Source organism: Balaenoptera ricei, chromosome 17, assembly GCF_028023285.1.
Source record: "Balaenoptera ricei isolate mBalRic1 chromosome 17, mBalRic1.hap2, whole genome shotgun sequence".
Classification (NCBI taxonomy): Eukaryota; Metazoa; Chordata; class Mammalia; order Artiodactyla; family Balaenopteridae; genus Balaenoptera; species Balaenoptera ricei.
The window spans coordinates 78,040,047-78,103,446 of NC_082655.1; the positions used below are offsets into that span (position 1 = coordinate 78,040,047).

The window sequence follows — 63,400 nt, forward strand, 5'->3', positions numbered from 1 at the left end:
AATCAGGGACACGATGGAAACCAGCATCTGATTAGGGCCAGAGTGGAGTAGAGCTGCACTTAGCGCTCAGGCAGCAGGAGGTGCAGAGGGTGAAGAGCCGCTTCTGGAGTGGGGCTGGGACTAGCGTGAGGCAGAGCTGACCCAGCAAGAGGCCAGGGCGACTCCTGAAGCGAACAGAGGACAGCTCTGGAAGAGACGAGGAAGGAGAGGGCTCTTGTGCGCCGGCAGAGGGACCACCCAGCCCGCGGTCAATTCTATCCACGCACGTCGGGCCCTGAACACTGATGCCTAGTAAGTTTCTTCGGAGTGACTTGGTAAACATTTCCTGTTCTTCTAATCTGACCCCCACCCCCAAAATGAATTTTTTTGTACTTGTTCTTGCTTATTAGAGATTTCAGGTATACATGAAGTGACTAGGATAGCAGTAGAGTGTGAGAAGAAAATGAGAGGAGAGAACATTCTGGGCCAAATTACATAATAAAACTGTAAAAGTGAGGGCGTGAAATAAAACAATGATCAGTTTGGCTTCTTGCAACCTCTTCGAGCAGAGATGGGGTTTGGGGGTATTTTTTAGGGAGGGCTTGAGGGAGGGGGTCAAGTAAGAAGATTGTAGTAGTTGATATTATGGTTTTCAGAGGAGACCAAAATCAGCCAGGCTTTTGCTGATTACATATAAATCCACTATCTATCTTTATCAGTGCATTTCAAATATTAATAATATTAATAATACCTACTTGCACAACACACGTGAAATCTGCTTTGGGTTTCACAACAACCTACAGGACAGTTAGGGCATATTCACAGTACGAAAGGCTCTAGAAGGGTAGGCGATTTGCTCAGGACTGTGCAGGCAGGCAGTAAGGGGCAGAGCCCAAACTCACACCTGGATGTTGTGACTCCAAATGCAATGCCGTTTCCACATCATGTTGTGTCTCGCTTCTGGGTATTAAGTGAGGTTTTTGGTTTAGGTTCTGGCGCTGGAAGCTTTACTTGCAGTGTGAATGATCTTCACCCTTGGTGCCCACCTCACTGGGCAGCTCACTCTCTCCTCCCCCATCTCAGCGCCCTACACTTGCCCCTTCCTCATCCTGCCCGCCCTGAAGATGGGCCGGGAGACAGTCCCGACTCTCTTCTTTCTCCGGGAGCACGATCGGAACTGGGGAGGAACCCGAGTTGGTACCAAGCCGACATATTTGTGGTCTCTAAACACAGTGATGAAATAGAGAGAGAATCTGAGCGCACCACCCCGCCGCCTCGGGCTTCGAGCGTGGACACGACCAACGACACAGGCGGCTCCTCATAAGGATGCCTGTGCACGAAAGCTGTTCCTGTGTTTATAACTCAAAGCACAACCGGTTCACCTCTTTCAGTCTCCTTCTCAGAATAAAGCATTTCACACTTAGGAGACATTTCTTTCACTCTGCTTCTGCAAAATAAAAACAAAAGGTGAAAACTTAAAAGCCCATCCGGGTGACTTTATTTGCCTGGTTCTACCTCGTCTGATTATATGAACTCACAATGTGAGAACCACCGCAGTGGGGGGCTGAGGGGGGCGCGATGGGCCCTGACCGGGGCGGCAGGGAGGCTGCAGAGGGGGCCAGGGGCTGAAGGCCCTTTGAGACCTGACTGCGGCCCCGGGAGGCCTGGGCGCTCGGCGGGGAGGACCGGGCCGCCCAGGGGCAGCGATGGCGCAGGGAAGACACTGAGCCTGGAAGGAGTGGCAGGGACATTCCCGTCTGCCTCCCTCTCTGAAGTCTAAGGTCCTTGAGGACAGAGCCTGGGCCTCGTGTGTCCAAAAACACACCCTCCCCAGCCTGCTCAAGGCTGCACCCTTTACAAATGTCGCCAGATCTAGAGGACCTTGGAAACCAGGGGAAGGAGTGCGGCTGTCCATCCTGAGGTAATGGCAGGTCTTGGGAAGTTTAAGCAGGGGGCTTGCTGGGTTTGCATTTAGGGAGGTCCTCCGGGCTGCGGTCCCGAGAAGGACCTGGAGCAGGGCAAGGGTTCCCGAGGGAAACAGTGTGGACGGTCGCAGGGATCCAGGGTCATCGCGATAACCTCTGTCTCAGCGCCTCCAGAACTATCCTTCTAAACACACATGGGACTTGACCTTCTCCATCTCAGAACTCTGCAGAGCTTTTCTTTCTGTACAGAGGGAAGTTTAAGTCCCGGGAACAGCATTCAGGGCCACACACGAGCCCAGCCCACCTGCCCAGAGCCCCTGCCGCATCCCCTTCACCTACTCTGCTCTAGTCAGTGAAGAGGACAGGGCCCCAGATATGCCCCACAGACGTGCCCCTTCGTGTCTGTCGAGGCCACTCACCCTCTGGGAAGCTTGCTCTGGCCGCTCCCGGGAGCATCTTGAAGTCCCCTGCAGCCGGCGGTACCTTGCTGCTCCCACACTGTTACCCCAGCGCTTTGCACGTTGCGGGCACCTGGCGAATGTTTGTTGAGCAGGATTGAACTGCAAGTGCAGTGCTTGTACTTGGATTCATTTAATATTTATTGACCACCAGAAACCATAGGCAAAAAGACTGATCTACTTAATTACCTTAAAATGTAAAACACTGCTCAGAAATAAAAACACAAAGTTAAAAGACAAACTGGGAGAAATATACAGAATACATTTGACTAAGAGGTAATTCCCTTAGTATACCAAGAGTTCCCCAAATTGCTCACACCAACACTCTAAAAGAAAATGAGCAAAGGAGATAAATACGCCCATTCCATTTTTCACTCATCAACTTACAAGGATGAAAGTTTTAAAGTGCCCAGTGGGACTGAGGGCGTGAGGAACGAAGACTCTCAGGCTTTGCTTCTGGGCGAGGGAGTGTGCTTCCTGTGGGAGGGGGTTTAGCAACACCTACACGAGGCAAACTACTGAAACCTTCCACTCCTACACACGTAGCGTACAGATAAAAACGGAACAAGCAAAGAACCGCAGCTGTCGCCTCGTTCCTAAGAGGGGACCCCTCAGTGGGAGACTGGTTTCAGGACGGTGTACCTGCACAGTGAAAGAACTAGAGGAAATCTGTAACCACGCATGGGGAATTGTTCCAAACTGTATCGCTACGTGAGAAAAGCAGAGGGCCCCCACTCGTGTACTATGATGTGCCTTTTGCGCAAAACAAATAAACAAATATGCAGATACGTTTGTACATACATATAAAACCATGAAAACCCTTGACGTTGGCTGCTTCTGGGCAGATTTATTTACACTGTAAACCCGTTGGCATTGTTTGAACCTGCGTTTTTTTTTTAATAAATTTATTTATTTATTTTTGGCTGCGTTGGGTCTTCGTTGCTGTGCACGGGCTTTCTCTAGTTGCAGTGAGCGGGGGCTACTCATGGTTGCGGTGTGCGGGCTTCTCATTGCAGTGGCTTCTCTTGTTGCAGAGAACGGGCTCTAGGTGTGCGGGCTCAGTAGTTGTGGCATGCGGGCTCAGCAGTTGTGGTTCGCCGGCTCTAGAGCACAGGCTCAGTAGTTGTGGCACGCAGGCTCAGTAGTTGTGGCACGTGGGCTCAGTAGCTGTGGCTCGCAGGCTCTAGAGCACAGGCTCAGTAGCTGTGGCGCACGGGCTTAGCTGCTCCGCGGCATGTGGGATCTTCCCAGACCAGGGCTCGAACCTGTGTCCCCTGCATTGGCAGGAGGACTCCTAACCACTGCTCCCCCAGGGAAGCCCTGAACCTGCAAGTTTTTCAATGTGTTCAATTTTAAAAGCCTTCCCTCCCCAAACACATACACAGCCGTTGATCCTTTATTACGTACTAGACACTTGCCCGGCGTTATGGGCAGAACCACAAATGACATTGCTGCATCCTCCAGGAGCTTTCAGATAGATACAGTGATTCTCACAAGGACTGTTTTTGCATACCACACACACATGGAACCTGCAATGAGACGCTTCCTACCAGCGTGAGACGCACGGGAACACAGTAAAATACCTTCTATGCACCTTGTTAGTCGATAGTTGCTTCCAAAGGCCTGCCTGACTCCCAAATTTCTCAAGGCACCTACTCACGTCCTGACACAATTAATTTATTAGCTTCACCTCTCCCAAAGTAGAATCTTAGAAAGAGAAATAAAAGAGTGGCACATTTAACACTGATGACGAGGGAAACCCCTGGGACTCTGTCCCTTCAAGTGGTGCAACAAGATCTCTAACAACCAGCTTACAAGAATAGTGTCCTGAAGTCAGCAGGGTGTGTGCAAAGGTGTAAGCAAGAAATTAGGAAACTACTGAAGACAAAGTTAGAACTCAACAGTGTTGCCTGGGTAGAGCCACATTATGCTTACATATGTTAAGAATTTGCTGATCAGAAATCCCCAGTTAGTCTGTCTTCCAACGTACTTCATAGAAGACACACCTATAGATGCCAATCATCGAGGAGCTGCACCATCACCGCAGAACCACAGTCATCAGGACGGTGCGCTACCGGCGTTAGGATCAACACAGGGATCAGGGGGACAGAACTGAGGTCCAGAAACACGTTCACAAGTACAATCAGCTGCTGTGCCACAAAGGTGCCAAGACAACTCAGGAGAAACCACAGGCTTCTCAACAGAAGAGGCAGGGACGACAGGCAGGACAGCCACGTGTGCAACAGAACGAAGCTGGACCCCTACCTCACACCACATTCAAAAATTAACTCAAAATGGATCAAAAGCTAAAACCATAAAACTCTTAGAAAAACCACAGATGTAAACCTTTGGACCTTTTCTTAGATATGTCACTGAAAGCTACAACAAAAAATGAGTCGGACTTCATCAAAATTAAAAGCTTTTGTGTTTCAAAGGACACCACGAGGTGAAAATACAACCCACACAGAATGGGAGATAAAATTCACAAACCATGTGTCTTATAAGGGACTTGTATCTAGTATGTAAAGGACTCTGACAACTCAGTAATAAAGATACACAACCTAATTTAAAAATGAGCAAAGGACCCGAAAGCACATTTCTCCAAAGAAGATATACAAGTGGCCAATACGCACGTGAAGATGCTTGGCATCATTAGGCATCAGGGAAATGCAAAGCAAAACCACAGTGACATACCAGCTCACGCCCACTAGAATGGCTGCAATCAAAGGCAGATAATAAGGGTTAATGAGGATGTGGAGAAACTGGAACTCTGATACATTGCAAAGTGGTGCTGCCACTTTGGAGAACAGTTTGCTGGTTCCTCAAAAAGCTAAACACCGTTACCATATGACCCAGCAATTCAACTGCTAGGTATACATCCAGAAAGAAATTAATGTCCACGCAAAACCTCGTACACAGAAGTTCAAGAAGCAACATGGCTCATAAAATAGCCAATAGTGCAAACAACCCAAATACCAATCAACTGATGAGTGTATAAATAAAACGTGGTACATCCATACAATCGAAGGTTACTCAGCAGTGAAAGGGAATGAAGTACTGATACACGCAACAGGAATGGACCTTGAAAACATGAGGTTAAGTGAAAGAAGCCAGCCACCAAAGACCACACGTTGTATGATTCCATTTCTGGAAATGTCCAGAATAGGCAATGCTAGAGACAGAAGGTACACTGGTAGTTGCCTAAGTGTTGGGGAAGTGGAGGAAGGGTGGTGTTAGGAGGAAAGGAACAGTGTGTGCTAACAGGCACAGGCTTTCTTTCTGGGGTGATGCCTCCTAAAGTCCATTGTGCGGACAGCTGCTCAACTTCGTCAGTACACTAAAAACCATCGCATTGTACACTTTACATAGATGGCTTATAGGATTTACAAACTGCATCTCAATGAACCTGCTATTAAAAAAAAAAAAGAGCTAGGCCAGGACAAATAGCTACCGGATGAATGCTGCTGTTGGTATGCACCTTTTAAAAGGGTGACACTAAAATTCCAAACCCTTGAACAAGCTTCAAAGTACTGAAATGCTTCTTACACAGTACGTATTAGTTTCTTGCCAGCTCCTATTTTAATCCATCATTTTAGAGCAATCAGTACAAATCAAAGAATTTCTGAAAGAATCTATCTTTTATTCAAATAGAATCACATCTGAAAATCAAGATCATATGGTTTAAAAACATCTGACCCGGGTTTTGGATTCAGACCAACGAGATGGATAGTCCGTTGTCAGCACCCGTTAAAATAATACTCTCGCTCCAGGACCAGATGAAAAAAAGGGACACAAACTATTCGTTTTCACTGACTTTTATATGTACATTAAATTTTATCAAATAATGTATCTTTTACAATTCTGTAAATGAAACAAACTGGATTTTAAAAGGCGGTGAGTTTGAGAGCTGCTACACAATCCACCCCGGTCACTATACTGAATGTTCCTGCTTTTATATCATAAAATGAAGCTGAGCTCCAGCCTCATCCTGTGTTGCAATCACCTGATGAACCCCAAACCCTCCTTTGTCCACCTCATCCTGCAAGTAGAAATCCTACTTCTGAAAGTATCACCTTCTCTTTCCATTGTTGTGGTTCAAGGATACTACGCCTTCACAAGGTTGTCCGGTATTCATAGATTTGAGCTACAGAATCCTTTGACTAAGCCTTTCCTTAAAGAAAGAAAATGAAGAAAGCCAGTTCTTTCTCATGCCACTTAAGCCAACCTTGCCTTTCCCCTGCTCCCCTAACCTTTTTAAACCGAGGTACGTGAGTGAAGTCAGGGCAGGGATCTTACTAGCACACTGGGATTAGACGCCCGCCACGTACCCACCCTGGACTTACCTTCCCGTCTTCTCCTCACCACTCAGTCCCCCACCTCACCCTCCAGGGGGACCGTCTACACACTGCGCTCCAGATGTGGCTCCAGCTTTCCCTCCATCATGTTGTCACTCGCATCACTTCTCTTCCTTGGAAGCACTGCTCCCCCTTCACCCCCGTTAAGTCCTTCCTCGTTCACGACTTACTTCTCTTTCGAAACCCAGCGGAAAAGCTCACCTCTTCATGGAGTCCTTCCTGACGCTCCCTTGCCTTCAGGAAGTCTTGTAAACTTGGTGACACGGCACAGCCAGAGTGGCCTGCTCTCGTTACGGCACTGAGAGCAAACACAGAGGACACAGGGCTTCCCCTGGTGGAATCTGAGATCTGTCTGGGTAAGGCCTGGAAGGTCTTAAGAAGTTACCGTAACCACTTATTAAACATATTCATCTGCTTCTGAGTTAAATAAACCACTTTAATGCAAACACTCAATAGGGCATCTTGCCCATTGCTCCCAAGATTATGTCTCTCTCTGCTGCTGTAGGCATAGACGGCTTCACTCCATTCCGTCTTCTCTGGATCATGATAGCATTCTGTGTGTATGTACAAAAAAGAAGAAACCAAAATCAGTCAAGTACTAAATGCTAATCAATTGCCAGTAACCTGCTATTGTGGTCTTCAAAAAGGAAACATAAAAAACCGAGTTTAAAAAAAAAAAAAAACAAAGAATGAATTCTAGGACTCCAGATACTGTTTTCAGACGATTGTCAATTAAACAGAAGTGATTATTCGCACAGGAATATGTTAACTGGAACTGGGGTGGGGACACACTTTGTAACTTCAGGCCCATCGAGAGGAGCTACGGAATAACCGCCGAATGAAACCAACAGGTGATCTAGCAGAGGGACGGGAAGCAGCTGCAACCAGCGCTCAGAGAAACAGAAATTCTACGGCAACGTCCGCCAAAAATGGGACCACGGGTGATGGCGGGAGAGGAGGAAGAGGAAAGCAAGCCTGATGCGCGCTGTGACGGGACGAGCCACCCGTTCCGCTCACCTCCAGAAAACTCCACTTATAACAAGGTTATCACTTTAGGGCCGCACACGCTTATGCACGTAGGAAGACCCACCTCTATGAGACCTGCGTCCTTACACGTGGGAGGAGGGTGAGGCAGCTACCGAGAGCGCCCAAGGATCCTTCAGGGCACACGGAGGATCAAGCCGAAAAGGTAAGTTTCCGACAGCCATCACTAAGGAAGGACTGCGGGTACTGACAAACTTCAGGCTTCAGTTTCAAGGCGAACAGATGAGTTTTAACATAAAGGTAACCAAACCAGGCTTACCCAGAACTTCCGGCAGTTTTTGTACTTCAGGAAGTGAGTGGAACACCTTCCCCTCTCATAGTTATTCTCATCCATACATCTGGTAGAAGCATCAGATTCCTTAAATACGGAAGACAGGTATCATTTAAGAGGTGGAATGGCATCTAAAAACAAACAAACTTCTGAAGCTGCTTCCCCCCCAGAGCGGGTAATGTGAAATAGTTCCTTTTCGTTCATTTGAACGAACAGATAATGAACAGGAACAGAAATATCTTTCCAACTATCCCAGCATTCGTTCTGCTCAAAGCAGACATCTTCTTTTTCACAGTTGCGTCAGTTCTCTGAATATCTGATCACAGGAATTCGAGTCGAAGCACTGACCGAGATCACTTAACCCAGTAACCGTTCAATGAAGAGGCCGAGGCAAGGTGCAACGTGCTCAAGATCACGATGCAAGGAGTTCCCTGGCGGCCCAGTGGTTAGGAATCGGCGCTTTCGCTGCCGGGTTCAATCCCTGGTCTCGAAACTAAGATCCCACAAGCCACGCGAGGCGGGGTGGAGCGGGGAGGGCATCACTGCTGTACACGGAAGCAAAACCCAGTCTCCCGACTCGGAGGGCAGCTCTCCGCCCCTCCAAGTTCTCGCTTGGACTTGAATGTTTGAGCTGAGGTGGTTTCCAGAACCTAAGTAAGTTGCTAATGACCGGTCTGCATCGAGGTAACTTAAATTAACGACAGTCATCTCAACGCGTGTTCGGCTATCCTTTGCTCCATTACGCAAGTAAATACACTAGTATGGGAGCAATTTTAATAGGTATCATTAATATCACTTCAAAACCACAATGAGCAAGCAACACAGGGCTAAGAGTTCAAAGGAGGGTAGCTGCCATTTGGGAGTTAAATTTCAGCTGTCTGAACTGGAAGTAGATTGGAGAACAAACTTCAAAGTGAAAGGCATGATTCTGAGACTCCAGCTAAAGGAAAGCTTTAAATAAAGGGGAAGGTAACTTGCTTCACAGATCTAAGAAACATGGTCTAGCTAAAGCTGTTAAACAGATTTCATATGTATAGCAAAGCTAATTTTCTAAGCCGAATATTTAATGAATGTGTATATGTGGAAAATGCATATAGGATCGGGAATATAATTTTCATAGCACCAGTCCGATGACTGCATTAGTCAAGGGTGACAATGCCACAAGTAAGAACCGCTAATCTTACCAAATAAATGCCAATAAAACCTTACCATTACAACAAAATGTTCTGTTTACATGATACCTTTGTGAAAACCTTCAGGCTTTAAATAGCCTAATTCAGTTATCAGCCCATATCCTCAGCCAGGCTGTCTCAGGGACATGATGAAATCACTGCTATCAAAACATAAATTTCAGTGACCGTTTAAAAATACCTACTTTCCATCTTTGCGTGTTTGGACTCAAGAATTTCCTCAGTGTTACACATGCTTGTCTAGCATTAACAGTGATGTTATACAAATTAGGGAAACTTAAAAGAGATGAATCCTTGTTAGCTAGATTATGAATATCTAAAAATGCTCTAGTGAAATAAGGATACACAGGCCAGGAATATTTCTTGTACAGAAATAACTTTATTTAAGAACTGCAGAAAACTGACACCCACAAAATCAGAAGAAGCCTGTTTTTCCAACTTAATACTCGCGACAATTAAAAACGAACTGGCTTACCAACAAGCAAGGATTTATGTCAGGATCTCTCAGCCTTCCAGTTACCACGGACATCCTAACTGTCTTCTTCCTGCAGGCAGATGTTGGGGAAGAGTTACACAGCGGATGACAATATAAGCCAGTAAATCTCATCAGCTCCACAAGTACTTGAAAAGTTAATTTTGGCATAATGATTATCCAGTGAGGAACTCATATAGCCTCTGTATTTTCAGAGTAAAGACTTGGATGTGATTCTCCTTTGCACTGACGTGTGCCTCAGCACAAAGGCCTTATTTAAATTACTGAAGTGCATCTACTGAAATTTGATTACAATGTCCAGAAAGAAAGATAGTTCAGCTAAACTTTGGTTTTAGTTTACTCCTATTTCTAAAGGTTAAGCAATTAAATGTATTAACGAAACCTAAGAATACCGCATGCACTCTATTACTTCCTTATTATACATGGATTAGCACACAAAATAAGGGTGGAATAATTTAGTACAACCCAACTTTAGCAAAAACATTTGTTAACTAAAGTACGTGAATGTCTACTCCATGGCCGGCCCTGGGGTGGCCAATATACCAAGAACAAAAACAAAACAAAGTTATTACTTAGTTGACATTCTGAAACTTAACTTCCAGGGGCATCTTCTATTTAACTGATCCTTGCCAGGGTTGAAGGAAGTCAGGGAATACTACTGTGGAGCAGTCATCTGCCAACTAAAGCCGTATACAGATACAGCTCTGAAGAAGCCTGTATCCATTAAAGACGATCACAGCTCTCTAAGAGCCAGTCAGTGATTCCAAGTCAACTCATACACTCTTACGACAAGTATGTCGACTCTATCCCAGGACAACTACTCTCTATGATGAAGTTAATTGAAATTGGTATACTATTATCTTCAAAGACATGCCATAGAAATGAACTAAAAGAGAAAACTAAAAAAACAGTCAACTAACTGTTAATTATTAAAAAGTAATTTTTTGTTTATTTCAACGTATTGGCATACTATCGATGAAGCCACCCACAAATATTTTTAAACGCTCTGCACTAAGTTTAAGGAACTTACTCCTGAACGGTGTTCTAGCTTAACTGTCTTTTACCTAAAGATCAAAGGAGAAGCCAGCAAATTATGCAGTATGACTTACCAAAAACACCACTGAATGAAAACTGCATCAGTATAACCAGACAGAGCTCAGAATTTTTGTACAAAGTGGTTTCGACTTTCCTTGCCCAAGATGGGACCATCAAAAAATATCAGTCATGTTAAAATAAATAAAGTACATTCAGGAAAAACAATCAAACTCCACAAGCTCCTGAAAAGTGAAGGTATTCTGAATCTTGAGTCAACTAGTACCGTTTCTCTATTAAGAGAAAGACCGGGATGTCCAGGCTAAAGGAGGTAACCTTTGCAAAGAAGGATGGAAAAAAGCCTAATCATTCGGGGGTCTTTTCAGTACCCGCTAAGTAATCCTTCTATTTTATGATCTTCACTGACCAATACATGAGTATACCTAGCTAGCAGAAACATCCTGGCAAAAAGGAAATTCAAGATGCTGTTCAACTATACGTAGACGCTTCTTCCTCTCCTGAATACAATTCCTTTGCAGGCTTCCCTTCTTCTTATGAGAGGTGAGGGCACTAAGTAAATTCACAGTCTTCCTTTCTGCATCTGTCCTATGCTGTGAGAGCAGAGAACTTTGCTTAGCTGTTTATATGCCTTGGATATAATCTCAACAACAATCAGACGCAGACAGAACTCAGGTTGCCTGCCTTCTGTGAAAATGTTCTGCTTCGCATTTTATCATTGTCATGGGTCAGGAATTCTTTACAAGTAACACCGGGTAACATCACATATACCGAATCAGGTCTGCTGTAGGAGTTTATCCACCTTTCATTTCCTTTCCCTTCCGGATTCTAAATACAAGTCAATCTAAGTTTGGATTTCCGACTGTCACCTTCCTTGCATGAATCCTCATGTATCAACTGGAAATGAAGAGGAAATGTCAGTTTACAGTGAGGAGCGGGGCTGAGGTCGAGATCGAGTGTTCCGCCAGCGAGGCCTTATCTGCTTAGTTTCTGAAGGTACCAAACAAACGTGACGAAGCTCTACTTGCAGGGGACAGTCAGAAAGAAACCAACGATTTGAGAGACGGGCCGCAAAAGCACAGCACGTTTGAGGAATAGCTTTAAAACCTTTTCCAAAGGGCAAACTGCTTTAAAAAGTATTTCTCGATTTCCCACCCAGTGAGTGGTTCAGGTCCCCACTCCGAGCAGCTCCGCAATGCAAGGGGGACGCGGCCGCTGCTGACCCGTGCAACCCACCCCTCCCAGGCTGGTCCTTGCCCTGGCAGGGGCTGCGGCCCTCCCAAACCGCAGGGCAACCGTCGGGAAGCTGAAACACGTCCTGCGAGGCCCTCAAGCCTTTAACCCACGGCTGGGTGCAGGCAGGCAGGGTCAGGAAGTCGCGGTGGCCTTGCGGAGGGGGCGGGGAAGGCGAGCGGAGAGCCTGGAGCCAGGCGAGCCCCAGGCCCCGCTGCCTCCAGCGAGCTGCCCGGCCCCCCGACGGCGGGCGCAGGTGAACCCACCTTGCTCCGACCTTCACCTTCGACGGCGCCCAGGAGGGCAGGGGGAGAGGAAAACGCAGGGAACTGGGGGCAGGGCTAGGCAGTTACGCTCCAAAGGCTGGGAAGAAGGGTGAAGGAAGGGCCGGGGGTGCCCAGGCAGGGGGCAACTTCCTCGTCCCCGGCCCGAGGAGACCCGTGTTGCGGGGAGGATGTGACGGGAAGGGGCCCGCGCCCAGGAGAGGCCTGGTGGAAGCGGCGTCACGCCGGAGAAGCGGATACGGGCCCCGCGGCGGCCCAGGCGCGCCGGTCTCTCCCCGCAGCCCGGCAGCCGCCGCAGAGGGAAGGGCGGGGAACTACTCACCTCGGGCGGCCGCTTCACCAGCGTCCAGGCCGTCTCCAGCTCCAAACACGTCAATGGCTCACGCAGCGGGACCTTAAGTAGCGCGCATCCCAACGTGCTGCCCCCGCTCCCCGGCGGCCGCCGGCCCAATCGGGGAGCGCCGCCGCCTGACTGACAGCCGAGCGGGGCCTGGCGCGGCGGGGGCGGGCGGGCCTCGCCCCGCCCCCGGCCGGCGGGAGGAGGGCCGAGGCGGGAGGAGTGGGCGGGGCGGCGCGCACGGCCCCGCCCCCTCGCGCCCCCCCGCGCCGCGGCCCGCCTCTTAACACTTCGGCTTGATGGGCGGCTTGGCGAGCCAATCGGCGGGCCCAGCTGCGGCGGCGGCGGCGTCCAGTGGTCGACCCCGGGGCGGAGCGTGCGGGGGGGGCGGGCGCAGCGGCAGGCGGGGGCAGGGGGCGGGTCGGCGGGAGGCGGGGGCGGCGGCCGAGCGGGCCGGGGGAGGCAGCGGTGGGCGCGACGTCGGCGGCGGCGGCGGCGGCGGCGGCAGCTGCAAGTTGGGCTGCAGGGGCAGCGCATACACTACAATGGCTGCTGGAAAGAGGCGTAAGGAAACAATTTCCAGGCCCGCCGCGTCCAGCCCGAAATATGAGAAAAAAATTATTAGAAATTCCGCGGGCGGTGTAAAGGCGGCGGACGGGCCGGAGGGAGGATGTTAAAGCCCCGCGGTGAGTTCTCCCGGGGTCCGGGGCGGCGGAGAGGCGTTTAGCGGGAGAAATATCAGGGTTATTTAAATTATGGGACTCGCCGAGGGGGCAGAGGAGCCGCGGCGGCGGCAGGAGGAGGAAAAGTTTGTGCTACTCTCAGCCCCTGCTCAGGACCCCAGAGAGAAAAATAATAATAAAAAATAAAATAAAATCATTCAGCGGGGGTGCGAGGACTCCCGGAGTCGCTGCTGACAGGGCAGGGGGCGATGCGGCTGGAGACCCGAAGGTGAGGTCGGTGGGAAAAAAAAAAACCCCTTTATTCAGGGTCTGGAAAGTTTGAAAAGTTTTCCTCCTCCTCCTCCTCCTCCTCCTCTCTGGTGCTGTGAATATTGTGACAGCGGCAGCGGCAGCAGCGAGAGCGGAAGACATTAGAGACCCGAAAAATAAGGGAAAAATTAATATAAATTCAGTTTTACGAGTAAACTCTCCGCATTTTCCACCAAAACATCCCGGGGGAAGGTCGCTTCCCAAAGGGCCTGGCGGAAACCCGCAGTCGGCAATATTTGGGGGGCACTTTGAGTGACTTGGGGGAACTTTGCCCCTTTTTCAAAAGAGGTTTTTCTTTTTTGGAGAAACGGATTTGTTTTTGCCCTTTCCTCAGGTGGGCGAGTCGGGGTCGGGGTGCGGGGTCTACGGGGAGGTGTGAGCCCGGGGTGTGTGCCTGCGGGAGGAGGGGTGGTAAATGAAAGCAGGAGATCTGCACAGAGCAGGGACAGCTTGTTGTCAGTATCATAAACAACCAAAATGGAGGGAGAACTCAGGCATATAACCAAATAAAAATTTTTTAAAAATCGCAAAAAAATCCCAAAAAATCCGGGATGCTCCCCGTTTTCTCGCTCAAGGTAGAAGGATGAACCGCCTTTCCCCTGAAGCCCATTTTGACTTTGCAGGGACCAAGGAGTTAATATTTATTTATTTTTTAAAACTTTCGAAGGGCAAAAGCCTTTTATAACTCAACCGACAATGAGAAAACGTGAAAATCCGATGCTCGAGAAGGAGGGGGAGGGAGGGGGGGAGGTGGTAGTGCAGAAACTGCTAAACTTATTGGTAATGTGGACTGATCTGAGATAAGATAAACACTATATTTGCTATTTTATAACTCTCTTTTAATGATCGTTGCGGGGTTTCCCCCCCCCTCCGTTGGAAAAAAAAGTGATGCCATTTTCTTAATAGAGTTAATATGTGTGATTGGAAGAATAAACCTTTCCGGCTTTAGATGGCATTTTCGTCGCATTTATGCTTCAGGTTTTGTTGGTGGCTCCCTCGTTTCTTCAGACTAGGCTCTACAGAGGAGGGGTAGAGAGGTGATGCTTCACACAGAGGCTGGTGTGCAAGGCTGGAGCACCTTTTGGGGTGGGGTGGGCAGCTGCTGGGTTTATCCCTTCCTGACACGTTTCCTTCACCTGCTCATCCTCAGGAAAGAGTGTTCAGCTGAGGTTTTCTGGTTTTACGTATAGAAAAGGATGGTGCCTCTTGCATCACATTGAAGTTAGTGGGAAAGTGCTGCTGATGTTGGTTCCACGTGGGATATGGGACAGAGCAGGGCATTTTAAAGGGACAGCTTCTCTTTTCTTATGATTTTCATCACCTACACAGAATCCCTGCGTGAGGACCAGATGCAGAGGTTCTGGGAGGGTGTGGTGATGGAAGAGTCTCCTCTTTCCATTACTCAAATGCACCCACCTTTAGCAGTGATGGAGGGAAAGGAGGGATAAGCAAGCCCAACAGAAGATGGATATTGTGAAGATCAGTTTGTATCCAAGCTGTTCTTTTGTGTAACAAGCCCTCCCAGGAACTTTGCATGTTACATTGCTTTGCTTTGGAAGCTGATTTTGGAAGGAATTGTGGAAAAATGGGAATAGTTTAAGGTGTGTGGTGTAATGGTATAGCATTATTGAACAGCTGTGAATTCTGTGCAGTGAGATCAAAGAGCTGTGTATGCCCATAATGTGATTTTACAGCCATTTTGTAAAAGCTGTAAAATACCTAATATTCAATTTGGCTTAAGGTACATTGAGGACTTCTGGTTGAAAACTGCAGACAGAGTGGTGGAGATTCTTTTACACTGTAGGCAGGAGACATTTCTTTAAGGGAAAAAAAGCACATACACCAACACCATGGAAAAGTTTACGCATACCCATTTTAAAACCCCATCCTATACATGTGCTGTAACTCTGCGCCTTGGAAATTGAAAGGTTTTAAAGTCCTGTGACCTAGCAGTTTGCATCTTTTAAGTTGAATTTATTTGTGTTATTTAACAGGAAATGTTTACTGATCATAAACTGCTATTGACTCCAATGGCTTAGATTTTCACAGTATTTCCAAAATTTAAAATGTGTAGGTTGTTTGCTGTCCTCTATTGGAGATTAAGGTTAATCTCGAATAGAATTTACTTGTGTTCCGTTTTCCACAGGTATATGAAGTTTCTGGAATAGATGCCTATTTTCCCTTGTTTTTATGATTTATAGAAATGGATTAAAATTAGGGCTGGATTTTTAGACTTCTTATACAGAATATTTTTTCTTGCCATACTGTACAAATTATTATTTTGAAGTCTAGTGTATGTTAACCTGTGTTCACCTCTGAGCTCTTATCTGCACCTTTCTGTAAACATCTCCATGACAGCATTACATTGGTGTAGTGTGGTTTCTGATTTTGGAAGCAATTGCAGCTTTCTAAGAACTCATTAAAAAATTAATCCCATGAACCACTGTTAAATCAAAATTGATTGGAAAGTGATTAAACTGTCAATGGAGAAGAGAAACTCCCCCCCCCCCCAAATAATCTTTCCAGAGGTTTCAGAATGCCATTAATACTTATAAAACCTTTGCAATTTATCTTACATTTTCATTGTATTTTGGCTCAAGACAGTTACATTGACTATAAATGGTCAGAATTCGGCTATGTGTTTAAAATAAGTGAGACTTTTAGATCTTGAATAGTTGCCACTTTCACAAACCAGATACTAATATCAATAAATTCAGTTTCTGTAAAAGTGAAGGAAAAGTATTTCTTCCAGTTACATTAGACCATTAGGTTATTGAGGTTGCTTGGACACTTCAAGTTATGATTAGTTTACTGTCAACCTAAATAAAAGTGCTGGTATTGTGATTTTTTTTCTATCTCACAAAGATTGGTATGAAACTTACTTCATGTTTGGGTTTTACACAACTAGTTACTTTTCTGAATCAGAAAATGCACTCAGAGCGCACAAGTATAAACCTGTAATTCCTCAGAGAGTCTTATTTAGATAGAGCATGATTACTAATTTGAATTGATTGTACTGAGCTTTTTTAATGCCTAAGAAATACTACCTGTTGAACATCTTTTTTCTGAAGCTACCATTAAATTGTACCAATTTACAGAAATAACCTAAAGTTATTGTATACTCAAAATCTTTATTTCAGTTAGAATTACAGAAACCTCATAGGCTGAGATTCTTATTTGAAATTTATATGCCTAATTTTGCTATTTGAAATTCTGTAAGGTATTTAGCTGCTGTGGAAGATGATTTATAAATTTGGGCTAATTCTGATAAAATTCAATACCTGCATATTTATTATAACCTAAATATTTTAATAAACAGACATCTTACAGCTAAATAAATTAATGAATGTTTTTATCAACATAGTTTCAAAATTTTAAGGATACTCTGTGTTTTAATATCATACAAAGGTGTTCTTTTTCTTTCCTTTGTTTTTAACATAATCCTGGTTGTCACTGCATACATTTTGGTTTGGTATTCTGGAAATTTTCCTTTGTAAGGATTAAATTGTTATTTGCTGAATGAAATACAATGCTCCTGTCTTTGAGATTTGAAAAGCCCGAGAACTGAAACATGTATCTATAGCTATCTTTGAAGTTTTGTTTTGATAATCATTTGCCCCTTAAGCTGTGTAATCAAAATATTGGTTCCTTCCAGGAATGTTTTAATGTTTTTTATTTAGAATCTTGTTCTTTGGAAAAATAATATATATAAAAAATTACCTGTTACACACACGTGCACACACACACACACACACACGCACACACACACCCAAGAAAAAAGAAAAAAGTTCTACTGAATAGCTTTACTTACACAACCTGGAATACTTGTTCTTTTTGATGTGTTTCCAAATGTATAGGAAATAAATAACAAATTGTCCTCTTTATGTTGATAACGTCTTAGATTCTTAAGTTATTTGAGTAGGGAAGAGTTTCAGAAGAAGGAAGGAACAACTGAATCTGTTCAACACAATCCAAGATAATGAATATGTTAAAGGTAAAAGGGCTAAAAATTGTCCCTTGAGCCATTTTCTAAATGCTTTAAGAACCTGATAAACACCTTATCTGAAACATCAGATACTTTAAAAATATATCAGACACTGCAAAAGAACAAAAATGGACCTTTGATTTCTTTAATTTTAACAGGAATTAATGTAGGCAGCATATTTAACCAATTAGTAACTGTTTAGGTAGCCTTGGAAAAGTATTTACAAATAAGTTAAATGTGAGGGCAGGGTACATTGGATTGATGAACTGTAAAGTTAACTATGATTTTAGAATCCATGCAGGGGAATTCTTTCCCATTGTACAATAAGACCACTTTGGAGGCAACTAATTTTTACTTTTGTATGTATTTCAGTCCCTAATTTTTTTTTTGAAAAGCCTGAACCTGACATCTACTGTGTTACTACTTTTCATTTATACAGGGCAATTTTTATATCTCATTAGCAAATTTAATTTTTAAATTTAATTTGAGAAATTAAATGCAAAATTTGAGACCATAACATTTTATGAAAGTATTGGTGTGTACTTCCCATTTGAAGTTATGAAAAATACACATGTGTGAAAGCCTGGCAGAAATGATTGCAGGGCCATGATTTGATTTTTGCTTTTAAATCACTTGGCCTACTGCCCAGTCGTTTGCATTCTAGTCTGGGTGCCCACCTGTCTCCACCTTGTCCCCCAAGGGTGGTACTGACAAGGGTATAGTGGCGAGGAACTGCCAAAGGTGCTTTGGTATTTTTGTTTTCTGATTTTGTGTATGTACTGGTGTTTGTTGTTGTTAAAGTGTTAAGGTTTTTGCTCTTTTTTTTTTTTAATGCTTATCAGAAAACAAAATCACAATTTCAGAAAACAAATAATATCTCATTTTTAAAAAGTGAAGTGATGTGATACTGCATTAAAATTGTTAGTGTTTATAAGTCCCTGGATGTCTTGTAAACAGAGTTACTGCAGGGTCGTGGTATTAAAACTAACCACAGTGTGGGGTGGGGGGGATTTGAGATGGCAGCCTAAGAAATGGGTATGCCTGCACAGAATGAATGAATTCAGGCAGTTATGTCCTAGCTTAATAGGAGAAGCAACTGGCTTGAAATGTTTCCCTGTATTTTTTTTTAAGTGAAAACTTTTCCTAATCTAAATACATAGAAAACCTAGAAATATGAATGTGTTAGAAAGCAAAAGTGTTCTTTTTTGATGTCTTTAAAAAAAAATGAGTTTTCAATAATGAAAGTGTATTATAAGAACATAAGTATGGACTAAAATGTCCAAAATTAATGGGGAAGAACTAGAGGATGAGAATATCAGATTAAATAATAATCATGGTAAATCTAAAATTTGACTTCTGTGAATAAAGAATAACTAAATGCAAAGCAAATAATAATAAATTTACCCCCCCCCAAAATGAGAGTGATAATTGGGGGATCTATAAGAGAGTATTTGTAATACAAATTGCTGGTTTTATAACCTTTTAAAAATAGATTCCCCCAAAGTTCTCCCTCCATATCTTTAGACCTGTATTAAACTAAATTAAATTCTAAGAATAATGTGTAGTGGTTATTTGGAATTCTTTATTTTTAAATAAGGAAAAACGATTTTTTGTTATTTTTTTAAAAGATTAAAGATTATTTTAAATGTGTACCTAAGTGAAGTGTTCTGAAAAATCTTAGAAACTGTTGAAAATTATTTTCTTCATTCTTCATCAGAAAGTTTAAAACTTTCTGTTAAGTTAATGAAATAAATTTTAAAACCTTAGTGTAAGAACAGTGTACTCTGTGGACTTTTTTAGGGCAATTTAAATCATTTCTTACAGACTTCATAACATTTAAAAAGCTTCTCACAAGGTAAAGATAAGAACATTCACAAACTTGTTAATTTCTGGAATGTTTTTAGGTGTAGGCTGACAATTAAAGGAATTTTCCTTCCCATTTACTAATTAGCAATTGATTTTCTGAAGGAGAATCTAGACCTGTTACAGTATTATGTTCGGGAGTGGGCTTTTCCTTCAATATCAGAAAATATTTTGAGGGTAGAGGAGGCATCTTTTCTTCACGGGTCTCTACAGAGTGTGATGATCTGCCATTGCAGAGTCTTGAGCGCTACCTTTTTTTTGAGAGTGAGAGACTCATTTTAGGCTTTCAGATATTAAATGTTTGAATTATTTTCTCAAACCAGTATTGGAATTGCACATGTGTTTATTGATTATTTATGATATCCTATCTTTTAGTTTCTGAATATGGGAATGTTAATTCTCAGATGAAATGCTACAACTAAAGGGCTGCCATCTGACTTTTTAAAAAATTATCTTTTTAATCAGTAGTTTGACCTTAGAGCCTTTAATTTTGAGATATATTTTTGGAGACTGTTAAACTAGAAATTAGAGAATGAGGAATTTAGTCCCTTTGTCTAATAGGCAAAGTTAGAAAAATGTTTTAGTCAGTTTTGTTCATTTGAAGATACTTTAGCAAAAAGTTGATTGACTTGTTCTTGATCAGAAGAATTTTAAGAAATTGAACCTGAAAGCTTGAGGTAGTTCAAATGTGCAGGTTCAAAATAGCACCAGTTGAATTTTAGCCTGCTAGATTTTCTCAATAACTTGATTTTATTTTCTTGTATTGTCTTAATGCTGGAATTACACAGAGCCTGCATCACTTTTCATCATACTCCAAAAGAGTTATAGTAATAGGTTTTATTTTTATCAATTTTAGGCAATGAAATGAAAATACTGTTTTATATAAGAGAGCATTACCTTTTTTAAGCTACTTTGTGCAAATTCCCAGTTTCTGTAACTGTTCCATTCCAAAGAAGAGAAATTAGCTCCTTTACCTTAAAACTAAATTTGCTCTAAATTTACAGTTTATGGGAGGGTTGTCACTTTAGATATTTGGGTAAGATCTATTATAACCTAAAAAATAAATATTAATATGATCATCATATCTGATTATAAGCTACCTCTCAAACATGAATTTGCTTCCCTTGTACTTCTAAAATTATTTTCTAAATAAAACTGAGAAAATGTTTTTCATGTGTTTTTCTAATTTGATATTGTCTGAAGTAATTGAATTGGGTAAAATTTCAGTTTCAATTATGTTTCTCTTCTAATATTAATAGTATTTTACTTGAAAATTACTATTCAAATGCACAGTGTTTCAGCACTAAAATAGCATTAGATATATAATAAAATAGGTATGTTGATTATACCAAGAGTGGTGGAAGCAGCCCTAGTAGGTCTTATTTGGAATAGTTTAAAATGTTTCCAGCAAAGTGCCTATGAGTGTAAGGCATACCTCTGACAGCAGTTAGTGATATTTTATGCTTTTCTTTTTCTGCTTCATAAAATTTGAGCATCCTCAGAGCTACTGCCATGCAAACAAATAACTGATTTAACTATGCCCTGTGTAAAGTACACATATCAGGTTTAGCTTCTAATGTAACTTGCTTTATTTAGCTTTCTTATAAGAAAATTGTATAAGACAGGTATTCCTTAGTAATAATTTGGTATACATCACATCTTAAAAGATATTACAGGTAAAATATATTATCATAATCATTTACCCAAATCAAAATGAAAGTAAACTATCAAGTAATCATTTTAATTAGACATAGAATGAAGGTTTTAAGTATTTAACAGGATAACTTGGTGTACTGCTGAAATATAGGGAATTTTAGTTGAAAGTTGTTTTTGTACCCGAATCTATTTTTGTGTGCCTCGAAGTTTGTAAACAAAAGTGAACACATATAAAATCTGGCAGTTTATAGAAGTTCCTAAAACATCTATCCTTTGACAGTTAATGAAAATGTACTTTTCAAATACGTGGGCAAAATTACTTCAAAAATCATAACATATTCAATTATTATAGTTATTTTTGAAAGAAAAATGGAGATGAATGGTTTAGTATTGCTTTTATCTACATCAGTTGAATATTCATTATATTTGAATTTTTTAATCATTAAAGCATTTAATACTCTTAGGGATATTTTGGTGTTTTTTTTTTTACGTAGTGTAACAGTGTTTTCCTTAAAACCCTTTCTTTTTTGGACATTATAACCTAATTAAGACAGTTATTTCAAAACTTTAACTGCTTTTATTTAATAAGAGAATTCCTGTTCCCTAGATCATATTATTCTTAAAAGAAGTTCCTATCTTGAAGCACTCTTAATCTAGCTCAGGTTATCTTTTTAAATCTATACTACATAGAAACTTTTCTTCTTCTAGAGTTAGGCATTTATCGCTATGAACTTACCTCTTAGAACTGCTTTTGCTGCATCCCATCAATTTTAGTATGTTACCGTTCCATTTTCGTTTGTCTCAAGGTTTTTTTTAAAAATTTCTCTTTTGATTTCTTCCTTGACCCATTGGTTGCTCAGTAGCATTTTGTTTAATCAACATATTTGTGAATTTTCTGGTTTTCTTCATGTAATTATCTTCTAGTTTCATACCATTGTGGTCAGAAAAGATGCTTGATATGATTTCAGTTCTCTTAAATTTATTGGGACTTGTTTTGTGGCCTAACATATGATCTGTCTTGAAAAATGTTTCATATGTGCTTGAGAAGAAGGTGTATTCTGTTGCTTTTGGATGGAATGTTCTGCAAATACCTGTTAATTCTATTTGGTCTAATATATCATTTAAGGCCAGTGTTTCCTTATTGATTTTCTGTCTGGGTGATCAGTCCATTGATGTAAGTTGAGTATTAAAGTTCCCTTCTATTATTGTATTGCTGTCTATTTCTCCCTTTAGGTCCATTAATATTTGCTTTATATATTTAGGTGCTCCTATGTTGGGTACACAGATATTTACAGATGTTATATCTTCTTGTTCAAATAAGCAACCTAACTTTTAGGGATATTTTAGGAACTAGAAAAAGAGCTCAGGGAACTAGAAAAAGAAAGGAAGGAAGGAAACATCAAAGATTAGAAAAAAAATGAAATAGAGACTACAAAGATAATAGAAAAGAGCAATGAAACTAAGAGCTGGTTCTTTGAAAAGATAAATAAAATTGACAACCTTTAGCTAGACTCACCCTGCCCAGAAAAGAGGACTAAGATAAATAAAATAAGAGATGAAAGAGTTGGTACAACTAATACCACAGGAATACAGAGCATCCTAAGAGACTACTATGAGAGAATGGACTTGAGGACATGGGGAGGGGGAAGGGTAAGCTGGGACGAAGTGAGAGAGTGGCATTGACATATATACACCACCAAATGTAAAACAGGTAGCTAGTGGGAAGCAGCCACATAGCACAGGGAGATCAGCTCGGTGCTTTGTGACCACCTAGATGGGCGGGATAGGGAGGGTGGGAGGGAGACACAAGAGGGAGGGGATAGGGGGATATATGTATACGTATAGCTGATTCACTTTGTTATACAGACAGTTACACCAACAAATGGACAACCTAGAAATGGACAAATTTCTAGAAACATACAATCTACCAAGACTGAATCATGACAAAATAGAAAATCTGAACAGATGGATTACTGGTTAAGGAGATTGAATCAGTAATCAAAACCTCCCAACAATCAAAAGTCCAGACACCTTCACTGGTGAATTCTACCAAACATTCAAAGAAGAATTACAGGCATGCCTCATTTTATTGTGCTTTACAGATATTGTGTTTCTTACAAATTAAAGGTCTGTGGCAACCCTGCATCAAGCAAGTCTATTGGTGTCATTTTTCCAACAGTATTCACTTCTGTGTCACATTTTGGTAATTTTCACAATATTTCAAACTTTTTCATTATTATTATACTTGTTATGGTGATCCGTCATCAGTGATCTTTGATGTTACTATTGCAAAAAGATTACAACTCATTGAAGGCTCAGATGACGATTAGCATTGTTTAGCAATAAAGTATTCTTTAATCACATTGTTTATTAAGACACGATTCTATTGCACCCTTAATAGACTACAGTATAATGTAAACATAATTTTTATATGCACTGGGAAAACAAAAAAAAAAAATCATGTGACTTGCTTTTTGCAGTATTTGCTGTATTGCAGTGGTCTGGAACCAGTCCTGCAATATCTCCGAGGTATGCCTGCAATTCCAGTCCTTCTCAAACTCTTCCAAAAAGTAGAAGAGGAGGGAACTCTTCCAAACTCATTTTACAAGGCCAGCATTACCCTGATACCAAAGCCAGACAAGAATGCCATAAGTAAAGAAAATTATAGCCAACCAATATCTCTGATGAACATAGATGCAAAAATCCTCAAAAAAATATTAGCAAACTGAATTCAGTAATACCTTAAAAGGACCACATTCCATGATTAAGTGGTATTTATCCCAGGGATGCAAGGATGGTTCAACATCCACAAATCAGTATGATACATCATGTTAACAAAATGAAGGACAGAAATTATATGATCATCTCGACAGATACAGAAAAGGCATTTAACAAAATTCAATATTCATTTATGATAAAAAAAAAAAAAAAAGCTTTTAACAAATCAGGTATAGAGGAAATATACCTGAACATAATAATGACCATATATGACAAGCTCAGAGCTAACATCATACTCAGTGGTGAAAACCTTTTCCTCTAAGATCAGGAAAAAACAAGGATACCCACTCTCGCCACTTTTATTCAACATAGTATTGGAAGTCCTGCCAGGTCAGTTAGGCAAGAAAAAGACAATTGGCAAGGAAGAAATAAAATTGTCACTACTTGCAGATGACATGATAACTTTATATAGAAAACCCTAAGGACTACCCCCAAAAACTATTAGAACTAATAAATGAATTCAGTCAAGTTGCAGGATACAAAATCATTACCAAAAAAATCTATACATTGCATTTCTCTATACTAATAATGAACTATCAGAAAGAGAAATTAAGAAAACAATCCCACTTAAAATTGCATTAAAAAAATACCTAGGAATAAATTTAAGGAGGTGAAAGACCTGTGTGCTGAAAACTATTAAGACAGTGATGAAAGAAATTGAAGAAGGCACAAATAAATGGAAAGATATCCCATGCTCATGGATTGGAAGAATTAATATTGTTAAAATGTCCATATTTATTTGCAGATTATAAAGCAACCTACAGATTCATTGCAATCCCTATCAAAATTCCAAAGGCATTTCTCAGAGGAATAGAACAAACGGTTTTAAAATTTATAAGATGCCATAAAAGACCTGGAATGCCCAGTGGAATCTTGGGAAAGAAGAACGAAGCTGGAGGCCTCACACTTCCTGATTTCAAACTATACAAAGCTATAGTAAAAGAACAGTATGGTATTGGAATAAAAACAGACACATAGATCCATGAAACAGAACGGAGAGCTCAGAAATAAACCCACGCATTGATGGTCAATTAATACATAACAAAGGAGCCAAGAATATACAGTGGGGAAAGCACAGTCTCTCCAATAACCCATGTTGAGAAAATTGGATAGCCACTTGCAAAAGAATGAACTTGGATGACTATTTTACACTACACACAAAAATTAACTCAAAATGGATTAAAGACTTAAACATAAGGCCTGAAATCATAAAACTCCTAGAAGAAAACATAGGCAGTAAGCTCCTTGGCATGGGTCTTGGCAATGATTATTTTAATCTGACACCAAAGGCAAAAGCAACAAAAGCAAAAATCAAGAAGTGGCATTACATCAAACTAAAATCTTATGCACCCCAAAGGAGATCATCAACAGAATTAATAGACAACCTACTGAATGGGAGAAAATATTTACATATCATATATCTGATAAGGGACTAATATTCAAAATATATAAAGAAGTCATACAACTCTAAAGCAAAAAAACAGTCCGATTAAAAATGGGCAAAAGACATTTTTTCCCAAGAAGACATACAGATGGCCAACAGGCTCGTGAAAAGATGCTCAACATCATTAATTGTCAGGGAAATGCAAATCAAAACTGAAATGAGATATCACCTCACAGCTGTTAGAATGGCTATTCTCAAAAAAATAACTAGAAATAGCAGGTGCTGGCGAGGATATGGAGAAAGGGAGCCCTTGTGCACCCTTGGTGGTGTGAACTGGTGTAGCCACTGTGGAAAACAGTATGGAGGTTCCTCACAAAATTAAAAATAGAAATGTCATATGACGCAACAATTCTACGTCTGGGTGTTTATCCAAAGTAAACAAAAACACTAACTCAAAAAGATATATGCACCCGCATGTTCATTGCAGCATTATTCACAATAGCCAAGATACGGAAACAATTTGTGTCCATCAGTGGATGAATGGATAAAGAAGATGTGGGGGGGGGGGGGGGTGTGTGGTAAATATGTATATGAATATTATTCAACCATAAAAAAGAATGAAATCTTGCCATTTGCACCAACATGGGTGGACCTCGAGGGTATTATGCTGAGTGAAATAAGTCAGACAGAAAAAGATGTATACCGTATGATCTCTCTCATATGTGGAATCTAATAAATATATTAATTAATTTTTAAAAAACCCCAAGTTTATAGATACATAGAGCAGATTCGTGGTTGCCAGAGGCAAGGGGTAGGGGGTAGGAGAAATGGATGAACTGTTTTTGGTTTTGTTTTAGTTTAAATGGGAAACAAAAACAAAAAAATATACTAGAGATCCAGTTGGTCTACTTAAACATTGGGTCTTGCTGTGACGCTTAAATTTCATCATACCCAGTTCACCTTTTATCAGCCAGTGAAGGAAGAGGAAGAGAAAGCAATTTGTTTTGAGAGAAGTGCAATTGATCATATTCAGAGGCTGACTCACAAGAGCTTTTCTAAAATGCATGATACCTCTGCCAGAATTAAAAGGAATTTCTTAATTAAAACCATAATACCCGTGTGTCTAAGAAGTGTTTTCATAATCAGATTTCAGGCACACTTGTATGCCTGCGCTGGCCATTCCAAGTATTCTGCTGTTTGCACGTATTTTGCTCTCAGTGCTGCCACCCTGTGTATGGCAGTGCCTCGGTACTGTCTGCACTAATTTTCTGTGTTTTTTTTTTTTATTAAGCGATAACGTCCAAAACTACTTCTGGAAAATAAGCATGCATATTACAATAAATTTTAAAGATATTTTAGTATACTGTGCTCTGTGTTTAACGCTGTACTAAACCTAGATTTTTAAAGGTTACACAATTCAGAAGTATGATATTCAACTGCCAAAAACAAAATTTGGGAATTTTTACAGATAAATACCTTTATCTGTTTCATCTGTCACTTCACTAAAGGCGGAATTGGACTAGTATTCTAAATACAGCTTGAAATTAATCAAATATGAAAGCAGAGGCTTTGCTCCTTTAAAGATGAGAAATATTATAAGATCTTCTCTTTTAGCCAAGTTTTAGTTAAAAGTTCTTCCTAGTAAAAGCAAAACCAAAAATGAGCACAAAAGAGACTGTTTCTGTTTAAAAGAAAAAGAAACTAAACTTGATTGGTTAAATTATTCCCCGAATCATTAGCCAACATGACTTTTAAATTATATCACCCCAAATATTTTGAGTATTAATACTGTCTGTCAGCCATAAAATACTTCGGCTGGATAGCAATCTCTGTTTTCACCTATATTATCTCACTTAATTTTTACAGCAGTCTTGTGAGATAGGAAGTGCAGGCATAATGTGTATGCAAGGAGCAGTAATGATTTCAGAAACTGGAATTCTGTTGCTTTTTATGAGTAAGTCTTTAGACTGGGCAAGCCATAGGAGCTAAATACATTAATTTGCTAGAGTAAACCTAAATTATCTCCATATTGAAGTTTAAATATTTATTTTAAAAATGGATTTGTTGTAAAAATAAAAATTTCAGTCATAAAGTTGACACTGAGTAACTCAAGTTAGAAAGTGCTTGCATGTCTACTTAATTTTTAAAAGTTATAGATAAGGGGGATATTTTTTATGAATTTACTACATTAAGGAGCTTTTTAAAGATATAAACCTAAGCTTCCTTTTTTTTTTTAAACATAGTAGACTATCTTTTATTTATTTTATTTATTTATTCTCTTTTTGGCTGCGCCGCCCGGCATGTAGGATCTTAGTTCCCCGACCAGGGATCGAACTTGCGCCCCCTGCATTGGAAGCGCGGAGTCTTAACCACTGGACCACCAGGGAAGTCCCTAAACTTTCTTTTTTAATGATCTTAAATAGGTACAGTTTTACTAATTTTTGCTTTAAAACACATTTAGAGCAAAGCCTTCTGATTTCAGAATGAGCATCTCTTTTTGAATAGTTTCAGTTCAGTAAATAATGTAATTCTATATCATGACAACTGAAAATATTGACAGTAAAAATTGCAGGTCTTCAAGGGAGGGGGGAGAGGTGGCACTTGAGGTAGGCTTTGAACAAGGCATGAGTGAGGAATAGGCAGAAAGGAGGGCAGACACTCCAGTGAAGTGAATGGTTTCAGCAGGGGTTAGGAGGCAGAAATGCGCTTGTTGTCAGCAGTCTCCAAGAGGACCAGTCCGACTGGAGAGGATGGTTTGTTAGGGAGCAGTGCCACGTAGGACTGGAAAGGTATGCTGCGGCCTGACTGTGAGCCATCTCGCCTGCCAGCCTGAGGAATCTGCGCTCTGGGCCTTAGAAGGCACTGCAGCTTTTTGAGCAGGGGAGGGTGTTAGGAAAATGAAGTCGATTCAGAATCCAGAATGAATCGAGGCCACGGGTGTGAGACTAGATACAAAAATGTTAGTATCATCCGGACTTGAGGTGGTGGTCCACTGCTGGGGGGATGACTCAGATATCTCTCGCTAAGCCCATTCTCACTAGCAAGTTCCAGACCCTGATTTTCAAGGGCCTCTTGGACGTAACCACCAGGCATGGACGACCGGCATCTCAAACTCAGCGTCCCTACTACTAGCAACTCAGACTTCAGTCCTTTTCTGAACGGCCCTACCATTCTTTCCGGCCCCTGGTCAGGAAACCATCTTTTCCGCGTTGAGTTGGAACTTCTATTGTAGGCTTGGTACTTCTGTCGTAGAGACAGAAAATGAAGTGGACACGTAGGGGAAGGAGTCGTTAATGCCAGTGGGAGGATTCAGTTGGCACGGAGGTGGTCCTGGAGCAGGGAGTCGGGTTGCGGGGTGGGGAGACAGCCAAGAACGAGGGGAGGATGAGGGTGCCGGCCTGCGGTGCACGCCGCAGGGGGCTCCCCTGTAACTGGGGCCCAGCGCGTCGTGAGTGAAAAGAACGCTGGTAGATGAGGTGGAAAGGGAGGCTGGGGTCAGGCTGGACCAGATCTTCGCTGTTGAGAGATCGACCCCTGAGGGTCAGAGCTGGGCCTGTAGTGATGTGAAGCCACTCTCTTCGCTGGGCCTCCGTTCTCATCCCTTCACTCAGCCCTCCCATCACCGATTCCCAGCACCTAACGTTCTCCTGAGCTCCCCTCCTCAGCCCTCTCCCCAGGTCACAGAGGAGCTCCCTGCCCGGGGCCTCCTTAACTCTGGCTCTGAACTGGTGGCCTTCGGCCTGGGGAGAGTCGGTCTAGCGGGGGGCTGGGCCCCTCGCCTCGTTCCTGCCCCCGCCCCTCCCATCCTGGGGTTTCCACCTACACGGTGCGTTCAGCCCTTCCTGCCCAGGCAGAAACAGCGTATCCTAGAAGCCCTCTGCCGTCTTCACACCCCCTCCTGCGCCGTCCTTCCGTCGCTGCCGGGCCCCTGCAAGAGCGGTCTCTGCTGGCCGTTCCCCTCACCGCTTCCTCCTTGAGCCGTCCTGCCCCGCCGGTTGGAGGCTGTGTGTGGAGGGGTCATCCATCAGTAGCCCCCAGGCACCACAGCCAGTGGCACCTTTTCCTTTTTGTCCCCCCTCGGCCCTCCTGCAGCAGGAGACGCGTCGTGCTCCCGTCCCCTCCTGCTCCTCCGGCAGCTTGGACGGTGCCCACTCTTCCCCGGCCGGCCCAAGTCACCGGCATTTCCGCGGTCCCCGGGCTCGCCTGGGCCACCTCTCCTCCCTCCGTGTCCGCTCGTCCGCACCAGCGTCCGCTCCTGCGGCGCCCGCCCCGGCAGCCGGGTGGGGACAGCCTCGGCCTTCTCCCCGTCCCGGGACCTCCAGGCCTGGGACATCTCCACGTCCACGCCCGTGTACAAGACAGTTTCCTCCGTCTCCTCCCGAGTCAGCAGACTGACAGGCCAGGTACCGTGCCAGACTCTGAGCCAGCTGCCCCCCACCCTGTGCCTGGGCCCTTGCGGCGCGTACACACAGACTCCCTGTCTGCCACCAGCAGGCCAGCTTTGTAGTGGGTCTGCAGAGACAAGTGCACGCACCCCCGAGAAGGACAGACGACAGACTGGGGGGAGGATGCAGACACACCCGGAACTGGGGGAGACCCAGAATCCCAGAGAGAGACACACACACAGAGCCACAAGGGTCAAGGGGAGACGCGTACACCGGGGCTGCTGTATCTGTCTGTCTATAAATTATTGTTTGTACTTCTGGAGAGACGGAGGGAGGAGAGAGCACACCAGCTCCGGCCCAGGGAGGTGACAGACGCACAGCAGGGAGAGATCCGTGCTCCCACGGGGTGGGCTAGGGGGAGACTGGTGATGCAGTAACACGCATCCAGAAGGTGGAAGATGGGGGAGACAGACACCCAGAAAGGGGGGTCAGTAGACAGACCAGGAAGGGGTGGGTCACTCACCTTGGGGGAATGAAAGGGAGACACACGCACACAGGCAGGAGGCGGGAGAGTTACACTCACACCAGGATGTGAGGGGAGACTCACCCTCATACGCAGGAGGAGCTGGACACCCACAGAGGCACCCGGAGCCTGGGAGAGACACGCGTACACACACCCTGCAGGAGACAGACAGATGCCCAGAGAGGAGAGAGGGACACACGCGTACCCAGCGCGGGAGAGCGGAGCGTGCGCACACCAGGAGCGGGAGAGACGCGTCTACGCCCCCCGTTGGGAAAGCAAGACAAATTCAAAAGGGAGTTGGCACGTGACGCACGTGCAGACACGTGCGTGCGCACGTTGAGATGGTGTGCGGAGAGGCGCACAGACAGCCGCCGAGGAAGAGCAGGTGCACGCACACACGCCAGGAGGGGAGGGGCAGACGCGAAGGGGGCGCACACAGCCCCCCCCCCGAGTCACGGAGACACGCAGCTCACCCGCGCCTCCCGTGGCCGCGCTCGCACCCGGGGCCCGGGTCGGGGCTGACGTGTTCTGACGCCCCCTGGGTTTTCCCGGAGACACTCTCTGAGCGGACGTTATCACTTGACCTCTGTGGGGAGCTCACACGCCAGGCCGCCCTCAGGTCCCAGCTCCACACGGAAGGCCAGACTTCAGTGCCCTTAACCTCAGTAAAGGACTGAACGCTGCCATACGTTCCCATCCAAGTTGCATTTCTCCGAGGGTAACGTGCGTGTCATCGCGGACGTCTCCCGGGTCCGGGAGTAGGATCGCCATGGCTGTGGCCGGGACTCTAGCCCGGGCCCCGGGCCCCTGCCCCTCCCGGGCCCCTGCTCGCTACCGGCTGGCTGGGACTTGCAGTGGCGGGTGTCCTTGTCGCCCATTCGTGGAACTAGGTCTTATTTGTCATGAAATCGCCCCTCACCTCTGCCCAGCGAGCGCGCGGGAAGCCTCGGGAGATGCCAGCTCCTGGGCTGAAACAGTCAAAGCGGAGTCTCAGGCCCCGGCTTCCCACCCGCCCATCGCTCCTCGGGGCCGCCCCTCCCGGCTCGACTCCTGTCCCCACCGCGAGCCAGGCCCCCCTCACCGCCCCAGGGGCCCTCGCCCGCCACCTGCCTCCCTGTGCTGCTCCCACCTCATCACGGGGTCCAGGGAGCTTGGAAGCTTCTGTGGGAGCCCCGTGGAGAGCCAGGTGGGGAACTCGAACGGCAGCATCACCGGGCGTTACCAAGCGCTCCCTCCGCGCTTCCAGCCAGCGCGCTCACACCTGGCCACTCCTTCCAGCCTCATCACAAGGCCGTAGATGGGTGCTGAGCTCCTCTGAGTTCCAGGAGGGAGAAAAGGAGGCTCAGAGGAGTAACCAAGTACAAGTAGTAAATGAGAGGATGCACGGAAAAGACTCAGCATAGGACCTGGTTCATATACGTGCTCAAACGGTTCTCATTGTCTGTCAGCCCTGTCGACTCAGTTCTGCGAAATTCTACCTGACAGTGGTAACAGCGATAATAGTTCCTCTCATAAAACTAGGACCTCTAAGAGTCTAATAGTCTAGTAATAGACAAGTATTAATTTATTGCATGATTCATGTTTTCCTTTTATTTATATCCCACTATAATGTTTGATAGAATAGGAATACCTATTATTTTATGTTCTAATTAATACTAACCTATTAATAGCTAATAGTCTAATAGAGAGCTAATTAGAATTTATAATAGACATTAGGTAACTTTGCCCAGGTTCACTGAGAAGATTGAGTCTATCGGGCTTGCCTGTCAGCAGCCTGTTCCCTGACCACCAACCCCGTCTGCCCCCTCATCCCCTCTTTTCTTGGCTGCTGAGCAGCTGTGCTCTCCTGCCCAAGGCTCACCATCTCTTTTCCTGTCCCATTGAGCATGGAAATGTGTTCACCCCACTGGCTCTTTTTCTCCGGCCAGTGGAGATGTTCAGGATTCTCCAGACCAAGCAGTTGGAAGCTGGACTCTGCCACCTCCATCCATCCCGCCGTCCTTTCTCCTGCAGACCTTCGTGCCTTCACCTCCTTTCCCAAACCTCGCCACTTCGGGCTTCCACGTGCGTGAGCATGTCTATGCACACGCACCACACACACCCACCCCATCGCCCAGCCCGGCAGGTGCTCCCCCCCGGTGCTGTGACTCGGGGCCCTTCCCCTCTGGGGCGCCTGCCGCCTTCGGGCCACTGTGTCCAGCCCCCTCCCGGCCCGACACAGTTCTCAGATCTTGCTAGACTGATTTGTCCTCTACCCTCATTACAGTTAAAAATGACCCAGTCATTGTATGCTAAACGATTGTTTGAAAGCCTGAATGTTGAAAACCCTCTCCCAGAATATTTATTTCTAGAAAATAATTTACATAGTTGAAAGGCCATGACTAATAAAGGTATTTGTTCCTGTTACTTTTACATCCTCTCAGACTCCGAGCAGTAATTGCCTGGCTTCAGTAGAGTGTGTAGAACGGTTGGCTGGCCTGTGACCCTGTGTTAGGATTTCAGAAACGATCTCATGAACTCCGTCCTTCACAGAAATTGTGAGAGTCAGAAACTGCGTGTAAATCATTTCTGACTTCGTCATCATCAGCCAGGTTTTATTAAGCACCCACAGAGTTTGTAGTATATCACATATAGCTTTACTGTGGAGGTTAAGTTTAGTGCTGGCTTTAGAGATTTTTTGGTAAAAGTTCTTATTATAGAGTATTTCAAAAATACTGAAAAATCAAAAGTGGAGAGAACAGTAGAATGCATCCTCACCTACCCATAATTAGTTTCAGCAGTTATCACCTCAGTGACTAGGTCCTCCTACCCACACCCCCCCCTTCTCCTGCCCCCTAATTTAATACAAAATTATTTGATATCACTTGTATATTTTTGGTATGTATTTCCAAAATGTACAGACTCTTTTTAAAGATATAATCACAATACAACTGTCACACCCCAAAAGAACAATAATGCCTTCATATCGTCAAATATCTAGTTAGTGTTCAAATCTCCACAGTTGTCTCTTAGGTTTTTTTTTTTTTTTAACAATTTGCATGATTCAAATCCAATAAGCCTGTTTATATAGTCAGTTGACATATCTCTCAAGTCTATTTTGACCTACAGGTTACCTGTTCCCTTCTCCCCACCTCTTAAAATTTCTTTGTTGAAGAAGTGGGTTTTTCGGTCTGGTTTGGTTTTGGTTTTGTCCTGTAGAGTTTCCCACAAGTCTGGATTTTGCTAATTGCATCCCTGTTGGGTTACTCGACGTGCTTCTGTGGCCCCTCATTTTGTGTAAGAATCAGGTTCTGCTTTTTGCCTCCAAACACGTTGAAGTCTCCTAGAAAGAAAAGTGGGGAAGCTGGAATGCGGAAGGAGTAAATTTTGAATGAAGTGCTACAAGCAATAAGAATGACATTGATATATGTGTGGTAAATCTAGATATGTGATCCCTTATTTCTGGTGGAGTATTGATGTTCACATCATCAAAAATTATGTTCAGGTATTTCCTTCTGGTATTTTTTTTTCTTTCAACCTGTGTAATACTTTTGTAAACTGAATTGGGATCTTCCTTGTTTTGTATCCTAACACTGTATAAAGGTTATTTCCCGTGTACTTTTATGTTACTCCTACATATTGCTCAGAAGCTGGACTCCTTTGAATGAGCACCTTTGAATTCAAAGCATCCTTTGAATAAGCACCACATTTACTTAGTCATCCCTGTGGTCGGCCAGGTAGCTTATTTCTAGTCTTCACATAATGCAGTGATGGATGGTCTTGTGCATAAATCGTTTTGTGCATCTCAGGTTATTTTCTTCAGATAAATTCTTAGGTATGAATGAGTGGAGAAAATGATAAGTGCCGTCTTTTACTCGGCAGTTGCGTGGCCAGTTTGACTTCTGGAAGTCGCCATGGGAGTGCCCATTTCCTTAGCCCTCCCCAGCGTGGCCATGACCACCGTCCATGCTTTTTTATTTCTCTTGTGTGTATTTATGTTTCATATCTTTCCCCCACTTAGCAGTCCCCTCTTGCCGCCATCATTAATTTGCCTTTGACACATGAGGCTGCTAATCTTCCCTGGGCCAAAAATCTCAGCAACCCAACCTGCTGTGGTTTTGCCTGAGAGATTGGCCCTGAGTGAGGGCAGGCACAGCGCCCACCTCCGTTATGAAGTGTGTGATGTGTGTGCATGTGGAACAATCACTTTGGCTGTTCAGAACCTGTGTTCCCCCTTTCTCGTTCTCCCCCTCTGTTTTAGGTCATGGATGTTGCAGCTTAAATGAAAGATCACTGTGTATTAATACTACAAGTTCATGTTAAGCTGAGGGGGGAGAAACTCACCTGCCAAACTCTGAATTAATCAGAATTCGCAAAACACATAAATTAAGGGAGTAATTATTCACATTACCCGACAATTCCTTTTCTAAAAAATAAGGATTCAGATTGGCACCTCTTTTGGTACCTTTCACCATTTAACTACGTGGGGGGACGTCAGTTAGAAGTCTGAAGTCTTAGAAACATTCAAACGTCCTAATCAAGATGCTCTGAAATTACAGTACATCCGAAGAATACCTCCCATTTGTATAACGCTCTGCCACGTGTCATTGGCCCTTGAACCGCTGGCCTCTGCGACCAGGTGACTCAACGGCGGCGGCACGTGAGTGCAGAGTGGTCCTGAAGCGGCAGCGGAGTCCCGGGCCTGCCGCGCTGTGACTTGGTGACGCAGCGCGGCCACCGCCAGCCCTGCCTCAGGAATGTCCCTCCCTCCCCGGGTCCCGCCCCCCAGCACCAAACTGCCGGAGGTGCTCAGGCACAGCAGTCTGGTTTCCTGTGGCCGTGCTCATGTTGGCGGGTTTTCCTCACGGTTCTAAAGCAATCGGTCAGTTTGGGACTGATGGACGTGGCCTGGGGCTCTTCCGTGGCAGAGGACTTGATAAGTCCACACGGAGGCAGAACCACACAGGGGAGACTGAGGGCCAGCATCATCTCCAGAAACAACTTCAACAAAACCTGCACTGGAATGTTTTGAAATGCCATGTCCTCTGCTGGCTGGTCCTCGGGGACGTTCTCACCTCCTTTGCCCACGTGGCCGGCACCCGCTCCTCCTTGCAGACTGTGCCCCGGGGGTCCCCCCTTCATGCAGCCGCCCTAGTTTCTGTCCTCTCTGTCCTCTGCCTGCAGCCGGGTGTCCTGGTCCGGCGTCTGCACACGCGCCGTCCTCCTGTGTATTCTTGTGCTGTGGGTGCCATCGCCTCTCATCCGTTGTTCTTTTACTCTCAGCCTTTCCTTCTCTACCTGGTCCTTCCTTTCAGCACTTAACGCGTCAAGCCTCTGCTGTTGTAAAAACAAGCAACACGTGGTGACAGAAGGCTCTCTTTTTCTACCCCTCGCCCTCCAGCTGATGCCATTTCTCCAAAGAGCAATGCGTGCTGGGAGCCTCGGATTTCTCAGGTTCAGCTGATTCCTCAACCTCAGTGATCCATCCCGGTTCCTCCATCCCCTGAGATAGTTCTTCCCAAGATTACTAAAAGCCTGCGTATCACTCAAGCAAAAGGGAGTAGGAGGTAGTCCTTACCTTGACCACTGTCTGCATGAATCACTCTCTTCCTGGTTTTTCCTCCTATTCAAGGATGTTCCCTCTGCAGGCCACCCTCTTCCATCCGTCCTGTAAAGGAAGAGTCCCTCCTCGAAGCCCTGTGTGTTGTCAGTGGCCTTCCTGCTGGGCCTCCCCTCTGCCCTCACCTGCCCTTCGGAGCCTTTGCTGCTTCTCCCTCGTCTGACAGATAAGCTGCCGTTCAAGGTCTTCGCCTGATTGGCTGTTTCTTAACATGGATAGTGTAGCCCTTACTGAGTGCTGGTCACTGCGGTATGTGCTCTACACACGACATCACTTATTCCCCATAACAACCCTGTAGGGTTTAATTTTCTCACTTTTCAGCCGAGGAAACCCAAGCTGGGAAATGGTAAGTCATTCACCCAAGGGCTCACAGCTGGTCCCCTCGACCCCGTAATCACAAGCCTGCCTTTCCCTCGCCTACTGGGCTCCCTAAAGCGGAGGCCCTTCCTGACCTCCTGGTCTCCTGCTAGCCTTGCCCTTCCCTACGGTACCACTGGCTCCAGGCAAGAAGGCAGTGACTGCGCCTCCTGTCGCGCCTGCTCCCCAGGCGGGGCGCTGCCCTCCATCCTGCTCCTCCCCCTCGGGGCCACACTCCACAGGCCCACACCTCTCACCTCTCTCACCCCCAGTTTTTTCTTTTTAGAGACATTATTTTTTTTACATTTTAAAAACAATTTTTATTGGAGTATAGTTGATGTACAATGTTGTGATCGTTTCTGCTGTACAGCAAAGTGAATCAGTTCTACATATACACACAGCCACTCTCTTTCAGATTCTTTTCCCATATAGGTCATTACAGAGTGTTGAGTAGAGTTCCCTGTGCTCTGCCGTAGGTCCCTATTAGTTGTCTAGTTTGTATACAGTAGTGCGTATTTATCGGTAAGTGTGGTCGGACATCCCATTCCCCCCTCTGTGCAGGTGGGGGGACTGCCCTCCTCTCTGGAGGAAGACGAGCTTCTAGGCATGACCACCAGGTGGCACAGTGACTGCAGCATCCTGGTGTCGGTGAGCTTGGGCCAAGCCAAGAAAGACAGCAGGTGCTCTTGACTGCTGGGCCCCGGGGGAGACCCAAGAGAGTTTTCAGATTTAAAGCATTCAGCCTATTCCTCGTCATTCACAAAGGGAGTCAAGGAGGGTGGACCCCTGTGTTCCTTCACAGGTCCATGTGGCCAGCAGGAGGAAAGTCTTCCCTCCTTCCCTTCTTCTCTTCCTCCTTCTATTCGTTCAGCAAATATTTGAGCACCTCCTTTGTGCATCCACTGTTCTAGGTAGGAGGGATATGGAAACAGATAAGAAAAGGCAAGATCTCAGCTCCGAGGGTGCTTACCCAGCAGCCTCCGCCGGGACCCCATAGAAGATACTGGAGACAGAACCAGGAGTCTCTTTGCTGTTTTTGTTACCCCCAAAGCCCCTTTTTCCCCTTGCCTCTGGCATGGATTGACCCCTAGTTTTATATTATCCAAATGGGTTTCAGTTTAAAAAGCAAAAGGACCACCAGTCAGTGTACTGTTGTGACTAATTTTGTTTTCTTCATGATTTTCTTTGGCCACTTGTGACCCTACTTCTCAGTTATCCCACTTAATCAAGAATTGACTGTGTTCTCTTTACAGTTAAAGATATTAAGGTTCAGAAAGGCCACAAGGCATGTTAATGTTGCATAGGTTAATACACGAAGAAATACATACTCAGGTCTCTGTATCATCACTCCATCATGATCAGGAACAGTGCCAGTGAAGTTTTTGGTTTTTTTAATTTATTGAAGTATAGTTGATTTACAGCGTTGTGTACATTTCTGCTGGACGGTAAAGTGATTCAGTTATACACGTATATATTCTTTTTCATATTCTTTTCCATTACGGTTTATTATATGATATTGAATAGAGTTCCCTGTGCTCTACAGTAGGACCTTGTTGTTTATCCATCCTGTATATCATAGTTTGCATCTGCTAATCCAAAACTCCCACTCCATCAATGCCAGTAAAGTTTTTAAAAATAAAAGAAAACAGGCAAGTCCAGGGTTGTGACAGGTACCTGTAGATAAATTTGGCAAACACTGCATTTTTGCTGGAGGGAGCTTGACAAGGTGGGCCCAATGTAAATTACTGAGTTAAAATTACATCTAGTGTTTAGAAACATTTCCTCTGCACGGGATGAGCAAGAGTGCGAGAGGAATGCACGTATGATCACTTAGAAACCTCAGAGATCACGAGTTGCTTGTTTGAAGCTCGGGGAAGTTCCTGTCTGCTGGAGCAGCCCCCTTGGTGGGGTCAGCCTTCCTTGAGCACATGTGGACCGCCATCTCCTCCCGTGCCTTCCCTCCCTTCCTAATCCCTCCACCCGCCTGGCCCTGCAGCACGGCATTCAGTTCCCAAACCCTTGCCAACCCTGCTTCGGTTTCAGCAGGATGAGGGGAGGGGACGAATTCGAGATGCCATGTGACAGGGACATTCCCACGCTGCAGCATTCACAGTGTGGAATTTTGGTTTACTAGGTACTTTGATAAAGTAGCTGTTTTCTCTGATTTTTAGTAATCGTCATATTTCCACAGGTGCGTGAGGATCTTTGACCACAGTTCAGCCACAAGCAGGGGTCAGTCCATCCCCGGAAGGTCAGCAGTCACATATTCCCTGAATTACCATTCAACACAACTTGCAAAGTGACTGCTGGCCCCATGCAGATTGGTTTTGTTTATCAGTGATACGGGATTATCTGTGCCCATGACCACCGTGAGATTTAAGCTACACCCCACCTCTCTCACAGAGACGAGACGATCAAAAGTACACTGCTTCACCCAATATCAGTTTTCATATGAATCTCACATCACATGTGACGGGATAGTTTTCTTCACTCGGAGTCCTGCACTTGTCTGTCCTTCAAAGATTCTGTTGGCTGTGATTCTATGTAGGAGCCTGTGCCAGAAAAGAAAAAAAAAAAAAAAAGAACCCTTATTTTCAAGTGCACATCTGGTCGTTTGGGGGCAGCACTAACTCCTGAGTCACCCACTGAATAGGAGAGTTTTGCATTTTGAGCCCTCAGAGCCCTGCTAGAGACCTCAGGTACGTCCCCTCGGTGAATTCTCATAGGACCGCACGGCGTTCGTTCCCATCCTGCAGAGACACTAAATTGTCCAAAATTACACTTAGGTAAGGGTCTGGCAGGATTCAAACCCAGTTCTGATTCTCAAAAAGCAAGTCCTTTGCCTCTGTGCCACTGTTCCCCATACTCTGGGCTCTGAACCATGTAAGGCCTCACACTGATGGGTTTAAAATCCCTTTTTGTTAATTAGCTATCAGCAAACACTGCAAAGGCCAAAGTGAGTTTATAATTGAGGAAGGTCGCATTTCTTTTTTTTTTCTTTTAACTTTTATTTTATGTGGGAGTACAGCCGATTACCAATGTTGTGATAGTTTCAGGTGCACAGCAAGCGACCCGGCCATACATATACATGTATGCACTCTCCCCCAAACTCCCCTCCCATCCAGGCTGCCACATAACATTGAGCAGAGTTCCCTGTGTTCTACAGTAGGTCCTTGTTGGTTATCCATTTTAAATATAGCCGTGTGTACATGCCAATCCCACACTCCCTAACTATCCCTTCCCCCTCACCCTTCTCCCCTGGTAACCAGCAGTTCATTCTCTAAGTTTGTGAGTCTGTTTCTGTTTCGTAAATAAGTTCATTCTTTTTAGATTCCGCATATAAGCGATGTCATATGATATTTCTCTTTGTCTGACTTACTTCTCTCAGTATGACAATCTCTAGGTCCATCCATGTTGCTGCAAATGGCATTATTTCATTCTTTTTTTTATGGCTGAGTAGTATTCCATTGTATATAAGTACCACATCTTCTTTATCCATTCATCTGTCGATGGACACTTAGGTTGCTTCCATGTCTTGGCTATTGTAAACAGTGCTGCAATGAACATTGGGGTGCATGTATCCTTTGGGACCATGTTTTTCTCTGGATATATGCCCTGGAGTGGGATTGCAGGGTCAAGGTCACATTTCTTTAAAAAAAAAAAAAAAAAAATGCTAACCTAAAAATGTTGATAGGAAAATCACCACTTAATTCTGTTTCAGAAAGCAACACGACACACAAAGGTTGGCTGTTTGCTGCATAATCTAAAAACGTGGCTGGGGATGGGAGTGGGGGGAGCACATTATTCAGGCCCCTACATTTAGGAGAATTTGTAAACTATGAGAATAATTTAAAATGTTCAGCCCTCGATAACATGAGTCGTACGGGACTCCTCCACCATCTCCAGCCTAGTTCTGTCTCTCTCACTCTTGGCTCCAAAAATAACCAATTGCCTGAAGTTACCCAGATCCACCAACAGTGTCCAACTCCCCACCTGCCATACCTGCCCAGGCTTGGCTAATTCTTACTCATTCTTTTGTTGTCTTGGCTGAACAGTCACTTTATTTTTTTAATGACTCAAAGGCAGGCCTACCAGTCGGCGCGACACTTTTCTTTTCTAAGGCTACCACTAATTAACATATTTAAAAGATCTGTACCCAGGCTGAAGTGAAACTCTCCGGTGAGTACTTCCTTTGGTATTTGATAAATGGAACCTATCCCAGAACTGTTTATTATTTGTAGGTCTCAGTTCCAGTTAGAGTGTATTCCTGGAGCCTTTAAATCACAGAGTGGGATGTGCCAGTGTGTAAGGGACAGGTGAGCTGGCCTCCTCCAAGGGCGGCAGCTGAGAATGTGGCTCTAAAAACTGCCTCGACATCTATCCTTTCGAGTGAGGATTCAGTGTGACCCTTACAGTTAGGCCAGTAGCCCACTCATCTTTTTTTTTCCCCCCTCCGCCTGGGGAGAAAAGATTTTAGCCATTTTGAGTCATAACCTTCATAAAGGATTTAGTTTGTGAGTTTATCATCTCACAGAAATGTGAGGTTTGTGGTTTTTTTTGCGAACTTCAGTACATTCATAAGAAGATTTTGTTTCTTGGCCTCATTAATTTTAAGTCTCTCTCAGTATGAAAACTTGGCCTTTTTCATAACTTCATTGAAGTATAATTGATATTTAATAAACTGCACATATTTAAAGTGTACAGTTTGCCAGGTTGCGACATACATCCCTGATACCATCACCACAACCAATATAGTGAACATAACCGTCATTCCCAAAAGTTTGCTCATGTCCCTTTGTGAGTGATGCCTCCCGATCCCACCCAGTTCCCAATAACCACTGAGCTGTTTCCTGTCACTACAGATTAGCTTGTATTTCCTAGAATCGTATATAAATGGAATCACGCAATATGTCCTCTTTTTTTCTGCCTGATTTCTTTCACTCAGCGTGATTATTTTGAGGTTCATCCATGTTACTGTGTGTATCAGTCGTATATTCCTTTTCATTGCTGGGTATTAGTCTGTTGCATGAACCTGCTACAGCTTGATTATCCATTCACACATTGAGGGACATTTGGGTTGTATCTAGTTTTTTACTGTTACAAATAAGGCTGCTATGAATATGCATGTATAAATCTTTGTATAGACATCTGTTCTCACATCTCTTGGGTAAATACTTAGGTGTGAAATGGCTGTGTCACATACTTAACTTTTTAAGAAACTGCCAAGCTTTTAAAAAAGTGATTGTACATTTTTACCTTCTTGCCAGTATGAGTTAGACTTGTCTCACATACTCACCAGCACTTGATACAGTCAGACGGTCACTTTTTTTTTTTTTTTTCTTGGCTACGTTGGGTCTTCGTTGCTGCGTGCGGGCTTTCTCTAGTTGCGGCGAGCGGGGGCTGCTCTTTGTTGCGGAGCACGGGCTCTAGGCGCGCGGACTTCAGTAGTTGTGGCTCGCGGGCTGGTAGTTGTGGCGCACGGGCTTAGTTGCTCCGTGGCATGTGGGATCTTCCCGGACCAGGGATCGAACCTGTGTCCCCTGCATTGGCAGGCAGATTCCCAACCCCTGCGACACCAGGGAAGTCCTTTTTTTTTAGTTGTAGTCATTCTAGTGTGTAGAAAGCAGTATCTCCTTGTGGTATGATTTGCATTTCCCTAATGACCAGTGATGGTGCGCATCTTTTAATGTGCTTATTTGTCATCCATATATCTTTATTGGTGAAATGTCGATTCAGATATTTTGCCCATTTTTTAACTGGGTTGTTTTATTATTGTTGAGTTTTGGAAGTTCTCTATATAGCCTGAATACAACTTCTTTACACATGCTTAGCAAAGTTTTTCTTCTAGTTTTCTAGTGGCTTGTCTTTTCATTCTCTTAACATTGCCTTTTGAAGAGCAGTTTTAAAGTCTGATGGAATCTAATTTATCAATTTGTTATTTTATGGGTTGTACTTTTAGTATTGTAGCCAAGGAATATTTGACTAACTGAATGTCACAAGATGTTTATCTGTGTTTCCTCTTAGCATTTTTATAGTTTTGGGCTTTACGTTTGTGTCCATGATCCATTTGTATATGGAATGAGGTATGGATCCAAGTTCTTTTTTTTTCCCCAAAAAACGTTTTTTTTTGGTAAAAAGATTTTTTCTAATTATAAAAGTAAGACATTTGTAAAATACAGAAGAGTATAAAGCCTACATCTTGCTAATTTTTTAATAACTTACCGAGGTACATTTAAAGGTATCGTGGCGGAGTGGGGAGGAGTAGTTCTAAGTGTGTACTTTACAAAATGGGAATCAGAGTATATTCCATGTCCTGCTTTTAAAAATTTTAGCATTATATCAGTGTTTAATCATGTGACTTAATGTTTTTTAAATGCATGTTTTTAATGGCTGTGTAGTTATCCTATCATATAGACATATGCTACTTTACCCCTTTTATTAGACATTATCAACTTTTATCTTAAAATATGCCTGTACTTAAATCTTTGTTTCTCAGCTTTTTTCCTTATACTTTTTTTTTTTTTTTTTTAATTTATTTATTTATTTTTGGCTGTGTTGGGTCTTCGTTTCTGTGCGAGGGCTTTCTCTAGTTGTGGCAAGTGGGGGCCACTCTTCATCGCGGTGCGCGGGCCTCTCACTGTCACGGCCTCTCTTGTTGCGGAGCACAGGCTCCAGACGCGCAGGCTCAGTAGCTGTGGCTCACGGGCCTAGTTGCTCCGCGGCATGTGGGATCTTCCCAGACCAGGGCTCGAACCCGTGTCCCCTGCATTGGCAGGTGGATTCTCAACCACTGCGCCACCAGGGAAGCCCTTTTCCTTATACTTTTAAAAATGATTTATCAGGTCAACATACATGTGCACTTAGCTTTGACTACCTGTTTCCACAGTGTATTCCAGAAAAGTTTCAATGGTTTACACTCCCAACAGCAATAACTAAACCGCTTAATTTTTAAAATTAATTTTAAAATCATTTTTTGAAGTATGGTTGATTTACAATGTTATATTGGTTTCAGGTATGTAACAGTGATTCGATATTTTTATAGATTATAATCTATTTCAAGTTATTATGAAATATTGGTTACATGCCCTGCGCTGTGCATCACGTCCTTGTATCTTAAGAAATTTAATTTTGTATGGCAAGTGTGTTTCTGTAAGAGCCTCAGGGATGCCCCTGGACACCCCTCTCTTGTCCTCCGCGGGGTCCCTCTAGCCTTGGCTGCTGTCCCCAGGCCAAGCGCCTTGCTCCTCCTGCCTCCTTACCAGACGCACCCCTCTCGCTTGGCTCTGTTGACACTGGCCAAGTTAAGCAAACTCCTTGCATCGCTTACCCCTTTCACCAGAAGAAAAACTTGCCTGGGTGAGTGTGCATCTCTCTTAGGTCTGTAATCATGTACGAGGAAAACGTGTCCGTTTTCTCGGCCGTGGTTTGCCTTGTCCCCGTTTCTCCCCTGCCTCTTTATCCTCAGCCCCGCAGCGGTCTCTGCTTTCTCCCGCCAGGCACTCCGACCCCGCCTCTAACCAGCGCCCTACCGTTTTTCTCCTCCTCCAGTGCCCACCTCTCTCTTCCTCGCTGGAAGCCCCTCCCGGGCCCTCCGCTGGCACCCACTTGGAGGGGCGTCCCCTCCTCCCGCCCGGGCCCTCCGCTGGCACCCACTTGGAGGGGCGTCCCCTCCTCCCGCCCGGGCCCTCCGCTGGCACCCACTTGGAGGGGCGTCCCCTCCTCCCGCCCGGGCCCTCCGCTGGCACCCACGTGGAGGTGCGTCCCCCCCTCCCGGGCCCTCCGCTGGCACCCACGTGGAGGGGCGTCCCCTGCTCCCGGGCCCTCCGCTGGCACCCACGTGGAGGGGCGTCCCCTCCTCCCGGGCCCTCCGCTGGCACCCACGTGGAGGGGCGTCCCCTCCTCCGGGGCCCTCCGCTGGCACCCACGTGGAGGTGCGTCCCCTCCTCCCGGGCCCTCCGCTGGCACCCACGTGGAGGGGCGTCCCCTGCTCCCGGGCCCTCCGCTGGCACCCACGTGGAGGGGCGTCCCCTCCTCCCGGGCCCTCCGCTGGCACCCACGTGGAGGGGCGTCCCCTGCTCCCGGGCCCTCCGCTGGCACCCACGTGGAGGGGCGTCCCCTCCTCCCGGGCCCTCCGCTGGCACCCACGTGGAGGGGCGTCCCCTCCTCCGGGCCCTCCGCTGGCACCCACGTGGAGGGGCGTCCCCTCCTCCGGGCCCTCCGCTGGCACCCACGTGGAGGGGCGTCCCCTCCTCCGGGCCCTCCGCTGGCACCCACGTGGAGGTGCGTCCCCTCCTCCCGGGCCCTCCGCTGGCACCCACGTGGAGGGGCGTCCCCTCCTCCCGGGCCCTCCGCTGGCACCCACGTGGAGGGGCGTCCCCTCCTCCCGGGCCCTCCGCTGGCACCCACGTGGAGGGGCGTCCCCTGCTCCCGGGCCCTCCGCTGGCACCCACGTGGAGGGGCGTCCCCTCCTCCCGGGCCCTCCGCTGGCACCCACGTGGAGGGGCGTCCCCTGCTCCCGGGCCCTCCGCTGGCACCCACGTGGAGGGGCGTCCCCTCCTCCCGGGCCCTCCGCTGGCACCCACGTGGAGGGGCGTCCCCTCCTCCGGGCCCTCCGCTGGCACCCACGTGGAGGTGCGTCCCCTCCTCCCGGGCCCTCCGCTGGCACCCACGTGGAGGGGCGTCCCCTCCTCCCGGGCCCTCCGCTGGCACCCACGTGGAGGTGCGTCCCCTCCTCCCGGGCCCTCCACTGGCACCCACGTGGAGGTGCGTCCCCTCCTCCCGGGCCCTCCGCTGGCACCCACGTGGATGGGCGTCCCCTCCTCCCGGGCCCTCCGCTGGCACCCACGTGGAGGGGCGTCCCCTCCTCCCGGGCCCTCCGCTGGCACCCACGTGGAGGGGCGTCCCCTGCTCCCGGCCCCGGTCTCGCCCCGCCCGCCCCGCCCCACAGTCTTTCTTGCTGAAGGCTGGTGTCCTCAAGCCTGAGTGGTCAACTCTGTGCGGCAATGGCAGGGGCGTTCCGGAACCCTTAGCAGCTCTGTCTTTTTGCGGGTTTTGCCACCATTTCCTTCCTTCTCGACGCTCTGCCTGCCACTCCGCCTCTAAATGGCCTCGTTTGGTCCTATCGTGGTGGTCAGGAGGCTCCACCGTGAGCCGACCGGTAACGGGGTTGGCCCTGAGCGAGAGGAGGCGACTCAGCCAGCTCTGATCCCCCCCCCCCCCCCCCCGCGTGTCCTTTGTCAACGCTGCTGGCTCACAGGCGGCCTCTCTCTGGGAAGGGCTTCTTCTGGCCGGTGTTCAGCTCGGGCTTTGTGCTCATGCAGCCCCGTTTCCTGCATCCCATCGAAGTCCCCGCCCCTCCACCTCCCCGGACTTGTTCTCAGTGCCGTGGACCCCTTCGCTGCCTCACACTTGCTTCTCATCACTAGTACATGAGCGCAACGGTCCCTGCCCTGGGGCTCCCCTGCACTTTTCGCATCTGAACCCTTAGGACGTCTGTGACTACGCTACACGGGTCACCCTGGACCCTGTAACCGCAGGGGTGACCTGTGAGTCCCGGCTAACCGGCATATGCTCGCCACACCCTTTTCCCGTCTGCGCTGTGCGTCCTTCAGGGCGAAAGTCCACAGTATTCTTTTCCTTTTCTGACCTTCCGTCACTTGTTCATACCATACAGTATTGCTTTGGCTGTCGAGGGGTCACTCTAATACCGCCTTGGGGCAGCTGTTACTTTAACCGTCACGCTGCTTGCCCTGACATAAGGCGTCCTTCCTGCAGCTGCAGCCCCTGTGCACCGCGAGAACAGCATCCCCAGTGATTCAGATCGGTGCCGCATGGGACAGAGGCCAGTAACAGTTATTACGTCGGTGTCAGCTGTCTGTCTTACCGGAGGGGTGGGCACACGTGGCTGCACGCTGAGCCCTGGTCCAGGGAAGTGAAGCAGGTGGTTTCTGCACAGAGCTCCTGGCGCCCCTTTCTTTCCTGGTCAGCGCCTGTAGGTGTGGGTCTTCATCACCTGCACAACGTAAGGAAGCTCAGGACAAGCACACATTGGGAGCTTCAGAACTCACTCGGGGTTTTCTTTGCGTTGAAGACGGGCTTGCTTGCCACCTGCGAATTCACTTTAAAACCAATGGTAGCCTCACCGTGGAGAGCAGCACAGCAGCTGGGCGGTCGCCCCTCTCCTTGTTCTGCCTCTCCTTCGGGGTGCTCGTGGTTTGCACCCCTCCCTGAGAACACGCAGCCTGGGGGAAACACTCGTCCAGCAGGATTTCTCCCTCGCCTGTTATTCAGAACAAAATATACAACCCAAGAGGTTCTTCTCAAAACTGTGTTACAGAGGAAATCATGGATGTCTTTAGAATATAAACGAAGAAAATAAGCTTGCTATTTTGAGAAATAGCAGTAAACTTGGAATAATATTTTACCAATAAAAATACAAACAACCCAGATAATTTCATTGTGATTCGGGGTGAAGTATATAAACCTAGGGATATTGATTTGTTTACTTTTCATTTTTCAGCATACTGTAAATATTTTATTTGCTTCACATTTGTTCCTAACAGAATTTGAGATAGATTTTCCAATAAAGTATAAAGATGTGAATAAGTGATAATGAATTTTAAAAAACCAATTTGGTTCATATGCCATTAACCAAGCTGGGTCTGACTTTTGGAATTTCAAACTAACTCTTCTTTTTTTTTTAGGTTGCCTCTTGGTGCTGCCTTGACCGTATTTGGCACCCAGAATGCTTCATTCTGTGATGGTCTATTAATAAGGTTGCCTTGCTAGAGTTTGGAGCAGGGCCCCAGGTAGGTGGCTTTTATCATTATATGGCATGGCTTTCAAAGTGATCGCTTATTCCAGCTTCGAAATCATATAAGATATGACATTAAAAGCTTTGAAAAGCCTGCCACATAATAAGCATGCCACTTACTATTTTAAGGTCCATCAAAATGTATCATGTTCAACAGGACTTCGTTAATAGTTACAGTCTAATGGAAGGATTGGAATCCTGGCAACGAGCAGTTTTTCCTTACCTTGTGCACAAAACGCAGAGCTGCTGTAAAAGCTTATTTGTCCATGTTCCCCAAATCACCCGCAGACAAACTCTTAAACTCTTCCCTCTCCGAGTCTTGCCCAGCGTGATAGATTATCCCATGGTATCACTGTATCTCTTTCCGTCCACTGGGAAGGGTCTGGTTAACTCTGGGCAGGTGGGGAGAGGAGCTCGTTCCGCTGGCTGGGATGCGGCAGATGATAGAATGAGGACCTCAGTGGGACGGCAGCAGTTTGCTGGCCTTGTCGGAAAGAGGACAACTCAGGCTTCTAGATTTCCCAGCCTGTAAGGTGCAGCTCAGTGGCACAGATCAAGGTGTAGCGATACTTGGAAATCCAGGCACACATGGATTTGGTACCAGGTAAGTTTGTCAGTGAGACCTCAAATACGGGATGGAGGTTTAGGGACCTGGGCCCGGGCCAGAGGATGGGCTCGAGGCCCTGAACTCCACCGAAGGTAGGCGGGCAGCACCCCAGGAAAGGAGGACGCGGCCGAGGCTGAGAGCCAGGCAGGGTCTCCCGGTGCAGAGGGACAGAGTTCTGATGGGATAAAAGACCCATAAACTGAGCTGGTTGAAATCCTCTAATCTCAGCACACTCTGAAGAATAAGCATGAAAATCAAGTCAGGATAAACTTTTAGTTGTTGGTATGTTGTAAGTATTTTTTAATTATATATGAAGATGTTAATGGTTTTTTAGTGTTAACGGGTTATGGATTTTTTTCTTTTTCTATTTCATTGTAGTTTTTACACTCTCTTTTAATGAAGCTCTTTTTGAGCAGTTAGAAAAAGAAAAAATGTTTTCATTACTTTTACTTAGCCAACTCTGTTTATGCAGATTCTCTCCTTTTTCATTTCTCTTGTATCTGTAACTAGTCAAAAATTTTCTCTGCCGTTTTCGGTTTTCATCCCCCCATTTAATATCACAGGAAGAGCATCCTCTTGAAAGATTTTGAACTTTACTTTGTTCCTTTTTCTTTCCCGTAAAACCATTCATTTCCCAACAATAAATCATAACGAGTACAGGTTCCACGTGCTCTTCGAGCTATGGAGCAGAGCATTTGACAGCAGAAACGTCCTGAAAATCCAGGCTAACTGGGTGCCGCCCAGGGGGTGCCTCCCCGCCCGTTGGGTCCCCCGCGGGCCTGTGAGTGGACATGCCCATGTCTCCCTAGCTTTAGACACCCACGGCCTCCCAGGGGCTGCAGTGCTCCCCTAGGTTTCCACCCCTGTGCCAGAACTAACGACTTCATCCTATAGGGTTTGTCTTCTCAGTTTGCTTTTAAACTCATTTGAGGTTTCCGGAACCCCAAAACATGTTTACCTGCTTGCTTTGATTCCTGAAATTCCTTAAAGGGATTATAGTGTGTTCCACAAATATTCATCCAGTGTCACCACAGGCCAGGGCACCATGCCAGGGATGTGGGGTGACTGACGGTCTCCCTGTAGATGAATTTACAGTCCCGGGGGAGAGACAGGTAATTTCAACATGAGTTTTACAATCCATGTTAGAGGTAAAAAGCTCAGAGAGGTAGAGTTCTGAAAAACTTCATTCTGAAAAAAGTTCATCCTCACTCAACTAAAATCGGTCAAGGAATATAATTCTCGGTTCTCTTCTAATTGTGACAGCTCGGGGGAGGGCACAGGTGCCCTGACTTGACAGTCTTGCCCAGAGCGGATCCCATTCACCTTCAACTCTGTGGGAATCAGTAGAAGTGGTCTTGCCCTGGACAGTCACACGGGTGCAGCTCGGGGAGGACAGGGTGATGGCACACGTAGAGCCTCCCCTGGGTGCGGGGTCCTCTGTCCTTACGTTGTCTGGTGCTCCTGAAGATTTTGCACACACACACACCTCACAACAGTTATGCCTTGTCTCGTGTACCACCGCATGGGCCTACGTTTAAAGTGCGCTTGACTTTGAGATGGCTTGAAACTAGTTCTTTGCATGAGCTTTTGTAACTAGGTGAAACTTTCTTTCCTCGCCCCTCTTGTTTTATGGTGCGCTATCTCTGCCTCCTGTTAAATGTATAGGTAGAGACAGACTGAGTGTGTATGCTTGGGAAGGTCAAACCTGAAGCCTGGCAGATGCTATGTCTGTGATTTTAATAGCATTAGGCAGTTAGCCATTTATGAACAGAGGCACGCCCTCCAAATGTTTGGGGTCCTTCAGTGTGAACATTTTTATGGTTGGTGTCAAGCATTTTCCTTAAAGCCCCAGGAATTTGAGGGGTCAGTGGTAAGAAAAACATAAAAACAACTAATCATAATTTGGGACACATGCAGTTTTCAGATTGAGCTGACCTGCGAGCTGCCTACTTTATAATCCTAGCCTGAGCACCAGTATTTTGGAAATGCTTTATACAAAAAAAAAAAAAAAAAAGGAAAACCTCTAAAAATAGTTAACGTGTGATTAAGCAATCTTACTTTGTATTCAGATGTAATTGCGATTCTTTGTGCTCTCTCTGTCTCTCTCTCTCTGGCATCATTTCTTTTGCACCATTCTGCTCTCATTTCCTGTTTGCAAATACTAATTGCCCATGTGAAGAGAATGAAAATACCCTGGTATACCACCCATCTGTAGTTTTCAGGTTTTTTTATTTTGAAATGAATATACAACCATAGGAGGAAAAATCTCCCACATAGGAGTTAAAACGAAATGCCTAACTTCTAAGTTATGGATCCTTAAAAGAGCTTTTAAAAGAGAAGAAAAACTTTATAACCTAACATGACATTTTTGCTCCATGAAATAATTAACCAAGGAAAACATTTCTGAATTGAAAGGTAAAATGTGTTTGAATAGTCCGTCTTCATCAGATTGTCTCTTCGCTTTTCTGGGGACGCTAGAAAATGAAATAAACAGCCACACCCAGGCTCCAGGTGGCCCCCAAAGGAACTTCCTTGTCGTGCAGATAAGAGAACTAACGTTGGAATTTGTTGATTGCACTTTGGAATTCGTTGACTTTTTCCTCTTGGCTCCTAAAAACAAATAGGTCTGCTACTCCTTTCAGGTCTCTGTTGGCTTTCAGTATTTGTATATTAAATATAAGCCTTTCTAAATATTGTAAGGCTAAGTTGCATGGTAAGTTTCAAAAGTGTTGTCCTAGAACTGCATTTTAATGAATTGCTCAAAAGTTGAAAATATCACATACAGTAATTCTAAAAAGGCACCCTGACAGTTGATTGATATCAGTTAACGACATCTACCATAGGAAGATAAGTTCTGTAATTTTTGGTATTCCGGGTATGAGTCATTTGGGTACCTGCTTACAACTTGGGTGGGTCAGGTCAGGTGCAGCCTCGCTCTCTGCCATGTCTCCTGCTTCTGGGCGGGCGCCCTACTCCTTCCCGTCTTCTTGCGGCATCAGCAGCCTCTCTAACCACCTAACCATCCAGCCATCCTTCCTGCTCTATGCCAGGCATGGACGCAGGCTCCAGGCATGTTTGCACTTTAGAAATTTTTATTAGGAATGAATGTGGACCAAACTGATATTATACACTTGTACTAGTTGATTCCTTAGCAGTAAGGTCAATCAGAGGATGCTTGTTTTCGGAAAAAAACGAGTATCTTAGACAGCTTTTACTGCAGTTACTATTGTTTTAATCTAAGGCCTTACAAATAGCTGTTAGGTTCAGGGAGTCCCTTTCTAGTGACTTATTTAGTGTGTTGGACCAAATTGTGTCCACACTGTATTATTTTTTACTTGAACTTAGATATATGTATTCTGTCCTGTGTCTACTGTGGGGGTTGAGCCTATAGTTCACTTCCTTGCTGGAAAGCACTTGTCCTGCTTTAATTATTTTCATTCACTCAACAAAAACTCTACTTCCTTTTATGGGAAACAACAGCGAATGAAACTAACACAGCTCCTGCCCCAATGCTGCCTACAGTCTACTTTTAATGCTGTCTTAGATTTTTATACTTGCAAGATATGTTTTTTCCTTTTATTAATAAGTGATTTTACAGACCTACAAAAATTGAATGCTGTACAAATTTCCACATTATCATACAGGATCAAAGAAGTGTTCTAAGTGTGCTGTTGCCCTTCAGAATTGACTTCAATTATGTTATTGTGTTAATAATTTCTTTCACATTATTCAAAGCTTTATTGTATTTTATTCACGTAAATTAAAGTATTAACTACTGGTAAATTTCCTTTTGCAACCCACCTATTTACTCTATATGAAAAACATGTTTTAAGCAAATGTTGACATTTTCTGAATTGTTTACTAATGATGTTTTATGATTAGCATGAAGGAGAATAAAGCTTTGATTATGATGGCATTTGCCCTTAATTTGCAAAGTATATGCTTGAGTTTTAACTTAAATATGAAAGAATTATTGATGCAGGTAAGTGTTGTAAAACTTCACAGCTCTTAGAGAAATGACTTTTAGAACTGTGAAATTTTAAGTACAGAAACAGTTTTAATTCAGGCCTGTTCTGTTGCCAGTATCCTCATAGGAATTCGTTTTAGTAGACCCTCTGATGTATGATTCATTTCGCTTGTTATTTTTTTGTGTGAGTCACCGTTTTAGAATGTAAAACACGGAGATAATAAACCTGTGTGTGTGCGGGCACACACACTGTATCCCCTTTAATTACTGTTTTTGTGTATGCAAAGTTGCCCTAGGAAAAAAACGTCTGTTCTGGTACCAGCAAAAACTGGGCAGGTATTCTGAAGTGTTACTTCATCTTAGGGCAATTTGAAACGGGTATATGTATATTTTCTGTGTTGCTTCATGATTCTTTAGATCAAGACAAAGAACTTTAATTATTTGAAAAACCATAGTAACCAATCTTTGATATGTAAAAAAGAAAAGCTGGAGTACAAATTTCGTTGCAGACTTTTCAGAATAGTAGTCACAATGCTTTTTAAAAGTTTTTCTTAAAAATCTACAAACAATAAATGGTGGAGAAGGTGTGGAGAAAAGGGAACCCTCTTGCACTGTTGGTGGGAATGTAAATTGACACAGCCACTATAGAGAACAGTATGGAGGCTCCTTAAAAAAATTAAAAATAGAACTACCATACGACCCAGCAATCCCACTACTGGGCATGTACCCTGAGAAAACCCTAATTCAAAAAGAGTCATGTACCACAATGTTCATTGCAGCACTATTTACAGTAGCCAGGACATGGAAGCAACCTAAATGTCCATCAACAGATGAATGGATAAAGAAGATGTGGCACATATATACAATGGAATATCACTCAGCCATAAAAAGAAACGAAATTGAGTTATTTGTAGTGAGGTGGATGGACCTAGGGTTTGTCATACAGAGTGAAGTAAGTCAGAAAGAGAAAAACAAATACCGTATGCTAACACATGTATATGGAATCTAAAAAAAAAAAAATGGTTCTGATGAACCTAGGGGCAGGACAGGAATAAAGATGCAGACATAGAGAATGGACTTGAGGACACGGGGAGGGGGAAGGGTAAGCTGGGACGAAGTGAGAGAGTGGCATGGACATATATACACTACCAAATGTAAAATAGATAGCTAGTGGGAAGCAGCCGCATAGCACAGGGAGATCAGCTCGGTGCTTTGTGACCATCTAGAGGCGTGGGATAGGGAGGGTGGGAGGGAGACTCAAGGGGGAGGGGATATGGGGTTATACGTATACATATAACTGATTCACTTTGTTATACAGCAAAAACTAACACAACAGTGTAAAGCAATTATACCCCAATAAAAATGTTAAAAATAAATTAATTAAAGTTTTTCTTAACAGTATAAAAGAGAATACACAGGTAATTTTAGTTGACATTTTAGTTAGGATTCCATGAATGGAAACTGTGTATTTATGTTTATTATACCAAGCCAAATAATAATGAACTCTAGATAGCTTCTGGTTTCCTTTGTTTGGGGAAATAATTAGCCACTCATAAGAACTCAAAATAATTAGGCTGAATTTAGGGAAATTAACCATGACTTTGGAATTATGTTTTGTGATAAAATGAATGAAAATGATATCTATTTATTATTTTATTTCAAGCTGTAAAATATGTAACTGGGGTAATTTGTAGACTATTGTAACATTTCAAATCGAGAGACATACAATTTTAAACTGTACTGAAACATTTTGACTCTAAAGGGTTTTTATTACAAACGCCATTGAACAGTAAGCGTAAATAAAATTTTTATGGATGTATTTGAGATGCAATAAAATTTATATTGGTCAGGGGAAAAAAGAAAAAAATATGTAAGTTTATTGTTCACTAGTCAACTTTGGTTTTAGATTTTTTCTACCCAAATCACTATCCACTAAGACAGATATACTAGTTGTTCTTTGAACTGCTATTTAAATTACTTAAAGTTTACTTTACCAACCGTCTTTATTTAAAAGAAGCTTTTTAAATCTTAAATGTGTTTCTGTTTGGGGATCGTATTGGCAGCTCCGATAGAGAAATAGGCACTGTCACCTGTTCTTGCCTTTTAAGTGCAATGACAGGATTTATGCCCTCTCAAATTGGTTTGCCAATCAGCCCTTCTCCTAGAATGCAGTAGAATAAGAGTGACGTAGGGCACTAGCCCCTTCTAGACCACATATGTGCTGTCGAGATGTTCAGCTTCCCTGGGCCTCTCACCTTACAATGGATATGGTGATAAAAGCATCCGCCTCTCAGGCCCATTGAATTCCAGGGAGGTGATAGAGATGGAAACACCCTCCACTTGTAAGGTATTTACATTATCACAATAACATAATGCGCAAAATAGGCCTTCGTATTCTTAATTAGCCTACCCAAAACTCAGTATGTGCCCTGGGCAAGTAAGTATTTACAAAGTTAATTTTATTATTTTGCAATTTTGATGTGCAGAATTCAGTTCTTCCATTTATGCATGTCCTGTGCTTTACAAAACAATGGAGCTTTTGCTTTAACTTTTTAAACATCCTTTATTAGTCTACATTTTTATTTTTCTTGTCTTTTAAACTATGAGAATAATCCTGCTTTCAAATATACCCTTAGTATTTTTGTAATGATGCTTGAATGCCCTCTATTAAATATTTTATTTACACATCATCAAATTCTTAAAGTATGTGAAAATTTGATTTCAGGGGAAATTAATTAGATTTGTGTTTAGAATGTTAAGTAAAATTATTTTCATTTAACCTGTCATTGGTGAATCTTATTCTAACTATTTGATTTGTATTATCCCTCTCAAGTTGTCATAATCATGATTTCTGAATGGTCATCTTTAAACTATTCAGGGTTTACTACCCTGTACTCTCTATAATAGATAATTCTATTTTTTTTTTTTTTTTGCTTTTTGACCATTATTCTCTTCACATTTACTTGTACAGTCAGAATTATTAGCAGATTTTTTTCTATGCGCGTTCTTAGTCTACTGAGGATCATGCTACTAATAGCATTTTTTAAGATATTTTAAGATTTTTCAACAATGATCTCTTAAAACCAAATGATGCTTTCTTCCTGACACCCATTCTCCTGTAGCAAACCTATATTTAACTTCCCTTGCATGCTTTTGAAATCTAAGGAGCACAGAGTTATTGCTACATTTCAGCAGCGCTTGCAGCATTCTGAGAAATAAATTGGCGGGTATCGCAGGTAACACAAGTGTAGCCCAGAGAAGCCCACCTTGCACAGCCGTGTGCCGTGTGAGCCTGGGTGGGAGGTGCTGTCCTCGGGAGCCTGCTGGGCTGCGGTCAGGCGACAGGTGTGCTCTCCCCGAGAGAGAACTGAGCTTGTCTCTTCCCGAATATTATTTAGCTTAATGAAAACTTGATCCGTTTGGTTTACAAATAGTAACCCTAATATCCATTTCTCTCAGTAGGCGAGTTAGGTTTAAAAAATTAAATTGAATTTGGGAAAGAAGTGGGGAGTCATTCAGCATCACCAAATGCCATTTATCTAGGTAATACTGTTTTACTTTTTGTTTCTGCCTTAATTTGGTCATGTAAATGTGCTTTGAACTAATAAAGATTTGCAATTGGTGAAAATTAATGCATGACTCTTCAGCAGAGTACGGAATGAAAGCATGTGTCATGAAATTGCCATTCTTTGATCCTGTATTTTCCGTCACTTGCGGACTGGTTCCATTTAGAGTGTAGTCCATTCTTATTTTTTGTTTCATAGATTGGCCAAAATGGGAAGGACTGGATTCCGCTCTCTTCCACGAAGAGTCAATGGAACTGGCTAAGATCAAGGTCTGACGCTTTTTCCATCTGTCATCAGGTATGCATTGAAGAGAAATCACTATAGTTTTATGCACGTATCTTTAAAGTATTTGATTGCTATGAATATTATGAATTTGGATTTTTATTCAATGTTGAGCTCGCAACTTTATGTTTATCCTGTAGTTTTTAAATGCACCTATAAGTAATTTGAGTTTTGTAATATATTGAGATAAAAGATATTGTTAGCCATGAAAAAATTTCAGCTGGTCTTAGAAAAGTGTAATATTTGAAATCTGCAATTCTTCATTGCTCAGTCTGTACATCCAAAGATAACAGAATTCATTTGTTACTCCATATTGAGTATCACCAATTTTCATACGATCAAATGTTTGTTGTTTCATGGTGCACTTTTAGTACATTCTTTTCAATAACGTAGAAGTTGTTATTTTTCTCAACTGGAATTCTCTGCCCAATTATGGTTGGGTCTCATAACACAATAATGGCAAAATATGACCAGTCTTTGAAATATTTTCAGATATTAGCTATATACAGGGATTTAGATACTTTGCATTCCATGTTGATTTTACAGTTGAAAATTTTATCAGCTTGTTTCCCACAATGTTCTAAATAGGTGCGCAAAAGCATCATGTTAGGAAATAAGAGAGTCAAAATTATTCTTTTTTCCTGCTTTGGCAGAATGCTTTATACCAATTTACAGTGTCATTACTGGTTACAGCAGAATAGCTGTTTAGATATTTCTGAGAGAGGCAGAGAAGCTGTCTCTTGAATGAAAATATAACAGGAAAAGAACAAGTCCTTGAGATGCAGAAAAATCTAAAACCAGAGGGAACATACTGTGTTAGCAGTAGTAACGTCAGTTGCATTGTGTTAATGTCAGTTTTAAACTGCAAAGGAGACTTAGGCAATTTGAACAGCGTGAAGCAAGGCCTTGCCCGTATCTACCCACTGAAGAAGAAAGGCTGTGTGAACCAGACACCAATTAATTTACCCATATGCTGTACACTTTAATCAAATGAGTGGATAATTGCTATATTTTGCCTGTTTAACGATAGCCTCTACATTAAAATGCAATAGGATCTGTTGTAATGTACACTTAATTTTACAAAAATGTAGGTTAAATTTGGAGCTCCTGCAAAAGGATAACTGGAATCTGCAAAAGTCAGATCATCCATCTAGCTCGCGAGGGCAAGTGTCAGTCTGATGCCAAAACACAAGTGAAACAAAGAAATTGGTTTTCCTTGTTTTCTGAATATATAATAGGATGCGAAATCCAATTGATTAGTAGCTGATGACAGTCATTTAGCCACATGCCAATTTTCGATTTAAAATCAGATCTTTTTCAAAGAGGTTGCTGGTATTATTTCTGTGTCTCTTAAAAATAAATACCTTGCTAAAAACTAGCCTTCATGAACCTTGAGGAATCATTTAACTTGTTTATATCAATTGGATCTTTGGGGAGTTGGTTTCTTCCTCTGAGAAATACAGTTGATAATATTTCCTATCTCTTGTCCACAAATTTTCAAAGGTTTCAGTCAATTTAAGTTTTTGTTTAGGTAGACATACTCTTTGCCGCACAATATATACATTTCCTTCTTTCTCACAGCACCGATAATGAATCGAAACTCTGACACACCTTTTACAACCTGACACACCTCTACACTGATGTATCCCTGCACAGGTGTTGTGCACTAAGCCACAAGGCCCACCGGTGTGCTCACACTCACACGGGTCACAGGTGTGTCAGAGACTGGTCCCCCAGCTCTGGCTCTTCCACTCACCTCGGGTGCCCAATGAACAGCATCATTTTCTGTGATGTGAAAAATGGTGGGGAAAATTACTTCAGCCAAATCATTGCTTCCACCCAAGAGACAGGGAGCCATGATCCTCATCTAATGTAACACCAAAAGGTTTTACCATTTCAAGAATGCATGTTCGTTATGAAGACAAGTCATTTCTGCTCTTGACTCAGAAATCCCTCTGTGTGTGATGACACTGGTATAAAGAATCAATTTTCAATTCGGGCGATGCGTTCAACTCTTTCAGGCCTCTGGTGTCTGTGCCTTGAGTACTCCTTCCCTGGAGTAAATGGTTCACAAGGTGCCTGAAAGAGTTTTCGGCTGCGAATCTATATTTTCCTCTAACACAGAGCGTGACTAGACCTGGCTTGCACAAATTATTGCACAAATGATTTTTAGACATTAAAATATTTGCGGAAACATTTTTATGTTCTTAGCGAGATTTATGTCCTCTAGTCCCTTGTAAAAAGTGAAGCTTTAATAATGCCACTTTTAGTATCATGTCTTGATGCTTCCTGAGAGTTCCCGACTGCTTTCCCTGAGTACGACGTTTGTCAGGTGGGATTTCAGGGGATCTGTGAACTGTTCATTCTGAGCAATGCGTTAATATGTGTTTTGACAAATATAAAGAAGCCTACAGATATTACATTAGACCAGCTGAATCCATTTTATCGTTTCTTTTTTTTTTTTTAATTCAAAAGCATCACATAGCAAATAAAACTTTTAAAAATTAAATCTAGTTACAAACTAGTTGTTTCTTATTTTTTTTTTCCAGTCCCTTTTTGCTTTCTTTTACGACCACATGAAACTTGAGAAGCCACCTAAAGCTAAATCATTTAGTGGAGTTGGGCAGTTCCCAAGTGTCCAACAAGAAGGCCTGGTTTAGGCTGCGATGGCCACTGTCATTCCTGGTGATTTGTCAGAAGTAAGAGATACCCAGAAAGTCCCTTCAGGGAAACGTAAGCGTGGTGAAACCAAACCAAGAAAAAACTTTCCTTGCCAACTGTGTGACAAGGCCTTTAACAGTGTTGAGAAATTAAAGGTCCACTCCTACTCTCACACAGGAGAGAGGCCCTACAAGTGCATACAACAAGACTGCACGAAAGCCTTTGTTTCTAAGTACAAATTACAAAGGTATTAAACTCTATTTGTCTTTCAGATTCTATTTTCTATTATGTTGGCCATTTGAAGCCATTGTAAACGTATATATTTGTATCCACATCTTTCCGCTGATTTGCAGAGAGAAATGTTAAGTAGATTAGACGTTGGCTAGTTTTAGCATTCTAAGTCACAGACTTTTATGTGTTAGTGTTTTTGGATTTTTTTTTTTTTTAATGCAATGCTTAATGAGAGTAGAATTTCCGTTTGTACAAAAAGAAATTGCAAGAAAAGGGTGTGGACATTAACGTGAGTATATTCAGCCTTGCTCGTTAACGTTTGTAATCGCTAAAAACCAGTGAAAACTAAAGTGGCGACTTAGATGGCTCCAGCTCTGCAGTGTTTAGGTGTGGTAACTACCCTCGTAGCAGATGCATATTAAGTTAAAAGAGTGTCCGAGCCGAGGGAAGTTCTGTGTTAGCCTAGCAGCTTAGCTTCCGTTTGAACAGTGAGGTCGGGCGGTTTTTGTCGTGATGCTGACAGAATATGTCTGTGTTCAAGGCACATGGCCACGCACTCTCCCGAGAAAACCCACAAGTGTAATTACTGTGAGAAAATGTTTCACCGGAAGGACCACCTGAAGAATCACCTGCACACACACGACCCCAACAAAGAGACGTTCACGTGCGAAGAGTGCGGCAAGAACTACAACACCAAGCTCGGGTTCAAGCGGCACCTGGCCTTGCACGCGGCCACGAGTGGCGACCTCACGTGCAAGGTCTGCCTGCAGACGTTCGAGAGCACGGGCGTGCTGCTGGAGCACCTGAAGTCCCACGCGGGCAAGTCGTCGGGGGGCGTGAAGGAGAAGAAGCACCAGTGCGAGCATTGCGACCGCCGCTTCTACACGCGCAAGGACGTGCGCAGACACATGGTGGTGCACACGGGAAGGAAGGACTTCCTCTGCCAGTACTGTGCACAGAGGTTCGGGCGCAAGGACCACCTGACGCGGCACATGAAGAAGAGTCACAACCAGGAACTCCGGAAGGTCAAGACGGAGCCCGTGGACTTCCTGGATCCCTTTACCTGCAACGTGTCCGTGCCCATCAAGGACGAGCTCCTCCCGGTGATGTCCTTGCCTTCCAGCGAACTGTTGTCGAAGCCGTTCACAAACACGCTGCAGCTGAACCTCTACAACACTCCCTTCCAGTCCATGCAGAGCCCGGGGTCTGCCCACCAGATGATCACAACTCTGCCCTTGGGCGTGACGTGCCCGATAGACATGGATGCTGTCCACCCCTCTCACCACCTTTCTTTCAAATACCCGTTCAGTTCTACCTCATATGCGATTTCCATCCCCGAAAAGGAACAGCCGCTGAAGGGGGAGATCGAGAGCTACCTGATGGAACTGCAAGGCAGCGTGCCCCCCTCTTCCCAGGACTCTCAAGCATCGTCGTCTAAACTAGCGTTGGAGCCGCAGATCGGGTCCCTGGATGACGGCACAGGGGACCTCTCCCTGTCCAAAAGCTCGATTTCCATCAGCGAGCCCCTGAACACAGCAGCGTTGGACTTTTCTCAGCTGTTTAATTTCATACCATTAAGCGGTCCCCCCTATAACCCCATATCGGTGGGGAGCCTTGGGGTGAGCTCTCCCCAGGAGGAGGCACATTCTTCTGTGGCTCAGCTCCCGCCACAAACCCAGGATCTTCCGGATCCTGCCAGCACCATAGGTCTGGGCTCTCTGCACTCACTGTCAGCAGCTTTCACCAGTAGTTTAAGCACAAGCACAACGCTGCCACGTTTCCATCAAGCTTTCCAGTAGGTTCCACGATGTGGATCCGTTACAGAAGTGTGTGTGTAGCCCTGCCTTAGGTGACTATTTTAATTTTAGTGCCTACTTTCAGACAGTATAAACATTTCTGCTTCTGTATAGTACCAGTTTTCATTAAGCCAGTATAAAATAGAAACTAGCTTTTTAAATGAGCTTTGGAACCATTTGTGTTCAGTTATGTTTACCTGGGTATTTTGTCCTGACTCACTGCCAACTGTCACATTTGAAGATGATTTCTCATATAGGAAAGCCATTATTAGTAGTAAAGTCTTACCAACCCCGTGTTCCAATTACTGTTAGATCTTAAATTTTTCATTTTTTGTCCAGTAACAATGGCTCTACCTTTTGACATTTGGCTCATTAAAAAATTTTGCAGGAGAGTTAAATTTTCTAAAATGTATATGAATGACCTGAGAGTTGTAAAATTTTTACTAGCCTCTAAATGGATTAAGAATCAAAAGCTTCAAATGAATTAAGAATCCAGTCTGGGGACATGACATATGTTTCTTAGATAGACCATAATTTCAGGTCAGTATATTTTGAAGACTTGCTATCGTCTGGCTCAAATGTTTGCCGTCTTTATTGTGCACATATAAGAAAAACAAAACCGAAACACAAAGCACCAGTATCTGTAGCAAAAAGAGACCCCTAGTAAGGTGACACGGCACTCCACGTTACTTAAGAGTTGGCCTTAAATTAGTACACAGGATGTTTGCCACGTTTTATACTTCTTGCTCTCTTTCCGTTCGATTCATACTAATAGCGTATGGCATCAGAGTCTTCAGTCAGTCTCTAGATGGATCTCTTTCGTCTTTTCCACCTTACATGGCCAGAGGGTAGGTCAAGCACAGCCAGCAGTTTTCCTTGGATTGTCAGTGCACAGTCGGTCCAGAGTCCAGAGCCGTTGGGGAACACAGGTGTGTTTATCCCTGCAGGGGATGGGGGGAGGGGGGTGGGGTGGGGAGGGGAGGTGTCTCCGCTTCTAGGGTGAGAGACCCTAGGCAGGGAGACGGATGTGAGACCTGCAGCTCTGCCTGGGAACTTGTCTGGGGATCACGTCCCCTGTCGCCAGGGTGGAAACGAGATCCCTTAGGAGTCTAGTCAAAGCACATCGCTTATGTCACTTCTTGCTGAATTTGAGGCAGTTCGTGGTCCCTAAGCACCAAAAACAGAAAACAAAACAACAGCCCTGCTCCCATGGCATCTTTCTTATTCAGTGTTAATTCATCTTTCCTTGCTATTTTTGGACGGAGACTTTAAAGTTAAATGCATTCGAAAACTATTTGAGGAATGACCACAAAGTCTTAAGCGACTAAAAATATATACAGTAAAACCCCACTTTTACACGTCCCTGGGAAATGGGAGGAACGTTGCAAATAAGTTGAATTTGTAGAGGGAGGGAGAAAAGTAAAGCAAAACAAACATTATCTTAGTGATTGTGAAAAGAACAATCGAGAACATTGTGTTCAATGAATACAACAACGGTTACTGTGGGCTTTCTTCATGTTAGGCAACCAGCATATGTTCTCAAAGGTCGAATTATTATTCTGTTTTTCTAATAATCAGTTGGGGCATCAACCTAAGAAACATATCTAGTAAGCACTTGTTAACACCTTATTTGGGGACCCTGTCTGTTGGGGTGGGTATGAGGAGGGAGGGTTTATAGAAGAGTATATATCTCTTTAAAAAAAGAGAGAGAAAAATATTTCTGAGCACTCATCTGCCCTATGTGGAAGCTTCTTTTCCCTTTTATAGGGCCAATTATCACTGCAGATTTCGATGTTTACCAAGAATTCCTAAAAATGAGTGCAGATTACTGAATAGAATACATTATTTAAAATATTGGGGAGTAGTATAATTTGTGGAGAAATGTAAATTGTAATAATGTAAATGGGGGTTTCACTATATATATTATATATATGTACACACACATCGCACTTCATAGAATCAAAGTTGCTCTCTTAAGGAGCTTGGGCTCCTGATATCTTATCATGCTCCTATTTTTTTTTTTTTTTTAATCCTAGGAGCAGTAGTTTTTATACGTATGTATTTAAATGTTATTATTAAAAGTTACATTTTATTAAAAAAAAGTGTGTTCCAAAGGCATTAAAATTATATATGTTAATAAGGAAATACATTTTTAAATTTTTCAAACTGCTCCTAAGCTTTTGATTAGGAGAATATTTGCTCTGAAAGTAGGCGTTTAGCTCTGCTTTATTACCGCCTCCTTTAGTTTCTATGAAACAGATTGCTTACTTAAATCACTAGTTGAATGATTAGTGTTCAATATTGCTTTAATCACCATTGAAAAAAAAAAAAAAAGGAAAAAGAAATCTGGTGACAGAGCACAAATAAATAGAAAACCTATTTTTAAATAGAAATCACAAATACAAGTGTGGAAGCACTACTTTATTTTGTCTAAAATTTGCTTAGAGAGAAGTCAGAACAACGAACTGAGACGTTGGCCTTAGTAGGCTGTATTTCACTGCTAATTAAAAAAAATTAAAAAGGGAGTACCAGGATTTATTAAATAAAGCATTTTGGAAATGGGGAATGGCGCCACGTAGGTATATATATTTTTAGCCTAATTCTCGCCCTGCGTGGAATTCAAATACATGGAGGCATATCTTCCAGGGCACCAGTGCTAAAATTGTGGACTCATATTTTAATATGTACACCCCTTTGCCTGTTGCTGCCCCACAGACTTGAAATAACACTTCCAAGTAAGAGGGAATTCAGCTAATTTGTTTTTTAAATTGACTGTAGCGGTCACTAAACCCCTTTTGAGAGAATCTATATTAAACATGAGGCTGACTCATTTATTTTAATTGCACAATGGTCTGACAAGGCTGTAACACCGAACTGACTTTTTTTTTTTTTTCCTAAAAAAAAAAAAAAAAATTGACACATTTTTATGTCAACTGGATGTGATTAAAAATAATTGTTGCCAATGCTGTTTTCATTCTCCAGTGGCCAGAATCATCATCCCTGGAATTTCTAGTAGTGCCTTTGCTTGGTTTAAAAAAAAAAAAAAAAAAAGGGATTATCATTAAGTAAAAAGATTTCAGTTTAGAATTTGGACCTCAGACAAGATATTGAACCTCATTCAGTTTGACCTTCCATGTGTTTGTACAAATTAGATCACCAGACACAGAAGCATGAGTGTGGAAGGATCTTGACACCGTAAGCAATATTCTCCACCAGTGGATGCAAATATCATCTTTATAGCTGTTGGTCACTGTTACAATGTGCATCTTAAAATCCTATTACCAGGTTCCATTTTTCAGAACTTCAGTTGTCCTGGCAGATCATGCACTACTCTTT

General features: G+C 43.9%; 2 protein-coding genes across 3 annotated transcripts; one reads left to right on the forward strand and one right to left on the reverse strand.

Annotated features, from left to right (window-relative positions):
* Positions 1-7,139: 7,139 nt before the first annotated feature.
* Positions 7,140-12,721, reverse strand: CHCHD7 (coiled-coil-helix-coiled-coil-helix domain containing 7). The gene is made up of 4 exons (XM_059901438.1): positions 12,605-12,721; positions 9,698-9,767; positions 8,021-8,119; positions 7,140-7,271 (listed from the first exon to the last, which is right to left on the reverse strand). Exons 2-4 carry the CDS (start codon positions 9,749-9,751, stop codon positions 7,167-7,169), a joined length of 258 nt encoding a protein of 85 aa, XP_059757421.1. The 5' UTR covers positions 9,752-9,767; positions 12,605-12,721; the 3' UTR covers positions 7,140-7,166.
* A 473-nt stretch (positions 12,722-13,194) lies between these two features.
* On the forward strand, positions 13,195-60,126 carry PLAG1 (PLAG1 zinc finger). 2 transcript variants are annotated; one of them, XM_059901633.1, is made up of 3 exons: positions 13,195-13,305; positions 55,293-55,391; positions 58,810-60,126. In XM_059901633.1, exon 3 carries the CDS (start codon positions 58,814-58,816, stop codon positions 60,065-60,067), a length of 1,254 nt encoding a protein of 417 aa, XP_059757616.1. In that variant the 5' UTR covers positions 13,195-13,305; positions 55,293-55,391; positions 58,810-58,813; the 3' UTR covers positions 60,068-60,126. The 2 variants fall into 2 exon arrangements, with proteins under 2 accessions (XP_059757616.1, XP_059757615.1); XM_059901632.1 differs by lacking the exons at positions 13,195-13,305; positions 55,293-55,391 and adding an exon at positions 57,931-58,284.
* The last annotated feature ends 3,274 nt before the right edge of the window (positions 60,127-63,400 follow it).

Bases quoted from the DNA above. Each gene is read 5' to 3' on its own strand.
- CHCHD7 (XM_059901438.1), bottom strand. From the start codon at position 9,751: ATGTCCGTGGTAACTGGAAGGCTGAGAGATCCTGACATAAATCCTTGC. The intron at 8,120-9,697 runs GTAAGCCAGTTC...TCCGTATTTAAG, and splicing joins ACATAAATCCTTGCTTGTTG to GAATCTGATGCTTCTACCAG. The intron at 7,272-8,020 runs GTAAGCCTGGTT...ACATACACACAG, and splicing joins AAAACTGCCGGAAGTTCTGG to AATGCTATCATGATCCAGAG.
- PLAG1 (XM_059901632.1), top strand. From the start codon at position 58,043: ATGGCCACTGTCATTCCTGGTGATTTGTCAGAAGTAAGAGATACCCAG. The intron at 58,285-58,809 runs GTATTAAACTCT...TCTGTGTTCAAG, and splicing joins TCTAAGTACAAATTACAAAG to GCACATGGCCACGCACTCTC.